The sequence below is a fragment of the Orcinus orca genome, chromosome 15, assembly GCF_937001465.1.
Source record: "Orcinus orca chromosome 15, mOrcOrc1.1, whole genome shotgun sequence".
Classification (NCBI taxonomy): domain Eukaryota; kingdom Metazoa; phylum Chordata; class Mammalia; order Artiodactyla; family Delphinidae; genus Orcinus; species Orcinus orca.
In genome coordinates this window covers 18,122,267-18,194,355 of record NC_064573.1, presented here as the reverse complement: position 1 = coordinate 18,194,355, position 72,089 = coordinate 18,122,267, and the positions used below count along the sequence as shown (strand labels likewise).

At 41.3% G+C, this 72,089-nt stretch overlaps 1 long non-coding RNA gene across 1 annotated transcript; it reads left to right on the top strand.

Moving 5' to 3' along the window:
- Nucleotides 1-16,872: 16,872 nt before the first annotated feature.
- On the top strand, nt 16,873-48,635 carry LOC125961328 (uncharacterized). Its single transcript, XR_007471933.1, has 4 exons — nt 16,873-17,192; nt 18,648-18,745; nt 18,948-19,001; nt 48,601-48,635. It is a non-coding gene; the product is annotated as an uncharacterized LOC125961328 (long non-coding RNA).
- Nucleotides 48,636-72,089: the final 23,454 nt, after the last annotated feature.

Here is a 72,089-nt window from a genome sequence, read left to right as displayed (position 1 = left end):
GTACCTGTGGTCGAAGTAGTAAATAGAGAATATTTCTGAAACTTTGATGGTTGATCTAATTTTCTGAGATTCCAATTTGCTTTCATGATTTACCTTTTGGAGTCTCAAATTTTATTAGTAAAGTATAGTAAAGAAAAGTATACTTAACTAAATATTAAATAGTATCTAGTCTCATGATTGAACCCGGTAATGGTGTTAGGTACTAAAAAGGCAGCATGATCCTTCCAATAGCTTCGTGGCAGGGCCCCTTTGAATGCAGAATCTTCTAATGTAATTCATAATACATCATAGTACTATGTGTACCTCCTTCATAATTTTCTTCTCATCATAGAACATTGGATTTGAACACCTTTTTGCAGGCATTCCCAATTTTGGTATGGGTCCATAATACTTGAACAACAGACTAACTCTAAATCTTTATGATCACACATGACCAATAACCCAGTAGAAAGAGTATAGGTTTTGGGGTCCAAAAATTTGAGCTCATTTCTAAATTATTCAACCTCTTTGAACTGTGGTATCCCCAACACTAAGTGGTGATAATGATAGTTTCTTTAGATTATATCTGGAATGAGTACATGTAAAGTGTCTGAGACATATAGCCTCCCATTGAATGTCAGCTAATTTTAAAGCTACTAAAGGAACACTTTCTGTGGACCAAAAGTTCTGATGTATTATTTCACTTAATCCTCATAGTTCCACTGCAAGGAAACTCAGACTGAGAGAATTTGGGTCATTTGCCCAGCACCTCCCATGGGGTAAGGTCATAACAGAAGTAGAACTGAAATACGTTGGCCTGACTCTCAAATCTCGGGTAAATGTACTACTTTTTGAAACACCATAATGGCTAAGGGGATGGATGGGGTGGGAAGGAAGAGAGTGAAAGCCTGTGGACCTTCAACTTTGCAAAGAGTCAAAACCCTTTCTCTCCTGTTCCTTTGTAATTTTAAGACAGAACGCTTTGGAAATCTTTGTGTTCATCCAACGTGTGTTGGCTTTTCCATATGACTCCGTATTTCTGAGCAGACTGTAAACGATTCATTCCAAGCTCAAACCACGCACTCTGAGAGGAATTCAATTGATTAGCAGGAGACAAGAGTCGTACTCCTGCTAACACCCCCTGTCCTCCATTTCCCTGCTTACTTTCTGGCTGTCAGTATGTTCATCTTTTTGCGTAAAGCATCTAAGAGCTGACAGGTTGGCAAGATAATCAATAGAAAGGAGAGCAGATGATTATCAAGGGCACGAAGGCAAAGGTTATCACTATGTGTTTTAACTTCTGTTTAACTTTCATGGGACCTGCACGAGGAATGGTGAGTATGAAATAACTTGCTAGAAAATTCAGAACTAATTAATCTATTACCATATTCCATCAAAATACATTTAAACAAGGCACCTACTCCCTTTTGTAAAAGTCATGCATCCAATTCTAAAAAACTGTCTTCCCCCTTTTGCAATGTGAAAAAAAAAAAAAAACTATTTTCTACTGTGCTGAAAATTAAACTGGCTATGTGTACAAAAAAAAAAGACAAGGCCCATGGCACTAAAAACTCATTAAGATTTTTTTTTTTGGTGGCAGTGCACAAAATGCTATAAAATAATGTGAAATCCAAATATTCTTAAAATATCAAAAACTAAATGAGATGGGATAAACTCTTTCAGTACCAGGATGATGTTTCTTTCAGAAATCATCTGTAAATGTCATATTTAGAAACAGGTTTGCTAGCATATATTGATCTAGGATATATAAGATACTCTGTGGAGTGTTTCGTCATAAGAAATAAAAAGCTATGTTAGTTCTCATGTAAGACTTACAACGTTCAGAGTATTGTCTAGACAGTTAAGTATCACTAGAGAGTTTTCAAAATGATGTTTTTTTTTCCTTCGGTGTCTCCGACTCTAATGGTGGGAGCCCTAATGACCTCAGCCACAATTATTTGGCTAGTTAAAACGTTCAGCTTGGTGAATGATTTGGGAGAGGTCATGTGATTAGGAGGCAAAATTTTGGTTCCTATTACCATTCAAAGGTTTGCACTAAGGTCCCTGATCTGATTTATTAAATTCCCTCATGGAACCCCAGGCAGTTCCGTCTTCTCCTTAGGCAGTGTTAATTTTTACTACTATGAAATGATTTTTAAGTTGCTATTCTTGCTGAAATAGTTAACTGCCCCTCAGGCCATTGGTTTTTAGAGTGTTTTTGTTTCTAGACAACATACCATCTTGCTAAGGATCAGTTTGCTTTGGGGGGCCGTTGGAGGTCTAAGTCTGGAATGCAGAGCAGAAAGTCCTCTTTGGAGACTAAAGCATCCATTGTTCTGCCCATGCAGAATCCATCCTTTGCCTTCTGGTCACAGCCCCTCAGCCTCCTTTTTGGGGACTTCCCCTCTCTCGTTGCCTACAGTCCTGATAAAACCGTCCATTAGGCTGTCCTGCCCTCCTTAGGACAAGGATGGGTGCATGACACTAGCCAGGATATTAGGAATTTAAATATGGAGAGCATGACAAGAATTTAAAAAAAAAAATGATTGGAGTTGATTCATCCCAGTGCTGGCATGCTGAAAAGACTGTCACTTACTTCCCACGACTTAGGTCCTTAGAACAACTCTTATCTTTCAAGGTCTATTTTCTCTAGATAGCTTTTGATTTTTAGGAACTATGCTAATGGTAGTTATTGGCAGGATACCTTATCCTTTCAATAAATTCCTTTCATTGAAGGTAGTCACAGTTGTTTTTTTGCTGCTAGTGAAGGACAACACCCCAAAATATGCCGCTTTGGTATATTGATTATTTTGAGCTGTGGGCACTTGAAAAACAGTAAATGCAGGGAGGCTTTCTGTGAATCCCCTTTATCTTCCTGAAGACAGATCCTTCAGAAGGAACTCTATTGTCATAATCCCCTCCCTGGGAGTATATTCAACTAAGGAAGAAGGACTCTTATCCTGGAAAGGAGATAAGAAGTAGGTACCACACCCAGACAGACTTTGTCACAAATCATCACATCTCCCATCTGTTCTTCTGAGGGCCCTTTCATCCTTTCTAAAAATCATTTACTCTCCCTTAAGAGGCCTACATCCTCCCTCCCTTCTCCTGGTTCAGATGGTATTTAAGTCTGAATTCTAAGCCACCTGTGAAAGTTACTCCTTTTTCCCTGGGTTTCTCCCACATGGTATACATGTTAATAAAATTTTGTTTATTATTTTCTCTTGTTGATCTGTCTTTGGTCACAGGGGTCTCAGCTAAAAATTCAGAAGGGTAGAGGGAAAATTATTTTTCCTCTTCCACACCAGCGACAAAGAATCCTAACCAGCACAGATATTCTTTTTTTTTTTTTTTTTTTCCAGCACAGATATTCTTAAGGAGATGTAGACAATGTGAGTCATTGGGAACCTAGGAATAAGCTCTACCCAGAAAGGGGTGTCAAGTTAAAGAAAAACACACATCATAAGAGTTGTGGGTTTGAGTATTGTTTAGGGTCTTACTGAGGACTATGGCACAGGAGACAGTTCTGAGGAACTGCTCCAAAGAGGTAGGGGAAGAGCCAGTATATATATGAATTTTTGGCTAAGAAATGCATGCAGTCGAGCATACATTTTGAGAAAAGATTACTACTAATCACAAGAAACAGATATCTCAAGTTGATTATAGTGCTGTTCTATGTATAGGAAAACGCAAGAATCTGGGATCATTGAAATTCTTCCTGAGACATGCATCTAATTTTCTAGGGACCCATTTATCCAAAACACAGAGTGCCTCATCCTGGTTTTCATCCTGAATTCTGCTCAGGTGCGCTGCTGGTCGATGACTGCAGTGGGTTTCGACCTAACCCTTGTATAGCTGGATGATGAGTGATGCTCTTTGTTTTTTTGCTGTTGTTGTTCACAAGGGCATGGGCTGCACAGTGAGGAGCCTGAAGACAGCCAAATACAACCTTCAACCTTGCACAGACTGGTCTACTTTTGATAAAAGTAAAGCGACCCTGAAAACCTAGACTTCTACTTTCTACAGAATTCAGTACCCTCTATAAATCTGTCTTCTCACAAGAAAAGCTATGAGACCATTTGCAGAGTCTCCAGGGGAAAATATATGCGTATATGCTCTCTCAGAGTCCTCGAAAGCCCCAGATAAAATGAGGTTCTGTCCTTGTTCAGAATCTTCCCAACTGTGGGTGTCTAGAGGCAGGAGAGAACAGACTTAATCTTCCCCATGTCCCAGGTCCTCCCAGTGTCATCAGATTTGTGTCTGCAGTAAATCTCAGAAGTTCTCTTAGGTCTCCTGTGACCAGGGGAATGATCCAGCTAAAACCTTGCGACGGTGTGGATCAATGGTTCCCAGACTTTTGATTTCACTCACCAGTAAAGTTTAAAAAAAATTCAGACTGACTTGGCTTGCTACTTTTTTGTTTGACCAAGTAAAGATATTAAAGTAGAAAAATGACCAAGTATTATCATCCATGTTACATAAAAGAAAGGTAAATTTAAAGACCAAAGCCATCAGTGCATAAATTCATACACACACACACACAATCAGTGATGTGAGTTTTAGGAAAAACCTAGTTTAATTGTCTTCATTTTCCTCAGGTTGTTGTGCGAAAGTCAGGCCCTGGTCCAAGGAATGGTGAAGAGTTCCAGGCTTCTGAGGAGCACCCTGATGGCAGAGGTCAGACACCTCATGGAGAGTAAAGGATAAACATAGGTCTGGTTTACTGCTTTCCAGGCTCACCTTTCTGGAGGCTGACCACAGCCATACTCCATGGTGCAAGGGCTGAGAACAGTTTTGTTCATGTCAACATGTAAACACAGTGGGCTGATTAGGGGCATAGCAGGTTTGGGTTCTTAACAGAAACCTCCATCCCCAAGAGCAACCAAGAGCACGTTACACGATGCCTGGGGCCCAGCTAGAGAGCCCCTGGGAACCTCACATGGCGTTCCCTCCCTTTCCCAGCCTCCTCTGAGCTCTGGTCTCCAGTTTCTCCTTTATGCCTGAACTCCACCTCTCTGCTCAGTGTGTTCACTTAGGTGCCAGTTCCTTGGCTGCATCCCCAGAGACCATGGCCCCACCCACTGTAGACCTCTAGCCAAGTCTGCTCCACCCTTGACCTCAAGCGAAGTTCCAGGGGCCTCTTTCCAAGTACAGTATCCCCAGGCGTGCATTTTCCAGGAGGGATTTGGGACAACTAAATCAATCCCTTTGGGGCATGACAGGTTGCAAGCTCAATGTGACTACATTACCGCCACGCACCAGGCACTGATATACTCTAGTCTAGATCAGCAAACCTTGAAATACTCCATAAGGCCTCTGAATTCTTTCCTTAAGGGGGCCAGGAGGGAGAGAGAGACTGCTAACCAAGTACTAGAGACACAAATAGGAGATCACACAGGGAGGAGAAAAGGACACACCAGCAGCCATACATGCAAGAGTAATGGTAGACACATGCTGGTTGCAAACTGCTGTAGGTCAGTCCAAAGAATCATGTGCAAATAAAAGAGAAGGGTCAATGGTAGTGGGGACTAGTGTGTATGTGTGTGTGTATGCATATATATATATGTGTATGTATATATCTATATATATCTCTCTCTATATATATATCACAGAAAACCAATCCTCTTAGCATCGTTTGTTCGGGTTCATGGGTTTCCAATGTGAAATATGCATGTTAAAGTAATTAGAATGAAATAGTCCGTATTATCTTAAACTTGTGCAGGGATCTATATCAGCCATCTTAAGGTAAATTATTCTGCAGTCATAAATTATCCTCAGATCTTTGTGTCTGGCAACAGCAACAGTTTAGTTCTGCTCACATTACATGCTCATCACAGGTTGACCGGGGCGCTGCCTCACGTGCCTTCACTCCAAGACCCAGGCTGATGGAGCAGCCCCTCTCTGGGATATTATTGGCCTCATGGCAGAATCACATGATGGCTCTTAAAGGTCATGCTGAGAATGGACATGTGACACATTCAGTCGCATTTCACTGGTCAGATCATGTGGCCAAGCTTAATGTCAATGGAGTAGAATCCTCCCACAGGGAGGGTCAATGAATGTTTTAGGTAATAATACAATATACCATACGAATACTCTATTTTCTCTTCCTCACTGAATATCTCCTAGAAGTACAAGTACCAACAGTCTTTAAGAATCTTGTTACTCTGGAATTACAAATAGCACATTTTCTAGAGATTAGTCCTCGCAATTCCTTAAGCTTTCGGATCTTTCCCAAGTACGATGCCAATCCTTCAGTGCCCCTGCGTTCTGCAGGGGAGCCTGCTTACAAAATGGCAGACGTGCTACCATGTCTGTCAGTGTTTACAGTGGATAATGCAAGCACAGCATTTCACCACACCCCTGGTGGCTGAGTTGCAAAGTTATTTATGGCTTTCCCGTTTATGGCATGCTGCTCAGTTTCCCATGAGTTGCTAGGAAAGATTCCTGAGAGCTACTATGAGCCATTGAAACCTATGAGACTTCATTTATTATGGCATTATATCCACATTACCTCACTTGTGTTAGACCATATGGAGGGCTCGCTGTTGAATTTGGCATAGGTACTGGGGTGAAACAGGAGTGGATTCTGTTCCTCGTTCTCTTCAACTATGCTGTATGTTGGATCAGGCAGCCAACTTCAACAGATCATCTGGGCATAGCAATCAGTCCTCAGGACAGCGTCGCCGCCGTCACCTATGCCAGCGAAGAATAATAAACGTGATATTGAAGAGTGTCTGAGTGGCAGGGAAGAGCAAAATCTCAAGAGTGGATCCATAGGGCTCCCTGCTGACAAGAAGCTCGTGCTTGGAAGTTGAGGGAGAAGCAGGGCCCCCATTTGTCACTCATTGTGGGGTGGCGTTTGGAAGGAGAGGCAAGAAGCTCAAGAGAATCTGAAAAGCACAGCCAATTTTCAATCCCAATGAGCAACCAGCAACAACTCCTTCAATAGAGAAAGGTCCACCAGGGGAAACGCCAGAGCCCATGGTCTGCCATGCCATACCAGTTTTCCCTTTGCTTAAAAAAGGGAATGATGAACACTTGGACTCTGTAGGCATTGCAAGAGGAATGTTAATCCCCGTGATGTAGCTATAAGGGGGAGGGGGCGGGGGGGAAGTGGCCAGTATACAGATATTTCCATGTATCTTTTGTCCTTCTGGGGCTGGTTTATATGAGACAGTAGGGACTTGGTGTGTTCTCTTATATACATGATTGGAAACCCTTTGGGGGAGAGGTTTTTCCTACTTGGATGGTAGTGGAAAGCACTAACCCTTTTAGGAACTCTCGGGCATTTTACTAACAATTACAATGAATTCACCTAAAAGAAAAGCAAGCACATTAAAATTAGTCTGAAAATTCACATGATAACCTGAAAAAATAATCCTAATAATTTTCTCTGTTTACAATTGCAAGAATTGTTCTATAATTTCCCTCTTATATCGCCATTCCATGTAAGATGTTTGGGAATCTCTGTCTCTCTCTCACACGCGCACACACACACACAACACAAACACAAACGCAGACCTAAGAATCGAAGTAAAACTCAGCGAAGAGTAAGAAGAGTTAGCAAGTGCTTTAAGACACTTGATGCACAAGCTCAGTCCATCCTCCTATTTCTTTTTCCACTTGGCTTCTTCTATGTTTCTCATCTTTATCAAATTGGAACACTAATAATTGAAGAGTTCCCGTTACAATAGATTATCACTCATAATGAGCTGCGGGTGAAACAGACCCTTCCTTTCCAAAGGACAAGCTCGAAGTTTGCTTATCGTTAAGTATTTAAAATAAAATCAAAAGATTGGCTCCTGCCCCCCCAACCCCCCCCCCCCAAAAAAAAAAGTCTAATTAGTGTTCGTCTATTGGAGAGGAAGCGGAGCACGCTGCTCCACCACTGCCAAATGAAATTAAGGCCCAATTATTGATAAATGAAGAGTGGTTTGAGCTGGAGCCTGGCCTGGAGTCGCGGAAATACATCTGTCATTTGGCCTGTACAGGAGTCATTCATGTGTGACACAGCATCCTGTGCATTTATCATGCATCTGTAGATTTTTGTTTTAATTCAGTTAGCTGTCTAACTAGATTCAGTGCTAGATGCCCCGAATGGAGTCAGGATTTGGACTGACAGATGCAATTCTAGTCTGAAATGGTGTGTGACGGGACTAGCTATCCTGCATATTAATTATTATCGAAACCATTATAGGCAGCGCTTTCACACTAATGGTCGATTCCCTTATCTGTTTTGTAGCTTCTATGGTTAACAATTTCCCAGTTGCTCCAGGGCAGGTAGGAGACACGCTGGATCAATGGACCATTGTTGTTAAGTGCACTTACTATTACCATGAAAATTGGAATGGAAGTGCTTGAAAGGCAAGAATGAAAATGCCCCTGTCTTACCATTGTGCAAATTATATATTCTCTAAATGAGATAAGTGGGGGGAGAAACACTTTTCATAAATCTTAACTAGGTAAAAGAGTTTATTAAATTCCATTGTCAAAAACAAATTGAAAGCAAACATTTGTTAAGTTGAGAAAAAAGGGTGGGGGGCAAGGAAAGAAATGTCTGCAGGGCTATTCCCAGACTAGCTCTGCACAAAAAGCTTTAGTTTGGTAGCATGCTAAGGTTTAATTTAAAGTTTCTGTCATTTTATCCTTTGGTTGTATAAAATATTGAAAACAACTGTCACCTTCAAAAAGAAGCCACTATTGCAAGTTTTTGTCCAAATTTCTGAGAAAATATTGTTTTAGGAAGACTTTAATGGGACCAAGTCCAAGGGCAGTCATCTTGCCTCAACTGCTACGGTTTTCCTTCATTATTTACGTGTTTTACGTGTATCCTGGTCACTTGCCCACCCCTCCTACCCTTCTGATTTAAATTATCTAATGAACATTGTGAAGCCCTGCAGAACACATTCCGGTCACAGAGGACTGATCAAAATAAATGTTGCTGAAATGTACAGTTTTCTTGTCATTTGCTTATCAACCTCATGTGACAGGAATTGTGTGGTTACAGACTTGGGTGAGTTCTGTTTTAGGCACAGCTCAAATTACACATTTCCATTCCTTAAAGAATTTGTTAAGTTGCTGAGGACTTCGATAAAGCAAGATGTGAGATGGTAACATAATGAAATGTAATATTTTGTATTAAATAGAAAATTAATGGTAGAGTTAAAGCCATAATGATGAATTTGCATCTTTTCAAAAGATTCGTATTTGTTGAAGGACATTTCATATTGGTATTTCAGGTCCAAAGAAGCTTCGACTTTCCTAAACAATTAAAAATTTGCATCTTAGAATAAGTGCTTTTTCATCTCCTGATGTTTGAAAATGAGGTGCTTAAAAAGAACCTGGCTTCAGTTTAAAAGTTCAGTAGCTTGATTATGATATTGGGTTACAAGATTTTCCTTGTTAAAGAACATTTTGAATGAAAGAGCAAATTAGAAAGCAAAGATATATCTTAGTATAAATAGATCTTAAAAATTAATAGTCATAATATTCAGGAAATATAAGTAAACTTTGACTTTACAGTTTGGAAGCTATTATCAGTTTTGTGTGATTAGCTACTCCAATTTACAGTGTTTGCCTCACTGCTTTCTTTCTTTCAATAGGGTTTTTTTTTTTCAATAAGACTCCAAAAACTTAATTATGGCTTATGCAAATATCATTTGAGGGAAAGGAGGTAATATTAAATCTTTAAAAGCATTGTTGGGTTAAATGCTGGGAAAGTCGTCGTAGGTATTAACTGGCATTCAGAGAAAAAAATGGAATGGAGGTGGGGAGACCTCTTGGAGATGGCCTCATTCCTTTCTTGAAGCCACGTACGATGCTTGGGTCAATTTTCCCCAACTTTTTATCAAAGGTGAATGTTTTAGAAAGCTAAAGGAAAAAAAAAAAGAGTTTTTGCTTCTGAATTATGTACAGATTGAAAGCCAAACTAAGCCATATGATGCCCAAACTGCTGAAGATGAATACGTGAAGCACGACAGCTACTTTCTTTATAGGCATGATGCAAAGCCTCTTTTCATTTCTGTATTGAATCACCTAAATTTTTCCTATATTGATTGGGATATCCATTAACGTCCAAAACCTACAGAAAAACACACAGGTGAATTGGAGTAACAACCATGTGTAAGTAAGCTGGTAAAATAAAAAGTTTTACCTAAGAAGACATGAAGTTGGAAATCAGCCACATTTTTTTTTTTCCGCAGTACGCGGGCCTCTCACTGCTGTGGCCTCTCCCGTTGCGGAGCACAGGCTCCGGACGCGCAGGCTCAGCGGCCATGGCTCACGGGCCCAGCCGCTCCGCGGCACGAGGGATCTTCCCGGACCGGGGCACGAACCCGCGTCCCCTGCATCGGCAGGCGGACTCTCAACCACTGCGCCACCAGGGAAGCCCCAGCCGCATATTTTTAATGCCCCCATAGCCTGCTGAGCACTGGGCTGAGAGAGTGAAGAATGCTTAATATCATGAAGCTGCCGAATGTTGGAAATAACGTTTGGGAAGCATGGGAGTGAGATGACACTGGATGGTCAGGACGCAGAACAGGACAGATTGCCCGGCTTTACCTGTTTCCCCAGCTTTCTGACTTTGGACCATTATGAGTCTTTGAGCATTCACAGGGCTGCTGCCTACAGAGATAAGGAAGTGTCAGGAGGAAAAACTTCTCCTCTACCCTCTTAGATTGAGTAAGTGGGGACCTGTGAATTAAACTACAAAAGACAGTTTCACAGGAGAACAGGCACATAATTTATATTAATATTTATGTGCATGAGAGTTCACAGAAAAGAAGTGAAACTAAAGAAGCAATTGGACCCAAGGGCTTATATACCTTCTTAACAAAAATAAAGAAAGTTTGGGCTTCTAGGGACAATAAGCTGTGGGGAAGTGGCTAGGAAATATCTGGGGGAACCGTAATGGAAGTTAAAGTCTGTTTGACTTTAAAGTAAGGTCTGTTGATGCAAACTTGTCTTGCTGTTGACTCCCCGTCTTCAATGATGAACCAACCTTTCTTCTCTCCTTGGTTGGGGTGGGGGGGATCTTCCTCACAAGAAAATGTATGCCTTCTTTTTAGGCAGAGAAGGTAAAGGCAGAGAATTTTTCCTGGATCTGTTGATTCTCAATTGCCTTCAGCTCAAAATAATCCTATGCCAAAGTAGCATATTTTGGACCAACGTATTCTCATCCCCTTCAAAAGATATTGTGTTTTTAAAAATAATCATAAGTACCTTAAGTTAAATGGACTGTCTTTTATTCTAAGATTTTCTTTCCTCCATTTTCAGCTTTTAAAATAACCTGTCTTTCATGAAAAGATGTGTGTAATTGGTGACATATAGTTTCCTCTTAAGTCTTACTTGGCAAAATAAAACCTTGATGACTCAATGTCATTCCCTCAATTTTTTTTTGTTACTTTTACTTTTTTACCTTTTTTTTTTTTAACTTTCCTACAGCACTTTCTCCAGAGGAAATAGTAACTATAGCCACCCTTTACTGAGTCCCTGCTATGCCTTGACAATGATCAGGGATATACACATATATTCTCGCTAACACTAACACTAATCCTCAGAGGTAGACGGTATTGTTTTAATTTAATAAATGAGGAAAACAAGGCTGACTGAAGTTAAGTTGCTTGCCTAAAGTGACATAACCAGAGGGTGACCTTAGCATCTACCAGTTAAACAGGACACACTTTCGAGTGAAAGAAGGTAATAGTCACAGTTATACCAGGACATCAAGTATAAATGAGGTCTTTCCAGGACAACCCAGCACAGTCACCCTTCGAAGATACTCCATAGGCCAGGATTTCAATCAGTTGGCATCTGAAGGCCAGGCATGCTTTTGTCACTGTATTAGGCTGCTTCTGAAAGTTTTATAAAAATAGGGATATCAATTTTGGGGCAACTGAATTCACCAAACTGTATGACACCAGGGTAGAAAAAAATAATCATTTATTCAGCACTCTATTAAGGATTATTTGTATCACAGGATATCTATTTGCAGTGGTGATTTGACAGATAGTTTGAGGATGAGAAGGCGATTCTCAGAGAAGACACCAGCCTGTAGAGAACTATGCTAGTGCCTGATCTTAAGACAGGAATCCATTTTCCACGGGTAGAAGTTAAATTAATGTAGTGGTTTGTGGGACCCTGATTTCATCTAACGGTGCTCACGGGACAGAGATAGGAATAGACCCCTTGGTTGTCATTACTGCAGCCCAGCAAGGCAACCCCAGAAGTGGTTCTGGGACCCACTGAGCTTCTAACCCTGGAAGGAAACTAGAAGCCTGGCAACTATTTACCTTGAAATGAGAGCCTGATCGTATACAGTAGTTAATGCCCTGTGCTTAGCTTTCCCTCTGTCATCGAGGAACATGCAGGCAAAACCTGCCCGTCCTGAATAGATCAAGATGATTGTGGGAAAGCAGCTCAACTACGCTAAGTCCAAATGAGGCCCCATCCCTCTCCCTCCCGCTCACGTTGGAATGAATGAACGCAGTTCAGCTTCGAGGTCGATTCCTGGTGCTCTCACCTGCACTGTGACCTGTAACTTAATTTTTTAGAGAAAGCCGCTCCCCTTGCCAGAAAGGGCTTTCTGTCTGTGAAAGAAAATGTAAAAGAGCACCAGGTGAAGAATGACTTTTTCACCCGGCCTTGAAACCATCACAAAGAGACAAATTTTGCTGCTTTTTGCTTCGTGTGTGAATTTTTTTTTCCCACACAGCTCTATTCATTGCCTGAAACAATGGGGCCAGTGTTGGCCGGCAAAGAATGGTGCTATTCATGCACCCCCGTACCCTGCACAGTGCCTACACTTGTTAGTCTTGGCCGCCCTGCGCTGCTGGCGGCCTCAAGAAAGTCGGGTCTATGTTGTTGCACGGAGCGGGGCAGATCAGAGCACAAATGCTGGCAGCCAGATTCCCAGATAACCTCAGCTCCTCTAGAACACTCTTGTTGACATAGGCCTGTGCTTTAAGGGGTGTCTGGAATTCCAAGAACTTGCGCCAGGTGTGTGGGCAGGTGCGCGTGCTCTCAGTGTAACCATCGCCGTTGTCCTGGGGCAATCAAATGTGGCTTCATTTGGGGTTAAATAACTAGAGTAGGAATCAGACACCTGATTTGAATTCTGGCTCCAGAGCTGACCGGTGGTAGGAACTTGGACGAGCCTCAAACTCGGTGAATCTCCACGCCTTCATCTGTAGAAAGGGGATATCAGTGCCACCTACCTCATGGGGTACCGTGAAATTCAGTGATGTAATATCATGCTCTGATTAGCATGGAATGAAGGTTAGCTACTAGGATCATTAACCAAAGGCTGACACAGTGATTATTGTTACGAATGACAGCCTGGTTTAGGGCAAGCTTTCTCTGGATGGAAAGTTAACTGCTGTGAAGTGGTAAGCGGCAACACAGTAATGCAGGGTGGATAGAAGGAGGGAGAGAGAAAACAAGCTTCAGAACTCTGTTCAGGGTACCGGAGTGGTAGAATGTTTTGCACAGGGAAGAAAATGGGCTGTGGCCGAGGCCACTCCATTTCTCTCAAGGACAGAGCAGAAGACTCATTGGCTTTCACGGGGCGTGATCCTGGAAGAAGGGGTCTGTTAATGTATGCTAGAGATGGTCTCGCCATCCTTGCCCTACCTCTCCAACCTAGACTGAGTGCAGCACAAAACCTGCACCCTATCCTTAATGTTCTTCTGAAGTGAGATGAAGTCTTAGAGGTCTTGTTTGGCTTTGTTGGGGGAGCCAAGGGCCAAATGCAGGCAACCTGTGGAAAACTTAGAGATGGGTAGATTCTGCTTAACTGTCTCCAGATGCACCCCAATGCAGAGTCCAGCAGACCAGAATCAAAACGTGTTATTAAGATTGGTGTAGCAAAAGGACTTGCCGTTACAAATCAAGTAAAGTCTAAGGTGGATGGAGGGTTGGCAACAGACAGTCTTTCAAGTTCCTTCCAACCCAAGATGTTGTGAGTTTTGAAGTTTTCCTCTGAATAGCATCCTTTAACTAACTTGTGTCTTCTCTGAAGTTGCCACCATGAAAGCCAGGCACGTTTGGCACTGATTTGCTTGGCACGGCTTATAGAGCCGTACACTTATTATAGCGTCAGCACTTGAGATTCTGCTAATGTACTATATGAAGCATAAAGAGCACTAATCACAAGGGCACTTTTCTATGTGATGTACATCATAGAGAAAAGATAATGTATCCTTGGTGATTTGGGGCATCTTAACCAGTAGTTGTGTGAACAGCAGACTTCGCTTGGTATAATCCCATAATTAGAGGACATTATTGTGGTTCATAAATGGCATTAATTAAAATTTTAATTAAAGTTTCAAAAGATAATTTAATAAAAGTAGGATTGATTAGAAAATTATCAATGAATTTACAGATTCATTTAAGACATTTATCTCTGTCACTGTTAAATGTCATTGAAATCTGTTAAAAGCTATAGCAGGTATGTCCGCGGTAACATTTAAATAGTCACCGTATTGTTTTGAAAGGCCAGTCGTTTGGAAGATGTGTCTTGATGTCTTTTATTGAGCAGTGAACTTTACCAGTCAACCCTGTTGAACATCGTCCTGAAACAAATTGACAATAAAATGAGAACTGTGCAGTGTTCATTATGAAACCAAAATGTTTGTTTGGCCAAATACATTTTTCTTGAAAACATAAATAAGGATTTCAGAACAAATGTATGACTGAGGCAAATTTACCAATGGCCTACTTGAGCGTCAGTCGGAGAGCTGACATAGAGCAATTCCAAATTCTAGCAGAGGATGGTCAACAGATCTAAACTCTGTAAAAATAATAAACAAACAAACAAGTAAATAAAAGTGCTGGGCCAGAAAGCAGGAGATCTAGTACTTAGAAAGCATGTGTAACAATATTTAACTTAGGCCCATTTTAACCGCACCAGCAAAACATACAATTTCCATTTCAACAATGTAAATGGTTTCAAAGAGGACCTGGACGTAATGCATTCATTCACTTATTCACAACTTCATTCAGTCAATCTACAAATACAAAGCTAGAGTGATGCAGTCAGCAAATCCACTGGACTCTGCGCTTAAAGTTAATCCAGAATCCAATCACTTCTCACCACTCCTGCAGTTGTTGTTCTACTCAAGCCACCATCCTTTATTTGCCTAAACAATTGCATCAGTTTCCTAATTGGGTCTCCCTGTTTCCACTCCTGTTACTCATGATTCATCAGCGGTAGTCTTCTGAAATGTAAGCCAGATCACGCAAAACCTGCCGGGGCATCAAACCTCACTCATAAGAGAACTCCAAGTCCTTCCTGTGCTGTCGTTCCTGGCTTCTCCTCGTCCCTGTTGCCCACCCCTCCCCCTCACTGACTTCTCCCCAAACACAGTGCCTGCATCACTGAAGGGGGCTTTGCTCCCCTAACCCCTGCCCAGATACCCCCCTGCTTTGCTCCCTCATCTCGCTTAGGTCTCTGGTCAAGTTGCCAGAGCTCATCTCATTCCATCACTCTCCATCTCCTCACCAGGCTTTATTTTTCCCCATAGTGTTTATCATCACTTGTGTGTGTTATTCACAAAAACATTTTTTTTTTTTGCTGTACGCGGGCCTCTCACTGCTGTGGCCTCTCCCGTTGCGGAGCACAGGCTCTGGACACGCAGGCTCAGCGGCCATGGCTCACGGGCCCAGCCGCTCCGCGGCATGTGGGATCTTCCCGGACCGGGGCACGAACCCGTGTCCCCTGCATTGGCAGGCGGACTCTCAACCACTGCGCCACCAGGGAAGCCCCCACAAAAACATTTTTATGTTTGTTCCTTTTCGGTCTCCCTTCCTCCTTGGAAAGACAGGAGACAAATGATTCCGGTAAAGCATGGTGAGAGTTATGACAGGAGAAGTAGACGGAGTAGTGGGAATAGAAACAAGAACTGACCGGTTTTCTTACTGTCTAGGTGGAGGCTTGAAGAATGAATACAAGTAAGCCAGACAAAGTGTTCTGGGAAGGGCCAACGATGTGTGTATTCTAGTTAGTTCCTTAGTTAATTTCATTCTAGATCATGTCTTCCTGTCCTTGTCATTTTAATTCTTGGGAATGTGACATCTGCTTCTGGCAACAGTTGGATTAGATAACGTGAAGAAATTCTTGCTAAAAAAAGACCCCATCCACCCCACTACGAAGAGATGCAAGAGGGAGGAGATATGGGGATATATGCATACATGTAGCTGATTCACTTTGTTATACAGCAGAAACCAACACAACATTGTAAAGCAACTACCCCAATAAAGATGTTAAAGAAAAAGTAAAATAAAATACAAAAAGAAATGGGAAAAAAAATACCCCAGAAAGGTGGACAAAAAATTGATAAACATGTTTCTAAATACACAGCTGAGGTTTTAGAGAAGTAAGGAGAGTGAGAGAAACTTCAGCCCAAACAAGAAGTACTAAAGACCTGAGCATGACATCACTGTTATCCTGGGGTGGGATGGGTTGCAGGGGAGCCGAAGATGCATGCCCAACCCACAGTTATGAAACACGGGAGGAAATAATCCACAATGGGTGATAGCACACACGCCAAATAAAAGGATTAGAACCCAAAGAACTTCAAGTAATAGACTGTTAGAGGGAGATTCTAAAATATGTTTAAAGTGATTAAGGAAAGAAATAAATCAGAATAGCATAAAACAGTATGAATAAAGAATGGGAAGCTTTGAAAAGAAATTGAATTTCTAAAATGGAAACATATACATATTGATGTGAAAAGCACAGCAGATAGTTTAACCAAGGGATCTTAACAGTTCAGTAAAGATGTTCCCAAACTGTAGCTTGGAGAGATTAGGACAAGAAAAATATTTTTAAAAGGAGAGAAAGAGTGCTCTAAGGAGAGTGCCAGAAAGAGAGGCTAAAATGGGGCAGAGGAAGCATGTGAAGAGATGAGGCTTAGAATCTTGCAGATTTGATGAAAGATATGAAACCTCAGGTTTAGGAGGCCCAAGTGGGATTAGGCAATAGCTGGACACAGCTTATAAAAATGCCAAAGACCAGCGGAAAATCTTAAGAGTAACAAGAGAAAAAAGACAAATCACCTCTAACGGAACAATCACACTGACTGTAACCTTCTCATTAACAGGAGAATGAGGAAGACAGTGGCTTCAAAGCACCGAGGGGAGTCACTGCAAACCTGTCGATTTTGTACCCAGCTACACTATCACTCGTGAATAAGAGTGAAACAGATTATCAGGTAAAAACTGAGTGCTTGACACTATCAGACCCATGCTGGATGCACAGAATAAAGATGTGACTCAGGAAATAGGGATCTAAACTCCAAAGGAAGGAGATGCAAGATGGTGAGCAAAGAAACTGGTAAATAAGTGAGTTTATATAAGCAAGAAATGATTATGTAAAACAGCAATGGTAATAAAGATGAATAATTTGGTAGGATCTGAAAATAAGGTAGAACTGAATATCAGACAAAGTAGCATGTACAGCGGGAAGGGGAAGGGGATGATCAGAGCTAAAGTACAATATTCTAAGGCTCATGCCATAGGAGAGCAGAATAGAAACATCGATTAACCTTAGACCCTATTAGGTCAGGACTCATGTTAAAAATTTAAGAATAATAACTAAAATAATAGAAACATCTATCTTCCAAACCAGTAGAGGAAAATATGAGAATAAAGGAAACTCCATCACTCCAAAAGAAGTTAGAAAAGGAGTAAAAAAGGATCCTAGAAAAAGTATGGTAAGAAAGCAGAAAATGAAATGGAAAAAGTTGAAATGCATGTGCAATTACAGGAAATCTAAAGTCATGAAAATAATCCCAGCAGTGACAGCAAAAATATACTTCATCTGGGGCTTCCCTGGTGGCGCAGTGGTTGAGAGTCCACCTGCCGATGCAGGGGACACAGGTTCGTGCCCCGGTCCGGGAAGATCCCACATGCCGCGGAGCGGCTAGGCCATGAGCCATGGCTGCTGAGCCTGTGCGTCCGGAGCCTGTGCTCCGCAACGGGAGAGGCCACAACAGTGAGAGGCCCGCGTACCGCAAAAAAAAAAAAAAAAAAAAAAAAAAAAAATATATATATATATATATACTTCATCTGGAAATTAGGTGGATGGCTAGATTTGACAGTCATCTAATGTGTAGATTAGAAGGTCCCTGATAGCTGTAACATCTCTCTCTATATATAATATACATAGAGATATTATATAGATATAACATATACATATATAGGTATAGCTAGTGTATTTCATGACTATATATTATATATTCATATCTATACCTGTATCTATCTAATCTATTTCAATTAAGCAGTCACTAGATTCCACCATTTTCCAATGTGGAAAATCAGTGTGGCCTAAGGATCTGGGTCTCCAGAAAGGCATGTTAGCCCAGTATTAATCTGATTCAGCAATGGGAAGAGTGTGCTCAGTGCAGAAATCCAGGGTTCGAGACAATGACCAGGAGCACAGCATTTTAGGGCTGCACGTTTCAGGAACCCTAAGGGTAGAGAGATGAGGCAGGATCAAAGCGGTAAAGTTAATAAATAAACCATCAGGCAAATAAATAAATAAGTGCCTATAGAAGAGGCAGGAGTTTCAACTTCAGAAGAGCCCTGGGTAAGAAAAACCCTAAATAGTGCCCTGTATCTCTCCAATCTGAAGATGTCTTGGAAACACTTTGACATCTGTTCCCCAGGTTTGTTTTTCTTCTCCATCACACCTCACACGGAACACAGAGAGTGATGTCCTGTCACTTTGATGCCTCTCTCTACTCAAATGGCAGAAACGAACCAGGTGAGTTGTCATAACTTAGATGAGGCTGGGATAAAAATACACCTTGGAGAGCTTGCTTCCTGATGACAGACTGAGAATAGCTCTTTTTGATTTGAGTGATTTGGAGCTTAAATTCAGTGCCAACCCGTATGAGTGTCTTAGGATACTGGGTTAGAAAAGGGATTATACCGGAGTAGGAGGTCTTTTGTCTGCCTTCTCTTAGGATTACCTTTGACTCATGGATGGAAGATCCTATCCAGTATCTTAATTTGAAATTGTAAGTGAAAGCAAACAGTTGGATTTTTAAATTCAGTATTCACTTCTGGGTTTACCTTTAAAAGCAGCTCGACTGTTGCAGAGTTATGCATCTTAACTAATGACACCGTCTGAGAATGCAGCTATTGCATGCATTCAATTTAAATCATTTAGTTTTAAGGGAAGAAAAAACCCTTCCTTGCAATTTAACAATTTAAAAATCCTTCATCCTAAACCCCAAATCTTGGTCTTCATTTGGAGCAAATGGTATGAATTAGTTTGTAAGGCGTGTCTCCCAAGTTGCTCAAAGAGGAGTGGCAGCCAGCGATGGAGGCACGCCATGGCGTCAACCAACACAACCTCGACGCTGCCTCTCACCGGGGCTGCAGAGGGAACCACACGGAAGTGAGCATCTGCTGTGCTCTGGGTCCCTGTGATTGTCAGCAAATGGAGGCGATGCCTTTTCTTCACCTTTTACGGTATCTTTTGGTGGTAATGACCTTGAGCTCCTCACAATTCATGGCTGTTCATGGCTGGCATCTGTTCTGACTGGGTGATACCCTTGCTTGATATTATAAATGCTTTGAAAGTCATCCCCTGGTTTTCAGGGTATCAACACAGTACTATCGTTTGCTTGTTTTTGATTTTTAGCAAAGCAGCTATTTCAGTTTTATTTATGGCCTCCCCTCACCCATGACCAAGGAGTGAGTTCATGAGATTGATTTTAAAATAGATTTGAGTGACTTAAAATCATTTCTTCCTGCAATATGAAACTCTTTACTTTATTATTATTATTTTTTTTTTACTGGAATCTAATGCATTGTTCTGACCTCATTCTTACCTTAGAATACATGATTTTCCTAGAGACCTTCAGTCTCCCCTGAGGATAATCTTACTCAACATTTCACTCTATATGTACAATCATGTCTGAATCCCAGTTTAGCTTCAAGTGAATACTTCAATACACTAATGAAAAATATTTATGTGTGCCCACTGTATTCCGGGCACTTGTCCTTTCATGTAATCCTCACACAACCTGTTTTATAGGAGAACATCACACAATGCTCAGATTCAAATTCAGGTCCAAGGGACCCAGAAGCCCAAACGCTGTCTACTTTGTAGACACTCTCTCCTTCTTCCTGGATAAGGCTCTCAAAGGATCGGGAAACAGGAGGATATTAAGATCATATCTTTCATGCTTGCTGAAAATATGCTGTATGTTGGATATTAACACTTCAACTCCTGGAACTCTTCTAGAAGCTTGGGAGCCTATGTGATGCTCGGAAGCATTGGAATACCAAAAAGGGACGAGATGGGTTTCAGAGTTGAGACACTAAGGGTGGCTTCTTTGGGCTTGCTTCAGGATGTCAGTTTTAAGGGAGAGAAGCAGTTGAATCCATCTTGCCCAACACTCATGTTTTTCTGTATTCCTTCTGCTTTAATCTTGTCCATCTTTAATCTGTTCTTACATAGCGCCTAGGGTTACTCTTTTTAAGAACAAACCTAATTGCGTTATTTTTCTGCTTAATTTTTTTTTAAATAAAACAAACCATTTCAAAGTGAACAGTTCAGTGACATTCAGCACACTCCCATTGTTGTGTGACCATCACCTCCTTCCAGCTGCAAAGCATTTTCATTATCCTGAAAGGAAACCCCTCACACATTAAACAGCCACTCCGCTAAAGATCACTAATCTGCTCTCTCTCACTGTAGATTTGCCTATTCTGGATATTTTATACACGTGGAGTCATGCGATGTGGGACTCTTTGTGTCTGGCTTCTCTCACTTAGCGTCATGTTTCCACGGTTTGTCCATATCATAGTATATATCAGCACTCCATTCCTTATATGACTGAATACTACTCCATTGTGTGAATATATCACAATTTGTTTAGCCATTCATCTCTTTTCTATAACTAAACCTCTTTATATTTTCTAAATATTTGGCCTTAACTTTTATTGTTGTGATGCTGGTGGTGATAGTTCCTGGTTGTTTGGTCTTAGCCATTCATTTCTTGATGGACATCTGGGTTGCTTCTTCCTTTCGGCTGTTTTGTGCCTTCTGTGTTTACACACTCTACTCTTTCCCATTCTAATTTGGAGTTACCTCAATGACACAAATCCTGGAGGATTCGGGGAGGTGATGAACGCTATCTGTGAACAGACCGCAAGCTCTTACAGAAATTTTAGTGCTTATCAATGAGCTCCCAGGCGGATATCTTTCTATAAAAGCCAAGCTACAGACTGAAGGTTCGGGAATAGCTTCTGTGTGCCCTTTGTTCTTATCTAGTTCTCTGCTACCTCACAACAGCCCTAAGAGGTGAAGTGGATGTTACCACTCCATAGAACTTTCCTCCAGGCAGTGAGGCCAGACATGAGGATGGTCAGTTAAACCCGGTCTTACTGGGGACGTGCTGCACTCTCATATGTATGACACACACACACACACACACACACACACACACATATATATAATGTAAACTTATTATTCTGGAAATTTTCAAATATGCATAAAAATAGAAAGGCTGCTTTAATCGTTCAACAATTAACATCTGCTGTTCTTATTTTATCTTTTCCCTTCCCATTCCTTTTTTTTTTAAACATTTTTATTGGAGTATAATTGCTTTACAATGGTGTGTTAGTTTCTGCTTTATAACAAAGTGAATCAGCTATACATATACATATATCCCCATAGCTCTTCCCTCTTGCGTCTCCCTCCCAGCCTCCCTATCCCACCCCTCTAGGTGGTCACAAAGCACCGAGCTGATCTCCCCGTGCTATGTGGCTGCTTCCCACTAGCTATCTGTTTTACATTTGGTAGTGTATATATGTCCATGCCACTCTCTCTCTTCGTTCCAGCTTACACTTCCCCTCCTGTATCCTCAAATCCATTCTCTAGTAGGTCTGCGTCTTTATTCCCGTCTTGCCCCTAGGTTCTTCATGACCATTTTTTTTTTTTAGATTCCATATATATGTACTAGCATATGGTATTTGTTTTTCTCTTTCTGACTTACTTCACTCTGTATCCCATTCCTTTTTTAAATTGTTTATTTGTTTTTAATTTGTTGTTTATTTATTTGTTGCTGCAGTATTTTAAAGCTAATTCTAGACATATCACTTCACTTATTTCAGTAGGCGTATCTAACTTTTCTCTTTTAACACAACCACAATATTATCAGATTCCCCCAAAAAAAACCCCACAATTCCTCCATATCATCAATTTGTGTTCAGTTTTTCCTGATTGTCTCAAATATGCCTTTTTTTTATAGTTGTTTTGCTCAATTCAGAATTCAAACAAGATTCGGTGGAGATTACATATGGTTAATATGCTCTTACATCTCTTTTGATGTGTAATTATTTCCCTCCTTTGTTTGGCGTGCTTATTATAGAAATTGAGAATTGAGTCTTTTGTCTTGAAGAATTGCTGGATTTGACTGATTATATCCTTTTGGTGTCATATAATATGTTCCCCCATCCCCTATAAATCAATAGTTAGAGATAGATTCTTGATTAAATTGAGTCATTTGGAGGTGGGGGAGGAGTAGGGTAAGAATAATGTATTTATCCCATTTTGCTTAATATTAAGATTGATTGATGGTTCAGTTTTGTGATAGGCTGAAAAAGAGTCCCCTAAAAGATATCTCTGTCTCAATCCCTGGAACCTATGAATGTTATCGTATGTGGCACCAAAAAGAGGGGGGGCAGTTCTCTGTAGATGTGACTCAGTTAAGGAACTTTAGATAAGGATCCTGGATTTTCTTGCTGAGATACAAATGCAGTCACATGTGCCTTTGTAAGAGGGAAGCAGAGATGAGCTTTCATACACAGAAGAGGAGGAAGCAGTGTGACTAAGGAGGCAGAGGTTAGAGTGATGCGGCCACAAACCAAGGGATACTGGGAACCACCAGAAAACAGAAAAGGCAAGGAACAGATTCTCCCTCTAAAGCCTCCAGAGGGAGTGCAGCCCTTTCACACCTTGTTTCCAGCCAACGAAACTGACTTTGGTCTTCTGGCCTCCATAACGATGAGGCCCTGAGTCTGTGATAATTTATCACAGCAGCCACAGGAAAGTAATACACATGTCATTTGCCTAATCCATCCATTGTAAAGCTCCCCCTCAACTTTCCAATAATAATTTTAGCGGCCATTGATTACTGTTGCTAGATCCCTATTTCATTATGGAGTGGAAAATGGTGATTTTCTAATTCTGTCATTGTTTTCTCCATTTAGTCCACATGATTTTTTTATACAGAGAAGAACTGTTTTCCTCATCTATTTGTCTAGCCCAAGTTCTCTTTCAAGTAGGGAAAGACAGAAGAGATGCTCGAGATTTTTGCTTAATTTATACATTTTCAGAAAAATGAGTTGGTACCCTAGCAACCTCCATGGTCATCAACGATTTTTTTGTTGTTCATTTATTTATTTTTGCGGTATGTGGGCCTCTCACTGTTGTGGCCTCTCCCGTTGCGGAGCACAGGCTCCAGACATGCAGGCTCAGCAGCCATGGCTCACGGGCCCAGCCGCTCTGCGGCATGTGGGATCTTCCCGGACCAGGGCACGAACCCGTGTCCCCTGCATCGGCAGGCGGACTCTCAACCACTGCGCCACCAGGGAAGCCCTGTTGTTTATTTTTGAAGTATCATTATGAACTCATAAGTTTTCATATATCTGATAAGTTTCAACTCATTGTAGTCATTATGATTTATGATCCTCAAATTGTCCCATCTTTAAATCCTTGGAGCTCCTGCAAGCTTGATCTGCTTTTTAAAAGCCAAATAACCAGAAACTGAGTAAAGATAGGGTACTCCGGTAGTGAAACACTGACTTCCATCCTGGTCTCCTTTGTATGAGTCACACAGACACTCAAAAAAATTGTTGTCAAAGCACTGGCAAAAATAAAGAACTATGAAGATGCTGACTAAATCTAATAACATCTTCCCATTCCTTGACACAGTAACTCTCAACATTTACTCACAGCAGAATCACCTGGGCAGCTTTTAAAAAACACTCCGCCTGGTCTTCACACACACCCCCCCACGCCCCCGCCGTGAGGATTCCCTTCCCTGGGGTGGGGCATTGGTATGCCTTAAAAACTCCCCAGGTGATTCTAATGTATAATCAGGAATTAGAACCACTGTCTAATGGATCCCCCATACTTCTGAGATGGGGTTTTTAAAAAACAAGCCCTGGTCTTCTGCCTTCTGCAAGCATCTCTGGCATTGACTACATGTGGAGCTAGGTTGAAAGGCTGCCCATCAACAATATGTTTTCATGCCTCCTAATCCAAGGAAGATTCTGTCACCACATTACTAGACCTGAATTAAGAAGCAAAATCCCATCCTATCCTAGCCCTAAGGCCTCTGTTTGGTATTTTCAAGTCCACACTCAGTCTTTCCTTCTTGGTTTCACCTTCCTTCTCCAAGGACTTTACCACCTTATGATATTTGTGTCCAGTGAAATCTCCTTCAGTACATTGTATGCAGGGGTTGTGTCTTATTCACCTTTGTAGTCTTACTTTCCCACCCACGGAGCAGAGATTTACGTTTAGTAAAGTTTGATTTGATGCAAGACAATTACCAGGATAATTCTATTTTTTCTTCTGCACATCCCCCCACCTCCTGAAAAAGAAAACTCTTGTTGGATTCTATTGGATAAACAAAGGATTCTTGAAATTTCTGTGCTCTTTGTCTACATAAGGTATAGATAATTACTCATTGTGCTTCCATTTGTGCAGTAAAGGACTCTGGGTAAAAGATTCCAAATTTTACAAAGACACATGAAACTTAATATGCATCTCAACTTTGAAAAGTTTCTCTTTTTGAATATATCTAGTGATAGTAAAGGTAAACAGGTGTTTGAAAACATACTGTCATGAAGTACCAACCTGGCAGAAAACCTGTAGCGTTTATAATGAGAACACAATTCAGTTGCATTTGTAATTAGCACTTTTGAAATGTGCTCATTATTATTGTTATTATTAGCCACAGAACTCTGCAACTTTGGCTCACACCCATTGGAATTTTAGGGTGTGGACCTAGCCCAAAGCAGTCAGTATAGACAGAACCCAATAAAAGAAATATGTTGCAGATTTTATGGAAGTAATTTTAAGTTAAATATCCAACCAGGAATATCAATTACGTAGAAATTATTCACTGTCTGTGTCAAAGACAATGTTCACTTTTGAAGATGTAGATCGTTATGAAAAATATCCTAAGGATGTGAGAAAAATGAATGCACTTATTAAAAGTGAATAAATAAATAAACAGAAAAATGAACACATTCATAAATGGAATGCATTTGGGAAGTAATCCCGAAAAAAGGAATAGTCATGGTTGAAGAGACCATTTCCCAATGGAGCAGAAAGATTTCCAGAATTCAAAGACCTGTCTTCCTTGAGCTTCCAGAGAAAGCTACTCCAAACACTTTCTAGAGCAAAAAAGTATTCTCTGACTGACTCATTCCTGATGATTCAAGTAAGAAAAGTGACTGGACACCTAACAAGCTTGCAGTTCACTCCATTAACAAACATTTATTGAGCAACAATAATGTACTGTACCAGGTACTATTGGAGAGATGTGGAAGGTCTGGTAAATTGGATACATATAAATAGGAGGGGATCTTGGGGCCAATCATCAATAAGTCAAAGCAGTAATCATGGGCCCAGTACTAATCACTGAGGGAGATGCTGAAAAAACGCAATCAGATAAGGACCAGGCTAAGAGATTCATTTTGGTTCAGATTCTAAATGATGCCTCGGCCTGATTGGTGGGAAGGTTAGGAGATGCCCTTTCAATAAGAGAACTGACATGCGTTAAGGTGTGGACTTAGTGTCATGTGAGCACTGTGGAGGGATGGCCACCATATTGATTTGCAAAGAATGATAGAACTTAGCCTGGTACATAGCCTGGTGCTATGCTTGGTGCATGTGTTTATAGGTGCTCAATAAGAATAAATACTCAAAAAAGCATTTAAAGGTGCTCAATAAATATTTGAGAAATCAATGACTTTGACTTTCTTGTTTTCCCTGGAAGGTATATAAATAACACACTAGGGGACTCTGACTCAACACTTAACAATGATTTAGTCCAACTCTAGACAGGACATGACCGTTTGGTTGCAGTCTTCCATGAATCTTGTGTCAGTCCAACTCTGCTCATTTGTATTACCTGCACACCTCTGTATACATTTGATTTGATTGTATGATCCTTGGTTTGGGAAGCATGGACAGAATGTGTATTAGGTTTACCTGTATGATCACAGTCCTAGATGTTGAGACCACAATGATATTTTCAAAGAAAACAAAATAAACACCTATGAAGTCTGCCTTGCCTTTCAGGTAATCTCTTGCCTCAATCTCAGGCAGGGATGGGCCCCTGGTTGCCATATTTCTGCAGAGTTTTCCTGCCCCTCACCCCAACCCACAATATTTTTTTTTCAGTAAAGAGTTATTGAACTCCTTCTATTTGCCAAATGCATTCCTAGAAAAAGAACAAGACCATGGACATCTCAAGGATCTCAGTTGTAAGAGATGAGGCAGTGAAGCAAAGAGATAGTTCCAGAACAGTGGGATTTTTTTCTGTGAAAGGCTGGCTAGAGCAGCCCGCTCCCCAGAGGTTCTGATTTCACAGGTCTGGTGAGGGGAAGGCCACTGATATGGAAGCCCCGCCCCAGGCGTTGCTAATGTGCAGTCCGGGCGGAGAATCACTGCGGTTCTCAAATAGTGGTCTTTGGGTCAGCGGCATCAGTGTATCCTGGTAACTCAGAAATGCACTTTCTCAGACCTCCTGAATCAGAATCGCTGGTGGAGTGGGGGAAAGGGCAGCGGTATGTTTCAAGAAGCCTTACAGGTGACTCTGATGTACACTCAGATTGAGAACTAGTGAGCTAGGGAAATACAGATTGGTTCTGTGTCCAGATGTTGAGGAGGTCTCCCAGGCCCCCTCTCTGACTTACTTTCCTCCACCAAACCTCTATCTTATTCTTTGCAACTCCATTAGTCTCTTCTCAACTTACTCTATTTCATGTTTTTCTTCTTCTTATTTTTTTCCATACCCTCTATGTTCAGGGCACTGACGAGGCCAACTTAATTCAATTCCAGTTCAACAAGTATTCATGTGTGAACTCAATTTCATCATAGGAATTATACAGGATATTTTTTTAAAGTATATGGAATAGTTCCTGGAGCCTTTGAGGAGTCAGGAGTCATTATAACAGACAAGATGCTGCTCGTATAGGTACTGGGTGCCTCAGGAGATCAAGGGAGTATTGGGATTTATATGGGAAGAGCAATCTTGGAAGGCTTCATGGAACAAGGCAAACTTGATCTGAGCCTTGACATATGAATAGAGTTTGGACCATTGGGAAGACAGAATGGATATTACGAGCAAAGAAGCTCTTTATGAGTACCAATGAGGACATGATCCTAACCAGAGAGGCAGACGCAGAGCTGAGGGGCACATCAACCTTCTCCATTAAGCATTCCGCAATGTCTGGTATCTCACTGACATCCCAAAATACAAGTCAAAAAGGCAGGTTTTCATTTTCCTTATTGCAAATCTAAACTCAGGCAAATTGGTCCTGGATGGTTAGCTGAGCTGGCTTCTTTAGCTTGTAAGAGGAAGCCTGTTACAGCAGAAATAGGAGAGGTTGGAAATCAAGCTGAGCTGGCTTAGAACCATCTCCTAGATGTGAGACTTAACCTCTCTGAGCTTTAGTTTCCTTTTCTACACAGTAGAGAAAATGCATTTTACCTAGGCTGTTTCAAACGATTAAATAATCTCACAAATGTAAGATAGCAAACACTGCACTAGGATAGTCCCAGGTGGATGCGTGTATGTTATGTCCCTCTTGCCCTCCTGTGACCTAAATGGAATCGATCATTGGATTGGATAGGAAGGGAAGCAGTAGTGGTTAAGAGTGAAAGCTGTGAATTGACAGGGTGGATCCCAGCCCTACCACTAAAACATTGTGTCACCTTGACCACGTAACGGAACTTCACAAAACATCAAATCCCTCTGTGTCATAACCTGGAATAATGATATTACATACTTCATGGGACGATTGGGAAGATTTGACAAATACAATGGCTAGCACCGTGCCTGGAACATAGGAAGCCCTCAATGACGGTTAGCAATTATTGAGGAGGGAAAAGCTATCTGCTCATGAAATAGGGCACCAGTGCAGTCTGATGGTCCCCAAGGGGTTGCGTGCCTCTCTAGGAAGAAATGATGCACATCAGAGAGCAGGTCACCTTTCTCCCCTCTGCTTTCTTAGCCAGTTCCAAAGCCCCCCACCTTCATACCACCTATTAGTAGCTTTGTAGTCTTTTTTTTTTCAGAAGAGCAATCAATGATTGAATCAATTTGAGATACGTTGCTCAAGGTACACAGTGGCTGCCCTGGGAATATCTTTTTCAGTAAAATTAGTATTTGCAAAGGGTCCAGACCTGCCTGCAATAATATTCAGATACATGAAAAATGAGAAGTCAAATGTTCTCACCTGCAGCGTGCTCGCTCTCTCCATCCGCACCCAAACCCCTCCTACAGCTCCAATCCCCGTTACCAACAGATCCGAATGGAAAAATCCAATCCAGGATAACATTTTACAGCTGGTTTACAAATCCCTTAAAAGTGCCAGATTTAGCTCTGCCATTGTTCCTTGTACACCATAAAAATAAATGCACTGAGAAGCCTTTGAGGTCTTCGCTCTGTTGAAGAACTTCGTTTCCGTATTATTTTTTTTTTTTTTGATTCTCATTTTACCTCTTATTACTTCTCATGAAGCTGCTGTTCTGGGGACAACTGCACGCCTGCCCACTGGAAACCCCTGCTATTGATCACGTACTTACGTGGTTGGGAGCATTTTATGTAAGAGGAACAAATGATATAGTTGTTTCTATCCATTAAACTATACTGTTATCAAGGGATTGAACAACTGCCCTGAACACGGCCATTCTTTTCGGAGACTCTGTAATGTTTAAATATAATTGCCTAGTAATCCTGTATTTACTATGAGGTGGCAAGGTATAGCTAGCGTCATGTTTGCACCTTATAAAACGTAAGGCTATGGAGCAAGTTTAATTCTCTGTTGTCTTCCTCCTCCTCCTGGCCTTTCCCTTTTCCTGATGATGCTGCACCCCCTGGTATTTGGATATGTGGCTTCTAGAGACTTCCCAAGTGCTGTCATTTTTTTTTTTCCATGTGAACGCATCCTTGGAGATCAGTCACTTAGTATGACGTGGGGCTTCCCAGGCTTCGGCCATGTGCGAAGGAGAGCTGGGGGTCTCTGAGGCACACAGGACTTTGCATGATTACTAGAGCTCCGAGAGCCCGGGAGACGTGCCTTGTGAGCAAACACCCCAGCCTGGAGGATGCTTAATTATAGTCAAGGGAGGCTATTCCTTCCTCGGTAGCAGCTGCCACTGCCCACGTGCGTACACACGCTTGTACACCCACGTGCACACACGCAAGCACACACACACACCGCCTTTACTTGAATTCTTTCTGGAAGTTCCTCCCACCCCTGCCGCCTAGAGGACCCCTAACCATGGTAACTGTGAAGCCTAGCCTTTCCATCTCCAGCTCCCAAACAAGCCTATTTCGGCCTCGCTTCCACTTTTTAAGTCATTGGTGGAGAAAGCCCTGAAACTTTTAAAGACCAAATACAACCAAATGATCCTAATAAAATAACGGGGAGCTTGCTAAACATGAGGCCAGGAACTGTTTCAGTCTTCTACTGAAGTATAAGAGAGGCTGAGAGTCTTAAATGTTTTTCTGTTTCTCTTTGAAGGTGCCAGGAATTTGCACACGAGATTTTAAATGTGCTTCTATTACTGACTCGCAGGAGGAGATTTCTAGACTGCTCCTGCTCGTTCCGATGGTGGCAACTTAAAATCCAAATGCTTGATTCTTTCCTTCTATAGAACTTGACTTTTCCAGTCTGTGAAGGAGGAAAGAAAGAGAATAATTTCTTGTTCTGTTCCTATAGACAAGGTTTACAAGAGGACCCCAGAGGATTTAGTTTGGTGACAGGAGAAGGGCTTGGACCCCATCGCCTTTTAGAGCTTCCTAAGGGTGCTGTCTTGTGCCTGCTTTTCCTTATCCGAGGTGCAGTGTGTTCTCGCTTTCCATCCCCTCGGAGACTGTCTGCTTCTGCCCGTCCACACAGTCACTATCCAAGTCTCTGTTCTCTTTCTTGCTGCTCTCCCTCCAAGTTATTAGAAAGCAGCCTTGGGATTTGTCTCCTCTGTTTTTCACGAGCTGGCTTGGAGGAAGAATACAGGGTCATGGATCAGAACACAGACCCTGGAATCAGCTGCTTAGGTTTGAAACCGGGTTCTTCTCTTTACAGTGTTTTACTGCCGGCAAATCACTTATCTTCTCTTAGTTTTCCCACGTGAAAATTGAGCATGCTGATAGGAGCTACCTCTGAGGGCTGGTGTGTGAATTCGCTGAATTAACACGGGTGAAAGACTCAGGGCAGCACTTGCTCCTACTGTTTCCTGAAATCCTTTTTTAGACCAACTTGGGCTCCATTGTTATTGTATTTTGGTGACTCTGCCTCTATTCCCAAGCCTTGACTTCATTACACCAGAACAGTCAACTGGTTGATTGAATCATAGTGATGACAAGCATAAACGCAGTGGAACCTTCCCCTTAGGATGAGGGGAAGTGGAGTCAAGCTAAGCAGTTACTTGCTCGAATTTTTTCTCATGATTCATTCTCTCATATGAATGCGGGTTGGTTTTTCTAAGTTGCCTTTCCTCACTCCTCTGTTTTCATTTTCTCTCTTTCATACAGTCTCACCCCATGAGGAGTTTTACTACAATCTCCCATTAGAGTAGGACAGACCCCAGAACACAGGCTTTCTCTCACCCCCCATTTTGGCTTTCAAGAGGGTCTCTGCACATTTTCCAGGATCATTCTCCCACCCCGGCAGAGACCCCTATGGGACCAAGAAGAAAGGATCCGAGGAGAGGAGAGAGGACAGAAAATTCTGCTTCCAGATCCCTCCCCAGCGTTCCTCCTCCCCCTCCCCCACCCCCAGTTCTGTTTTATTGTTTCCAGTGAGGACTGTGGACCTGCTAAGACCCCCGCGGGTGGGATGCTGCGTTTAAAACCTTTAAGCCCTTCAAGATGAAGGCTCTTTTTCTGGTCAGCTTCATTTTCCCCATTCTCTTTATGGAAAAAAAAAAAAAAAAAGGCAAGCCATATTCTGGTGGAGTGAAAGCAAAAGAGAGAGAGGCTAGGTGTGGGGTTGTGAGGGGCAACGCCATTGTTTCCTCAGAGGGTTTCGTATCAGGACCGGTAAATTCACAAATTCAACTCTGCGTTATGACACAGATCAGCTGTTATTTTTCCAGTCTCAGAGGAAACCTGGAGGAATCTCATTCCTTCAATTGTATTAAATTATCTGCCAGTGTTGTCCTTTCCTTTCATTGAAGCATTTGGCCTGGGCTGCAGGAACAGCAAAAATCTCTTTAAAAGCGTTGTTTCTTTGAATGTTTGGTTTACCTTTTGGTTCCACAACAAAATAACTTAATAAATGAAGGGCGAGCAGAATTGTTACTATAGCAATCCCCATAGTAACGTCAAGATGCCAGGCACACTCATCCTTCCAGCCCTCTGGAGGCATTCTCCTAGCTCGACCCACGTTTCAGGTATAGCTTCCCAGGCTTCAGCTCTGACGGCTTGAGATTTTAGGATATTCAATTAAGTGCATTTTATTTCCATCCTAAAGAGTGAATAGACTCACAAAATGCCAAGAATTCTTATCCACTTATAGCCCCTGCAGAAAAGTCAGAAGTGAATTTTCTCTGAGCTTGACAGTATGTAGGGACTGCTTGCATTTCAGTTGCTTTTCCAATTTTAGGTCTGTCCTTAAAAACAACAACAATAATCCCAGTCAAGGCATGAATTGTTCTTTGTTGATTTCAATAGTCTTACATAACTTACACGGGGGGCAGGACTAGGAGATGAAACATCTTCAGAATGCAGCATTGTGGGAACACACATGTTTTTAATCTCCTATTTTCCAGAAGATAGCCAGAAGTGATCCCCAAGAGGTCACTTGGAGAAGCCTTTTGCCACCTGGTAGGGTTATAAATTGATTCTCTGGTTAAGGTTGCTGTTATTAGGTTGAATGAATGACTGAGAGGTTATAGGAAAATTAAATGGGAGACAGAAATGGATTTTGAACATCATGTCATAACTTTATATAATAGGTATTCATGCATATATGTAAATATGTATGTCGCAGTTTGTTCATATTTAGCATACATTTATAAACCAGTTGATGAATATCAAATAGTGGATCTGTGTATCCTGTTTCTTAGCTCGTTGTATCTTGAATATTAATAGTGACACCCTAAAGGCAGAAACTACAACTGGAAAGCAGTTGTGTTAAATTCAGAACCAGTGGGGCTGTAATGTGATGCAGCTTAGAGAAGTCAGGTCAAACTACTTTGACAGATAAACACAAGAAGCAGGAGAATAAAAAGCAAGCCACAAACAGTCAATTCATAAAAAGAGAAATAAGATTATTAAGAAACACATGAACAATGTCCAATCTCCCTGCTAAGCAAAGAAGTACAAATAAAAATTAGCATACCAGGATGTGGAGCTGGGCTTCGACTTTTGCCCTGGAATCAGCCAGCACCAGGCCCCCAGCAAAAAACCACAGGTGTTAACAAGTGAAAGAGCAATCAGACCCCAGCCTCACGTCACACTTATATAAGCAGAGGACAGGAAGGGGGCAGGAGGGAACAGGAAGCAAAGTTGGAAGTGGTCAGGGGCAGTGTTACTCATCAGAGGTTACTTCTTCTCTCCCATGGGCAAGGGAGGGGGTTGGCCTGCCTCCCATGATTCTACTCAACCTGGATAGAGACTCACCCGTTGAGACTGTAGGTGCTAACAGATAGGCAGACTTGGATTTACTTCCCTGCCTGGAACTCTGCTTGGGGAGCAGACAGGCTTTCTGATCTGCTCCCGTGCCTACCAGACAGTCACAATGAGGTGAGAGAAGCAGCCTGTACCCGCCCCCCCGCCAGCTGGTATCCCCAAGGATGCACAAGTTTCTAGTGGGTGACATGGGCACCAGAGACTCTAGCTAGTATTGATTTGCTCAAGAAGCTTGCCTAATGCGTGAGGCCATCCAGTGGTGGGAACTGAGAAGAGACAGAGAGAGATACAGCCGGATCTCCCATGGAAAGAAGTGTGCAGAGGGGATCCTACAAGGTCTTCCAGAGAATCTAACAAATTCAGAGAGACTTTGCATCCACTTCTTGGAAGAGCCAGCCACCCCTGGATGTCTACCACATAGAGATATCGATGTGTAGTTAGTCTAAGTCAGAAAAATAGTCATGTGCCCAAGAAAGAATATTGCCATTGCATCCCTATGAATAAGAAGATGCCGGTCCTTTTTCCTCACACGCCTCTCCTCTAAAAAAATGGCTTCAGAGATGAACCTATGCTGAATTGAGATTGCCCAACAAACCAGTCACATAACGATGTGATATTGTTTGTCTGGTGAGCTACCATAACTTTAAAATACCTAGGTTGCTGAGGGCACAGTGAAGGAAGACAAATTTGCTGATGTGAGTGTACATTGGTTTATCTTTTCTGAAGGGCATTTTGTCAATTATGCATTTAAAAAGCCTTAAAACCAGGCAGGCTATTTGACCTACTGATGCTACTCCTAGGAGTTTACACTAAAGACATAATCAGAAATGTGCACAAATAAATACAAACAAAAAAATGTTTATTGTGACATTATTTACAAAAATAAAAAGGAGAAAACTTGAATTTCAAGTTGAAAATGGCTAACTAAATGTTGGCATATCCATAAAATAAAATACCTGCAACCATTAAAATTGTGCCTTTAGGACCATTTAGTGATACTGCACAGACCTCATAATATAAAGTTTAGTAGAAAACAAATAGCACAACATCTGCCATTACATAAGACATAGGAGGGAAGAGCAAAAATATCTCTACTGGCAGAAGACATGAGTATATAACTGAAAAGTCCAAGACACTCAATGGAAAAGCACCACAAGTAATAAGAGAATTCAGTAAAGTAGCCGATAGGGAAGAAATCAGTGTAAACAGCCTTCATACATACAAACTAAAAGTAGTTAGAAGATATGTGATAGATATGTTTAAGATAGTAATAATGATAAACTTAGGTACATTAAAAAACCAAAAGTTGTGCAAAAACTGTACAAAGAAAACTAAAAACACCCCTCAAGGATGCAAAAGGAGATTTGAAGAAGTGGAAAGACATATCAGTTTCTTGGATAGACAGAAGTCAGTTCTCTCTTAGTTAATTTATAAATTTTATTGAAAATTAATTTAACTTAAACAATTAATATAATTTTTAAAATACCATTTGGGAGGAAAGATAAGCTGGAGTAGTCAGGAAATCCTTGTAAAAGAAGAGCAATGAAAATAAGGACTGGCGTGACCATATACTAAAATACATTCTAACGCCTCTATAATTAAAGAACTCTATAGGCACATGAGTAGATAGATCAATGACTAGAAAAATCCAGAAATAGACCTAATTGCATATGGAAATTTAATATACAATAAAGATGGCATTTCAAATTGGTGGCAAAAGATGGACTTATAAATAAGTGGTGTTGGGATAAGTGGATAGCCATATGGAAAAAGATAAAATTGGATCCATTTCTCACATTGTACACCAGGATAAATTCCAAAGGCTCAGAGATCTAAATGTGAAATGAATGAAGCTATACATATTCGAAGAGAAGGGTATTTTCCTCCAATAACTAGGATGAAGAAAAGTGTCTCAACTATTTAACCAAGTCCAGAAACATCAAGTAAAAATCTAGCTAAATTTTATGGTATTAAGAAAAAACTTTTTCAAGTTAAAAACATCCTCTAAGCAATGTAAAAATAATGACAAATGGGAAAAAATTTGTACCTTTTATCACAAAGGGTTAACATGTCAAATATATAAAGAGCGTCTAAAAATAGAGAAGAAAAAGCCTGTAACTTGGTAGGTAAATGGACTAGGGAAATGAACAGACTGTTCCCTATAAAAAGAAAGGCAAATGACTCTTAACCATATGAAAATAGAGTGCGGCCTTGCTCCTAATAAGAGAAATTCAAGTTATAATATCCTGAGATACCGTTTCTCACATATCAGGTGGGCAGCAATCCAAACGTTGCACACACTCCTCCAGAAGTGGTTAGGACCAAGACCACTGGGAATAGAGGCCCAGAGGATGGGTCTGGCTGGGGCACTTGGGGTCCTTCTGGACAGTAATGGGGCTCCTGCTGCTGAGGCTGCTTCTTCCTCTGGTTTCTTCTGGGGTGAAGTCACCGGCTGTTCAGGGTGAAGACTGGGGGCAGACTGGGCTGGGGAGTGAAAGCACAGGTATAGGAAACAGGGCACAGATACACGATGCCCTGTAGTTAGAAATATAAACACTGGCTGTGCTTATATTAAAATAACATATGAAAATAGACCTAATTCAACAAGTACTGATGGAGTGCCTTTTCTGGGCCAAGCACTGTTCTAGACACCAGGGATTCATCAGTGAACAAAACAGTCAAAACTCCTCATCCTTCAGATGCTTACCTTCTAGTCTTCTCTACCACTTTTTAGTCATCATTTTGCAACCGAGGCTTGGATACATGCTAGAACTCAACCCTAATCACCCACAATGCTTACTGGAGAATTGCAGTCACCTCTCTGACAACATGATTTCGTAACTGTGACAAAATACCATATTTGAGTTAAAATGCTCCAGGACTTAAAGATGGCCCAGTAGCAAATGGCTGACTGTTTGATTCCTCCCTTGTAAGTCAATCATCACTAATCGTTTGCCACATTCATTTTGTAAACTTGTCTGTTTTCATTTATACAGGTGCAAAAAATAACATTCTCATAGGCATGAGGTTGTGTGCATTTTTTTTTTGTTTGCTTGTTTTTTGTGGGTTTTTTTTAAACATTGCCTGCGTTTGAAAAGGGTCAAGCTGATTATTTTACAGCCTGTTTACATGAACTCCCATACTGGGATGTAGCACGCCAAGTCTCACTCAAGTTCAGATGCCCACAAAGCCTCCTGGAAACTCAGAGTGGTGTTTATAACAGGAAACGGTGACCCCAAGTCTACAGAGCCGCACTATAAACGTCCTCAGAGCTGCCCTCTGGGTCCTTGTTAGGGGCCTTTTTGTAAATGAGGTTGCCTTATAACTGTCTTCTTTACTTCCAGAAATAACCCCTTTCTGGATGAGGCTCAAGACATGTCCTGAGTAAGAACCTGTGTTGGAGTCTGTGCTGTAGCACATGGTGTGGTTGCAGTGTACGCAGATCTGGTAGAAATTGCAGGCCGTGTTGCCTGTTCTTATTTTGATGCTTAGTACAATGCTTTGCACATAACAAGTTGAGTCAAAGGACATATAAATACAGTCAATTCTTATTGTTCAGGCAGTTATCTTCTATAAAGTCACAACAAACACCAAATTCATGAATCCCGAACCATTGCTCCTAGAGGAGGTAGAGGGTTAGGTTCCTGTGAGTCTCTGCTCACAACATTTTGGTCAGCTGATCAATATGTAACGATGTTTTCTGTGTGTTTCTGCTTAAAAACACCTTATTTAATATGTATTGTTGATTCATGACATTGAACTTGTGGCCAATAGCATCATAACTCATGCCTGAACAAAGCTTTTCTAACATGTATACTTTCTACATAAGGCACATCACAGCCTTCTTGCTCTTAGGAACACTAGACAGCACTTCAGCTCTATACTTGGGGACCATTTTAAACACCAAAATCATCAACAAAAAGCACAAAAATGAAAAACGTGGCACTAAACAGGCTGTGAGAAGGTCACTCGTTTTATAGTACGAGAACTAAAACAAGAAGGCCGAGGGTCACCTTGTTCTATCTCAGCTGCAAACGTACATCTCAGAAGACTCAAATTTTTCACCGCTCTGTGTTTGTCCATGAGTGACTATGCAAGCACCGTGACTATTGATTTTGAGGTTAAAAATAAATATTAGCAAGTAGGCGAATTTGCAAATTTGGAATCCATGAATAATGAGGATAGGTTGTATGTAAATGTATGTGACTTTTACCTTACAGCACTTAAGGGCAAGCAAAGAAGAGCAAGTATAAAGTTTCCAGCCATTATAAAATTAAATGTGCTCTGAGCACCCACATATCTGACTAGTGGGAAATTCCATTTGCTTAGTAAAAAAACCATGTTGATCTGTGCGTGTGCGGTGAGAAAAATCAAGGGAAGTCCCTTTCTTAGCATCTGGTAGTCCCCTTATTGCTTTTGTCCTTTAGTCACTTGTTACTGGTGCCAAGTGCTGGTATTCTAGCAGCACTCAAGCCTCTACTCCAGGAGGGTGCAGAGGGCACCTTCTCAGCAGTCAACAAAATTGACCATGGTTATATAAACCCACCGGGAGGGTCACTGATGCCTTCCAGGCCAGCCTGGTACCAGATGTGCAGTCTCTCTCAGCATCCCACAGTAATTCCTCGCTGGAGCATATCCTCCAGGGGACCCAATGCTGGAAAATCCAGTGGTCCTTGGTCCCTCCATCTCAGGCATCCCCTGCATTTCCTATGGACCCAGTTGTTCCTACCTCTTATCTCAAAATTCTATCTTCCTTTAACCAACTTTATGCTACTCAGAGGCCTAAAGAGGGTGGAATGAGGGGGATGAAGTAGTGAGAAGGAAGTTTTCACTTCCCCTACAGGAATGGGAGTAAGAACAACTCAGATATTTGGAGCTATTGAAACAACACTGGCTTCTTTTTTCTTTTTTTAATACATTTATTTATTTTTGGCTGCGTTGGGTCTTCATTGCAGTGTGCAGGCTTCTCATTGCGGTGGCTTCTCTTGTTATCGAGCACAGGCTCTACGCACGTGGGCTTCAGTAGTTGTGGCACGCGGGCTCAGTAGTTGTGGTGCACGGGCTTAGTTACTCTGTGGCATGTGGGATCTTCCTGGACCAGGGCTTGAACCCGTGTCCCTTGCATTGGCAGGCGGATTCTTAACCACTGTGCCACCAACACTGGCTTCTTATACTCAAAATGAGAGTAGGGAAAGGAAATGCTTATACTAATTACTTTTTGTTCTTCATAAATCATTGTATTACAAGTAATGTAATGTTAGGAATGGCTTATTTTAACTTAGTATAGTATTTCTATATTTGAACTTTTAGATGGGAGCCCAAATTATCATAGTTCTTTTGTGAAAGGGGAAAAGGTCTACAGAACAGATTAGAAGCAGATTAGGGGCAGAGACTATAGTTTGTATTTCTTTGGTGTTATTTATAACATTAGGATAGTAATAAGCAGAGCTAATATGTGATAGATGCATTTAGCAAGGCCCAAATCCTCTATATTGTAGATATGAGCCGTCGGACAGGGCGGTCTTCAAAGCACCTTCCCAGTGTAAATTTCTATGGTGCATTCCAGAAAAGTGACACATTCATGGCATTTTGAAAATCACTTCACATAAAATAGAGAACTGGATATTTAGACGAGTCATGAATAATTTCATAAGCCATCTTTCCTCATTTATATCTTCTGTGAGTTTAAATTTCATTATGTATCTGTTCTTTTAATATGGGACTCATCACAAACTGTTAAAATGTTAGGCTATTCAAAGAATGTTTCTAAATCTTAGAGGAACTTGATAATAACAATTACTCTGATTATTGAATCACCCATATGGTCTAATTTTATGGCTCTAAATATTTCTAAACTATGAGACCCAGCATCTTCATCTGAGAGATGGGATTAATATCTACTTCAGAGAGTAGTTGTGATGAGAATTTGGATATTATACGTGAAATTGCATGATGACTTATAAAGTGAGATGTAACTATGAAGAATGACTATGAATTCTCCCTCCTTTAATTCTTATCCTAATTCAAGTCACTGACCAAGGCCCATATAAAGTTCAACCTTCTCTCTGAAGCTTTTTACAACCACTCCAGCCAACAGCTGTCTCTTTGTCCTCTGCATTCTAACCACGTGTGCTGCGTACTACCCATCCTGGTTCTCAAATATTTGGTTGCTATTTCTTTAATGTGCTTTGTGCATACGTTCATTCTTAAAATTAAAATCTGGAAGAAGGAAACTCTGGCTTGGTGCTTATTGAATGGATGGATGATGAGAGCGATGGATAAATGCGTCACCTTTGCTCTTTTCAGCCAGGTGATTTAGGATGACTAGAAGAAACCCAGATGTCAGTGCCTGAGAGCTCCCTTTTCTTTACTATCCAAGTCAAATGGCTCAAGCCTCCATCCAGTGTCAGTGGAAGGCCTCCACACTCTCCCTGATAACCTCTGAGGATTCCCAGGGAGAGACTTATGTTCTCCTGGGTCCGTCTCTGTGTAGCCTGCCTCCAAACTAACTCTCTCAGCTCCAGTGGCCAACATCCTCCTTCTTCACTGCTTTGGTCCAGGCTGAGCCCTGCACCACTTCTTCCATTCTGTCCCAATACCTCTAACACACCTCTAGGCAGATCTTTACAGTGACAGAGCTTTACCGAAGCTTTCAAGGTAGGAAAGGGTGGTGTCAGCACAGAATAGGAAACAATTGACAATTGAATGTTAATCACCGCTATTCTTGAAAGTCCATCAGCCGTCATTTCACCTTGACTTTCACACTGGCTGTCTTTTCTTCTCAGGCTCCTTGCCAACTTCTTGCCAAGTTGCTCAGCCCTCTCTAACCAACAATGAAGCATCAGTGACCATTTCCCAAATGCCAGTTAATTTTTAATGTAGTGCAGTTTAACTCCCTTTTTTTCATCCTATCTTTTAAGACAGTGGGAGCATCGTTTATATAAAAAGGGGCCCATCAGGCTATCTTCCCCCAAAAAGGGCTGTCTCCTCGGAGATGAATAATTCCACTTCTCTGCCAGGCAAAAATAATGGAAAGTCGGTGTTATATTTTAAATAGTAAATATTCCCTGAATTTGTCATTTTAAAAGATCTTTCACTTGAGATTTCCAGAATGGTGCGAGATACACTCATTCCCTCAGTAGCCTTCTGTCTGGTAGTCAAATATCCCGAGGACCATTTCTTCCATCCATCTCCAGAAGCCATCAATTAACTTCTCGTCTTCTCAGCATGCTGAGTCTTCATGGACAGTAGTGATGTCATGAGGTTTGGTCTGTCTTAAACATATTCAGTAAGTTATTAAATGCGTGCCAGACACTGGAGTGCAGATTATTTTTTCTGCACTCTAAAACATTGATTATAAGAAAATCAATTTCACATCCTAAACATTGATTATAAGAAAAGCTTGTCTTATCACCACCCTTTGAGCTCACCAGCCAGCCTCCATCTGGTTAAAAAAATATATTATTTAGCTGGAAGGCTTTAGGGCAAGAAACTCAATAATGTATATGCTGAGCCTACCAAGTTTTCAATCTTAAACTACACATTTCTTTCCATTTTCTGCTTCCTTCATGGCCCAGTTCCTGCTTTGTCTTTCAAGTAAGGTTTCGTCTTGTAACTAATCCCATGACACTCTTCCCTAATACTGAATATCCTATCTGCCTATGTCGAGTTACGCCATCCTACACCAGCTTATACAATGCCTCCCACGTGGGCTGTTCTGGCTCCACAAAAAAACTGTATGATTATTTATTGGCAGAAGCGTGTCTTAGGCTTATTACAAATTCATCTTGGTGCGTAGCTTAGTGCTAGGCACATAGAAGGTACCCAATAAATTCTGTTTAACATCTAAGCAAAATAATTGCCGAAAGAAGTTTTATCACTTGAGAATGAAATGTAGAAACGTGAAAGAAGAATGAAATGTAGTCCTCTCTACTATGCCAAGCAGAGAACTTGTGAACTTAGTCATTAGTGAATGAATATTGAGCCCCATTGGTATACAGTTGTCTGTTAAGAGTTGGGGAAGATACAGATGTAAGAGAAAGTATGGTGTTGTTCTCATGAAGGCTGACATGGCTATTTTCCTCTTGCTCCATTGGAAAGACATCCAGTTTGTTTTATAAGATATTTATAAGATATGAGCCATGAAACACCCATACATTTAAACTCAGGTAACATTACGATAAACAATGGAGAAAAAAAGGAAGTAGCATCCGTTAAAACATTTAGCAATTACTAATCCTTTCAAGGCTAAAAACAGCTTGTCTTCACAAAGTCATTTGAATCGAGTCCAATTGTTAGACAAAAACATTTTAGAGTGCAGACATTTTGGGGAGACAATTGACCATGCCTTTTAGAAATGCGTACTTTTAAAGCAAAGACAGTCGTGTGTTGAACTTTCTGTGGAGGTTGGCTCTCCAGTAGTGTATGTGATGATTTCATTACTATCCCGCCACAAATTCTTTTAAGAGATGGAAATGAGAAGTTTTGTGTTTCTTTTCTGAAATTTTCATCACCTCTGTTAGAGACAAAAATATAGTTTCCCCTTACAAATGATTCTTTTTAAATGTACAATTCAAGCAAGCCATGAGCATTCTACCAGATTGTCAATACTAATGGTCATGAGAATTGCAGGCAAGATGGGGACACAGCACATGCTGTCTTTTTGGAAACATTTGCAAGGGTGGTCTGGAACCCGCGAGGTGAGAGAGAATTTAAGAAGTAATCTTATATGGCAAGAAAGCCAGCTTGGAAACTTCCTGGAAACATAAGCAAAATCAAAGGCCATTGCTGTAAAATTTCCAAAGCACTCCACTCAAGTAGAAATATTGCAGTCCGAAAGAAAATCCCTGATAGAAGGATAACATGAAATATCAAGTCTTATCCAAGTTTTTGACAATAAGTCATAGCTATGTTAGGTGTTACTGGGGCTATACACTTTAACTGTGTCATTAATCCTTCGCTCTATGAAACATTGGCAGATAATTTATATATTTCATATGTAGGTGCAAACCATCATATCAGCTTATCTAAGTGTCTTCTATTGTTTTCCCATCAACTGAGGTCTAGATGACACAGACGTTGCCAAGGCTTTCTGGGCACCGGCAGAAAAACATTTTTTTCTATGTAGCTGTTTTCTCCCAGGAAACACCTTGACCTCACTTAGGTATTAGGCAGTCAGAGCTAATCCGACTGCACTAAGAAGGGAACAGTAACAAAAGTGTCTTATTTGATAGCTTCTGCCCTCATCTGATTTCTTTTGAACACTTTATTAAAAATAAAATGCATTATCACCTTTTCATGTATCTTCCATGTCCAGAAGGTTCGTCTGAAAGATTGACTTAGTTGTAGATACTGAGGGAGTGTCACTCTGTAGCTGACCCTTAGGGGTCTTCTGGTGTCCTAACCCAGGGGTTTTAAATAGAGATGTGTTTTCCAACGCAGACTTTCCAAATGCGATTTCCTATCAGTGTGCGTGGAGAAACAATGCTGACAATATTTCTACTCATCTTTTAAATCCCCGAAAGGTGATTATATAGCATATGGCTGTTAAGTTTAACTAAAGTGGGGTGGGGGGGGGTGGGGAGGGCGAGTGGGGTAGGAGCCCTGGCCATGAACATTCCAGAAACTGGAGCAGCGCCAGCTGAAGGAGTCAGGAGGCCAGTGGCCGGATGTGCACAGATCCCTGGAGGGGAAAAAAGAAGCCAGAGCGGCTTAAATGGTCAAAGAATCCAATGTAAAGTGAGCTGCAAGGGTCAGATCTGGATTGAAGCCCAAATTCTGAGTCTCCGCATCCGTCCGGGGATAAACTTGGCTCCTAATCAGGGCTGACAATTAGGCCGTACAGTTAATATTTTTACAGCTGTTTTATTAATAACACATACAGTGCATCCAGCCAGAATTTGTTGGAGACACCTCAGGAAAACGAATGATGTAAATAACAGATGGATGTAGAATATTCCTACAAACAGGCATAAAGATATTCCCTTCTTGTTTAAAAAGAATTTAAATAGACAGATTGTAGATAAACAGGCAGACAGAAAGGGGGAGAGAGAGAGGATTTATGATATTTGAGGTAGTGGCTACATGCATTCACATGGTAGATGGACACAGACACAGAAGCTTTCTAAAGGGGAGGAGAGACTCAAAGCCTTGGCTTCCAGAAAAAATAAATTCCATGGTGCAAAGGGTTGAGCATAGCAGCGTGGGGGCCATTAGAAGCAGGTGTGCTATGTGGTTCCTCTAACACCTCCTCTGATACATGTCGCAGGTTTAGAGACGACTCATGTCACTCGCCCAGCCGTGCCAGAGCCCAGCCTTGACGCACAGGGTGGCCTGGGGCGGTCCTTTCCTCTTTCTACATATGTCAATCTCCTATCCAAAGACCCCATGTGCACTTGCCCATTTTGCATCCGAACCAGGAGCCGTGATATTTCACTCTGAAAAGAGAAATAAAAAATTCAGGATCTTTGTGTCTTTTGTTTTCACTCCTATTTTTTTTTTTTTTTTTTTGGTACTGCTTTTTCATGTGTCTGCTGCACTGTGCTCCTTCCATACTTTGCAACCAGATGGCTCAGGAGCGAAGAACAAAGGCCACTAAAAAGTGGGCGGGGAGAAAACGAGAAAGAAGCCGAGAACTGAAAGTCAAGGCGAAACCAGAGATCGAAGCAAAACCCAGAATCTTTAATCACTGATGACTTTTGGTTGAATTGTGAACCTAGAACAGTTATTCTTCTTGGTGATACTTTATGTGTGGTGTGTGTGTGTGTGTCTGTGTGTGTGTGTCTGTGCCATACACAGAAACATCCCCAGTCATTTATTTCACTGATAGGGATCAAAGTCAGAATCCTGTTTCCTTCCATCCATCTCTATGTTTCCTGACACATATCAAAAGGGGTGTGAGGCACCTTTACCCAGAGGGCGTAAAGCACAGATGTGGGCATGGAAGATGCATCCCAGCACCTAGGGAGAGTTGTGGTGAGTTTGAAGGACTCAGGAGTTGTAAGACCTGCCATTTCACAGCTGGCCGACCTTGGGCAAGTCACCTCCCTTCTCTCACTCTTTGTTTCTTCCTCTGGAAATACCTACCTCAAAGGGACGTTGTGAGTGTTAAATGGCTAACATGGGTGAAACTAGAAAGCACCAGATGAAAAGACTGTGTTTCTCCTGGAGTACTGCAACTTCTCCCAAAATGAAAGGTGGCCTAGAGTTGTCTTCAGTGCTTTTCTATGACCCTCTATGCTCTTGAGTTTTATACTGCACTTAGATCCCTACCTAAGCCTGCCCCTCCAGATTGTGCCCTGTACTGTCAAGCTTTTCCTTGACCCCCAGTTGAACTTACTGTTTGTGTATCATTGGAATTTTGTTAGGTTTTAGGATGACCTAGTTGTGACTTGGGCTCTTAATTACTTTGTGTGTGAGCCATAGAAAGGTTTCATTTTTAATCAGAAACTTCTGTAGATATAATGCCTTAAAGCAAAAGGAATGACTATCTAATGCTAAAATTTCATGCAGGTTGAGGGGGCTCAATGACTTTAGAAGGGAAACAGTTGTTATTCTTCTGGTCAGGGATACACACAAAGGCCTCTTCTGTATCCTGGTAAGGCCAGGCCAGCATCCATGCATTTGTGGGAGTATCGACTAGGAGGAAAGGAAGACTTCTTGTGTGATTTATAAGTACTTCTGCTAAAAGTCCCTTTACACCCTTTACATATCCCTTTACACACTCCAGGTGGGCTAAGCTTTCCTTCTCTCTGCAATATGTAGAGTCACACTCCTCTTTCTAGATGTAGACAGGGTGAGGACACTTGTGAAAAGGCAAGACTTGATATTTTCATTTCATACGAAATCACATCCATGGCTTTTGCCTTCTCTGATATCATGGGGACTCTGCAAGACAGTGAGGGGAATTGGGGTTCCAGATGAGTAAAATGAAATGCAAAGAAAGTGACTGACTCCCTTGTCTTCCAAGGCCAAGCAGGCATTGGGGTGTGCATCGCACCTTCCCTAGTCAAGAAGAAGGGGCGTGGTCGGTTTCATAATCTAGACAGAGACCTGCGTCTATCTGTATCATGGGCTGAGCTGCTAACTGATGCTCAGAATCTCACACATTTGGCAGCAAATTGTAGAAAAATTAAGAAGGACTTGCAAGTCAGCCTACGAATTTCAAATCTTGACTTTCCTGCCAACTATATGTTCTGAACCTCTCCAACATTGCTTAATTTCCTAAGTCCTTATAAAATGGCATCATGATTACCTAACACATAGGGTTGTTGGGAGTGTTCAAGGAAATGATGCATGGAAAGCAATTAACATGGTGTCTGGAAGCCTAGAGAGTGTTAAAGGATGCTGCATTTCATATTCTCATTATGGGCTTAATGAGCACGCCCCTTTCCATATTCTAGAATCATAGAACACTAGAGTGGATGGAAACTTAAAGGAGTGGTTTTCAAACATTTTGACCAAAATCTCTAAGAAGAAATGCATTTTATTGTATCACTCAGGACAAAAAAATGAATATTACTTGCCATGGAATTATTTGAACATTTTTCAAAAATTGCTAAAAACTGGGGTTTGTTTGTGATAGCTTCTGATGTTTGTCTCTTTATATTGTTTCATTTTTAAAATTTAATAAGCCTATTGTAGAGGAGCAAAGCAATTTCAATATGCATACATACTGAAACAGAAATTGCATGAAATAAGACATACTGTTACTGCCTTGCCATGCACTCTGATATTTTCTTCTCGGTTTTTTTTAAAATTTATCTATTTTATTTACTTATTTTTGGCTGTGTTGGGTCTTCATTGCTGCACATTGGCTTTCTCTAGTTGCGGCGAGCGGGGGCTACTCTTTGTTACGGTGTGTGGGCTTCTCATTGCGGTGGCTTCTCTTGTTGTGGAGCACGGGTTCTAGGCGCGCAGGCTTCAGTAGTTGTGGCGTGTGGGTTCAGTAGTTGTGACTCATGGGCTCTAGAGCGCAGGCTCAGTAGTTGTGGTGCACGGGCTTAGTTGCTCTGCAGCATGTGGGATCTTCCTGGACCAGGGTTCAAACCCGTGTCCCCTGCATTGGCAGGCAGATTCTTAACCACTGTGCCACCAGGGAAGTCACTTTCTTTTTGGTTTGATTCTGTTTTTTTCTTTTTTAAACGTCAGTCGTGATCCAAAAAATTGTTTTCAAAACCCACTAATGAGTCATTACTAATGGTTCGAAAACACCGATATAGAGAAAGCACTTCTTTTTGCAGACAATGAAATAAGGCTTAATATGACTTGTTCAATATCACTCATATGACAAGGGCAGAACTGAGCCCTCAGTCCAGGGCTCTGAGCTCCCAATCCCAAGAGGCTTACAATCACTGAAAGGTACTAAGCTGCAGAGCCTCGCCCTTTGCTGTTTAATGTCTTGAATATCTAGAGCAAGGGTTCTCCGTGATCCGTTACCACTCAGAACAGCCAAACAGACATATGTGGGTCATTCCGAACATTCTTGAAAATTTCCTGAATCTTAAGAAAGATCTGTTTTCTGCACTGCACTGGCAACACAGTTGGAAAGTTACTTGAATGTTTTTCAAAAGTTGTTTATAGATTTGAAAACTGTTTGGGGTTTGTGATTGCTTCTGTTGTTTGCCTCTTTGTATCATCTCGTTTTTCAAAATTTAATAAACACTTTGCAGAGGAGCAAGATAATTGGTCACACACTTGTGGGTTCCCAGATTTGTTTTACATGTGTATGCAATACAGTGTAACTCAAAACATGTTCAAGCCCAGTGCATCAAATCATCTCTGATGCTGTGGTCGAGACCAAAGCGGAACTCAAGCGAGCACCCACGGCCCCAGACCACATCACTCACCGGGCCTTTTGACCACAGCACTTGGGAGCCAGACTCTGGCCCCGGTGACGTATGTGGTGTCGTCGCGGCCACGGCCACGGCCGGCAGGGGCTGTGACAGGCTCACACAGAGGGCCGAAGCCTCAGCCTGGGCCCGTTAGTGTTGAAGGCTTTGCCCAGCTCTGCCACAGAAGGAGGCAGCAGCCCCTGCAGGATGCCAGCGGTGCCAGCGGCATGTCTGCCCAGTTCCTTTCACCTGGACAAGCTCCTGCCCCACAGTGGGCTGCTACGCAAGGTTTGTCTTGGGCCCACTTGTATAACAGGTAAAGGCTATATTATCTCTTTTCTTTCTTTATCCGGCACCTCCAGGACCTTCCTTTTTTCCCCCTACGAACCATACAAGCCCATTTTTCACTGGAAGGGTGCTAAAGGCCTTGTGGGTTTTCTTTTTGTACCAGATCCTTGGGTGGTCTTTCTCTATAGAGATCATTGAGCTCTTTTTATCTGGGATCATTCTGTTCCTCATTGTTGAAATTCATAAGACAGTTCAAAATCACCTTCCACTCCCATTCCATCCCACTTCATCACAACAGTTTGCACCTAATAAGGCCTGGTTAACTTGCAGGTGTTTGCTTTGCTTTAACTTCCCCATGAAGAAGGAATAGGTTGAGAAGATTTGGTGAAAATGCCAACAGACCTTTAAATTGCAACAACCTGGCTCTTCGAGAAAAAAAATAAGTAGCCAAACTATACAATCAATGTCAGCAACCCATCCGGGTCGTTCAAGCCCCAGTTTGGATGCCTCTGAAATCTGCACCAATCACATATTTACTTATTAAATCATTCATCTATCTATACATTTATTTATCCAACATTTCATTTAATGATGACGTTTAGGTCTTCACTACAGTGAAGTACACTTCACAGTAGATTAAGATCCAGGATTATACTGATGAAGTGGATTGGAACATGGAAGCTCCAGTCCACGTGGGGACATGTATGTGCCTTTGCCACAGAGTGAAGGTCCAGAACTCCTAGGCTCACAGTGTCCTATTAGTTATTCATAGTGTATCACAGCAGCAGATATTTTCTCCATTTCATTTTATAACGGAAGGTCTGGTACCAGTGGCTGTAAGCCCAATGTTGCTGTTCCCCTACAACGTCTCCAAAACAGTTTTAAAATGAAGAAAGCAGTATTTTTTTTTATTTTTTGTTTTTTTTTTTGCTGTACGCGGGCCGCTCACTGTTGTGGCCTGTCCCGTTGCGGAGCACAGGCTCCGGACGCACAGGCTCAGCGGCCATGGCTCACGGGCCCAGCCGCTCCGCGGCACGTGGCATCTTCCCGGACCGGAGTACAAACACGCGTCCCCTGCATCGGCAGGCGGACTCTCAACCACTGCGCCACCAGGGAAGCCCGAAAGCAGTAATTTTTATAACACAATACCTAGAATGTTCCATTTCAGCCCCGATTACACATTCAGACCTGAGACTTTTAGCCATGGAAGTACAGCCATATCGGTTTGTTTATTTGCTCAAATTTGCTACCTATTGATTATCTTAACTCATAGCCATAGCTGTGTAAATACAGACACCGTGTGAATGGCCTGGCCAACACATGTCCCTTACATATGACTGTAAACTCCCTTCTCACTCCTTACCCACTGTGCGGTGATTAAGTTATAGTCTCTTGCTCCAGACCTAAGCTTCTGTAATCTGCTCTGTGATACTGGGATAACACTCTGCAAAGTAAGTTTTCCCTTTGTTTCCAGTTAGGTTCAGCCAATAGGAGATAGTAGAGGAAGGAATCCAGGAGTAGAGGAGAAGGGACTTCTTCTTTGGAATAGATATTGTCTGAACTGAATTGTCCCAGTAATGGCACCTGACGCCACCTCCTTTCAGCTTTCTCAGGACCAGCCCCATCACCACGTTCCCAGGGAACTTCCGCGTCTAGGCACAGAAGCCACCCTACCTAAAGGTCTGTGCCCTTCCTCCTCGTAGCCCTTCCTCTGAACTGCCGGCTTTCTGGCAGTGTTGCCTTTTTGTTCTTTAACCCTCTAAATTCCCTTATTAGATTTTCCAGTTGAAATACTTAATGTGATTTCTGTTTTCCTCATGGACGCCGACTGTACAGTATTTGTACCAGGAGGCCTTCCAGGATGGGGTTATGGGATTGGTCTGGTTCTACGCCTGGGCTTGAATGCAGTGCTGGCACCTGCTAATGGGAATGAAATGTTAGTATTTCCTGCCAAGCAGCAGCCTCTCAATTTATTGTGGCTCATTGTGATAAAGTTCCTATTAAGTCAGTGTCTTCGGGGACCAAATGCCTGCTGAACTTGGCCTTCATGGGAGCAAAGTGAGGGATAGTGATGACAGTTGATGACAATTTCAAGGACAGCGGGGTGAATGAACTGAGTGAATTGAGGGGCTTATAAGAGGGCAATGACAAGTTCAGGGCTTTAAGCTCTCAGCTCAAATTACAGTGAGAAAACTCAAGAACTTTTTCTATGGTAGCCCCCAAAGATTCTCTTCTTATAGCCACAGGGCTGAACTCATTGAAGACCAGACTCAGAATTTAGTTGTGTCGATTACAAAATGACACAGACTCACCAAACATCTTATGTGAAAGTCAGGGCATTGGGGAAAAAGGGGACACTTGGGAGATGACCTCTGGGTCAATTGAGCCAAAGCTGAGAATCTTGAACCCCCAAAATCTTAAATCTTGAATCCTCTGAGCCTCCCTTCCTAGTGGAAGCAGCTCATCCTCCTGGGTTTGAGAAAATCAGCTTCCCTTTGCTCAAAGGCTCTAGAATAACCTTGCTTGGGGCAGCTGCCTAGCAACAGATTGTCTATTCTTCTGAAGACTTGCCCCAATTACTGCTTACTGTCTTCAGACCTATAACTAGATTCATATCTCAGCAAGTTCCAGAGGGACAAATGCAAAGTCTGATCTGGGAGGAGATAGCTTATACTAAAAAAAAAAAAAAAGAAAGTAAGATGTTATTCGCTTATAATGACAGAAAGCTAGCATATGTGTGAGAATGATTTCCAAGGGTGTTAGACCAAAGATGACGAATATAACGTTGGATTGAGCTGAATTTGTTGATATGAATACACTTAACAGAGACTTTAGATTTGTCATAATTGCCCACTTTCTTCTTACTTCTCGCCCACCCTCAAGCCTCTTCAACTACCACCTCCATCTCGTCCTGTTCCTCGACTCGCTGGAGAAAATTCATTTCTCTTGGTCCACCTCGTCCATTTTACCATTTCTTTTTTATCCGTTTCTCTTTCTCCTCCTTCCATTGCCTCTCCTTCTTTTCTCAAGACAAAAAGATTGTAAGAATAGTGCTAGTGATAGGCATATATCAAGGGAAAGGAAATTCATAAATTTTGAAGGGAAATTAGACAAAAATAAGAGTCCAGCTGATCAAGTGCCGGTATTCGTGTACCTGAAACACCCCCTTCAGATTCTGCATTCTAGTTAGGATCTCAGGGATAAGGTCTTTCACAAACAGGGCAACTGAGGCCTAGAAACGTTAAATCATCTTCCTGGTGCTATTTCTATTGCCCTCTGTGGTATTCCTCTTCTATTATTTATCATTAAAAATGATAATATTTTATTTCCATTAAAGATTTTCTTTTTATTTATGTATTTATTTGCTTATCTTTAATGACCTAGAACAGATGCACAGTTTTATAGCAGAGTTTTAGGGGGAAATGTATTCAAAGTGGCAAATAACCAACTTCAAAGAGAATTTGAGATAGAATCCATTTTTAAGTTGAGCATCGCTTGGGTAATCCTTCAAATAACAATTGAGGAAGGGAATCGGTAATTAGATTAAATGGTTAAGATCACAGATTTGGGAGCCAGAATGCCTGCGTTCAGATCTAGTTCTGCCATTTCCCAGCTGTGAAACTTTGGGCAAAATATCATCTCTCTGAACCTTGGTTTCTTCATTTGTAAAATAATACCTATTACATGCTGGTGTTATAAGAATGAAGTAAACTAATAGATGTTAAAGGGTAGGACGGGACTTGGCACATAGTAAGCTGTATATCTGTAAGTTTTATTATTAACATCATTTGAGGGCATTATTTTTATCCTGACTTTATAAATAGGGAGCTTAAACTTAGTATCAACTGACATGCTCCAGCAGCATGGCTGGTAAATGAAAAAACTGAGATTTGAAACGACAGCCATTCGATTCCGAACTCCATGTCCTGTCTGTGAGGCCTTGTGGCTTTCCTTTTAATAATCAAACATACAGAAGTAGATGTACCACCTAAGAGGACCCACAGATTAAATAACTTCCAGTGTATAAGAGTTTCATTCACATAAGTGGCGTTTTTTTAAACTTGGAAGGTATGTTTAAATTGCTAAATAGTATAAATGAGATTAATCAGTTTTGGACAAAAAATAATTGTTTTATTAACGATATGGAGGAGAAAGAAGAGAAAGCGGGAAAGATTGCCCTTTATCTTATGATAATCCTCAAAAATGGGTCACAAGACGTCCTCAAGGAATCACATGATTTCTAACTTCTAGACTCAGAAATAGTCCCTTGTTGATGCTCTAGTCACTACCGCATCTCATGTTTTGGGGAAAGAGAAAAAAACCCCATCCTTCCTCCCAATTTATGACTTATTATACAAAAAAGAAGCCCTTAAATGTTATGAATTTTTAATTTTTTTTCATTTAGTTGATTCTCTTGCTGAGAAAAGTGACTGCCAAAGAACTGTGCCTAGTATGAGCAATAAACATCAACCGTATCTGCTGCATTAATAATTTAAACATAAATAGTCAAACAAAATGATCTGGCAGGTCCCACAGGTGAATCACGCAGCGTTTTAAAGATGCTGGTATGTTTAAACCAGGCAGCTTTTAAATGAAAATTTTACCCCAAGTGTGGTCAGAAATGTGTTAGAGAGCCCATGGATTCAACATCCATTCCGCTACCACACTGATCTTACTGTTTTCACCAGGATACATCCCTACCCAAGATCTCACTAGGTTAGGACTTCCCTGGGGGTGCAGTGGTTAAGAATCCGCCTGCCAATGCTGGGGACAGGGGCTTGATCCCTGGTCTGGGAAGATCCCACATGCCACGGAGCAACTAAGCCCGTGAGCCACAACTACTGAAACCCTTGCTCTGCAACAAGAGAAGCCACCCCAAGGAGAAGCCTGTGCACCTCAAGGAAGAGTTGCCCCTGCTAGCTGCAACTAGAGAAAGCCTGTGTGCAGCAATGAAGATCCAACACAGCCAAAAATAATAAACTTTTTCTAAAAATTAAAAAAAAAAGAGACCTCACTAGACTATGTTTTATCCATGGGATTAAGGTCAAGGCCATCTCTAAAGTGGTTGTATCCCATTTACCCTGAACTGGTGTCCAGCATGGACTTCTGATTGACTGGGCATCCATTCTGACTGGTTAGTCTCTGTACCTTTTTTTTAAAGCTATTTAAAATACCATTGTATTTGTAGTTTTCTATCTCTGCAGTAAAAAGTTATCATAAGTTTAGTGGCTTGAAACAACACAGTTCATGATCTTACAGTTCTGTAGGTTAGAAATCCAACACATGTCTCCCTGGACTAAAATCAAGGTCTTGACAGAGCTATACCACGTTTCAGAGGCTGCAGGGAATAATCCACTTCCTTGCCTATCTCATTTTCTAGAAGTTGCCAACTTTCCTTGGCTTGTGACCCCATTCCTTCATCTTCAAAGCCAGCAACCATGGATTGAGTCCTTCTCACATCGTATCACTCCTAACTTCCTCTTCTGCCTCCCTCTTCTCCTTACAAGTACCATTGTGAATATAATGGGTCCACCCAGATAATACAGAAATACCCGCCTATTTTAAGGTCAGCTGGAATTCCATCCACAGCCTTCATTGATTCTGGAGATTGGGACATGGACATCATTGGGGACCATTTATCTGCCTGCCACAACTATTCATGCAGTTATCCCTGCATACTCTTTACTGTTCACCCAGATGTGCCCTTTGCTGCAATCAGGCTAAGCTCCCCATTGACTCTCAAGGTCAGTGCATTTTCCCATCTCTGTGCCCTTCCCTACTTGCTTCTTCCTCTCAGCTAAGCCCTTTCCCTTTCTCTCAGAGTCTGCCTATCCTTCCAGGACCAGCTTAAGTTTCGCCTCCCACACGGAGCTTTTCCCATTTCGGAGTGCTCACCTTATATTTGTCCCCCCTTCCACCCCTTTCCTGAACTTCCATTAGAATTGTGTTACGTGGACATATACAAAATTGCCAATAGTTTTCTTACTTACAAAAAGAGAAATTGTTTACAATTTATCCTAATACTCACTTACCCACAATTTGTCATTTAGTTGTTCCTGAATTATTTTATTTGTATTTGTTTTCTCTTCCCATTTGGATTGTAATCTCTTTGAAACCAGAACTATGTCTCATACTTCTTTGGAATCATTCCCTTACAACTCTCACTTGCTCAAAAGATAATGGTTCATTTGGTGTTGATGTAACTGGACAGTGCTGTACCTGTTATGGTTGTTTCTTTGAAAGCAACAGAATTACAATCTGGCCAATTTAAGGAAAGAAATTAATTTATTAGAAGGATAGTGAATTCAAAAAGCACACAATGTAAAGAGCAGTCAAGCATCAGGAAGTAGAGGGTGAAAATAACTTTTAAAATGCATGTAGTATTGACTGTGAGTCAGCCCCCAGAAGTTTGGTTCTGTGGCAAAATCCCAGAAGAAAGATTATCCTGGCTTAGGCCATGTCCTTACTTTATGAATGGGGAATGGAGCTAACAAAGACACTTGGATTGACAACTCCTAGGACAACATAAAATGTGGGGAGAGCAGTTTCTCAAAAGAAAGGATGCTCATACCAAAGAAAGGATGTAGAGATACTGGGTAGACAAAATGACCAATGCACATGAAACTTCTATGTTAATTGGCAATGTCAATAAAAAAAGTAGAGACAGAAAAAAGTATAAAACAAAACACGGGCAAAAAAAAAAAAACAAAAACCACGGGCAAGGATGACTGTTAATAACTTATTAAAACCTTTACCTCTCTTGGGCTTCCCTGGTGGCACAGTGGTTGGGAGTCCGCCTGCCAATGCAGGGGACATGGGTTCGTGCCCCGGTCCGGGAAGATCCCATGTGCCACAGAGCAGCTGGGCCCGTGAGCCATGGCCAAAACCTTTACCTCTCCTCTCTAAGTAAGCAACTACTTACCCTGAATTGTAAATAAGAAAAAAAAAAAGAATCTTATTTTTATAGAAGCAACATCAACAGCTAATATTTACTGAGCATATATTATAAGCCAGACGTTGTACTAAAATAGTACATGCATTTTCTCATTGAATCCTTATGACAACCTCCTGAGTTGAGTACAGTTGTTGTTCTCATTTGATGACGAAGGAAGTGATGCACAGAGAAGTATGCAAGCTGCCCATGCCTTGTATCTGCGAACTGTAAAGGAGAAGTAGTGATGAGGCGAGGCAAAAGAGATGGAAGGGGAGAGGTACACCGATGTCATTTGGACATCAGTGACATTTGAGAAAACCAGGGTTAAGGAAGACAGCTTTAATTCGGTCATTCATTTAACTAGGCGCTGTGCTGGAGGCCAGTTAGTGACAGAGGGAAGGGCATCTATTGTGTAGTAGATCTAGACTGACACTTGGGCAACTGATTCCAGTGCAGTGTGAGAAGCCCTACACTAGGGCTCCCTCTACTGAGCAGAAAGAACTCAAAGAGTCCCGTGACCCAGGGCATAAGAGGAAAGGGGAGGTTGAGCGAGTTTCTCCAAGAGGAGGTAGGTCTTGAAGACATAGAAAATAGTCATGGTCAAGAACGCAATCCTAAGAAAAGACATCAAGATGAGAAGGAACCCAGTGTATCTAGAGAGCTGCAAGCAATGAGGTATGATCGAAGCATATGAGTCATGATGGGAATTTGGGGATGAGAATAACATAAGATTAGACAGAAAACATAGGTCAAAGCCACTTTTTAAAGGATTTTGAATGCCATACTAAGTCATCTGCTTCTTAAACTACAAGCCGTGGAGAGATTCTGAATATGTTTAAAGCCTGTATATTAATGACAAGATCAGGGAGCACTATGAATGTTAGACTGGAGTTGGGGATGACCTCCAGCTTTGTGATTCAGGTCACTGGGAAACTCTGGTACCATTTATCCCAGGACTGGATTCTACGAGGAAGGATGGGTTTGAAAAGAAATAAAATGAGTTTGGTTTGGGGAGCTCCTCATGTCAATATCCGACAAAAAGTAGAAAAGGTAGGGTAGAGCCCAGGATGCATCAATACATGGGGAATAAGAACTTACAATGATTGAGAAGGTTAGAGATGGAATAGTGGATGAGATTACCCAAAGAGAACATGCAAAATGAGAAGCGAGGTAAGAACATAAACTCTGGAGGCACTAACACTGAAAGATAGGAAGAGGACAATAAGCCAGACAAGGAGGATCAGAAGGAATTAAAGGGTTAAGAGAAATGTTAAAAAAAAAAAAGTAATAAATCAAGAGACAAGGAAGTGTCAAGAACGCAAGTTACTGCATACCCTTCAACTAAAGAGGAGAACTCAATCTTTTCCACAGGATTTGGCTACTAGGAAATTACTGGTGATCCTATTGGTTAGTTGGTGTTGCACGGTAGGGCCAAAGTCAGGGAGTTGAGTGTAAAGGGCAGTTGAAGAATTAGGGGCCATGAGAGTATTTTATGAAAATGAAGGAGAGAGATAGGTGGTGGTGGATTCATGGTAGGAAGAGTGCTTTTAGAGACAAAGAAAGAAATGCAGATGAAGAGTTGGAATGAAGATGAAGTGGGGGAATTGGCATCCCAGTTGGAAGGGACAGATGGAGACCCTGGTGAATTTTTGGTCCAGAAGAGGTGGTATGCTCTTTCCCTGAGACAGAGATACTCTAGTTCCCCCAAGATTCTTTTCCTCCTTTCTTTGCCTTAACTTCTCTGACCTTTTAAAAGTCAGTCCTAGTATGGCGATCATAACTGAGATCATGTATGCAAAGCACCTGGCCCTGTGCTGGTTACATAACACAAGGTCAAATAATGTTCTTTCCCTCTCCACTCCTCCTCTTTGGGCTGGACCACTCCCTTCCCATTTTCCCTTTGCTTATGAAGGAGATGAAATGCCCCAGGGCCAAACTGCCAAGACTGACAGATCAAGTAGCCGTGACACATTAATTGTGAGAAGGGCTGTAAGAAACAGTTGGCTATAGCTCCTAGATTCCATCTTATGACAATGGACTTCCTATTGGAAGCATCCTCCCTGTGGGCTTCACAGAGTTGGCCTGTGAAGATATTCCCATCCTTTCTTCCACCCTCCTACTGTTTCAGGTCAGAAGTGTACAGAGCATGGGTGGGTCACGTAGCCCAGCCAGAAAGAGCTAATGTGAGTAGCAGGCCATCCTCTGATGAAATAAACAAGGAACATAATTCTGATTGTGTCTGTTCTATTTGCCTTGGATTCCTTGGTCCAATTAAATTTAGGAAACACTATGTGTAACACAGTACTTACAATACATATTGGCAATAAAGAAAATAATTGTTAAAAAACACACATTTTTACAATTTGAACATGGATTCTGTTTTTAAAGCCACATTTTTTTTTAGCCAGATGTTTAGAGCCACATTGGATAGAACAGGTATAGAGCAAGATTTGATCATGTGAATGGTCATCAGTCAAAAAATTCCTTAAAATTAATTTGGGGATTCATTTCCCATCATAGTTCAAGTACGTACTATCTCAAGCAATCCAAAATCGAGAAAATTTGTAAAGGGGCTTGTGTTTGGTGGATTTGAATGAATAAGATTTCTATAGCTTTGCAAAGATATATTTTTAAGCCTATTTTTGGGAGAGAGTCTTAGTTGGGTGTTCCATTTGGTTTGCTCTCCAATATTCATAATTGCCATCTTTTTCTGTTGTGCTTTACCCTAAGTATATTCCATAGTATGTTTTCATAATTAACATGCAAATAGATGTATAGTTTGTAATTAATTTCAACCGGGCACAGTGAAAAACTTGAAAACCTCAGCGTGGAGGCATCTTTCTTGGTAGAAGTTCAATGGAATCCCCAAATGGCTTTGTTTTTGCAATCCATAATTTGCAGATTATTAATACAATAAATCCTTGTTGTCTGCGAGAGTTGGCATCATACCCACAAACTCCTGTGCAGAAAGCCCACAAAGTAAAAATCCAAATGGAAAGAAAGAAAACCATGTGGTTTCTGTGTATGCTCATTACCTGCTTCTGAAGCCCTAATATCTTGGCCTTTTATGGATCTTATAACAGGCTCTGCAGGAAACAGCTGCAGTCATTAGCCATAGGACAGACTAAACACACAATCTGCGTGGAAGGAGGCCTGGATGCTTTTGGACCCCCGATTTTAGGCACAGGAAAGAGCACCACCAATAGCACATTTTGTACGTGTATTTAAAATCAAACAGAGTGTAGTGTGTTTTATAACTTAAGGGATTTGAGAAAACAAAGAGTCCGCCCCCCAGTGCTGCCATCTTTGGTACAAGGTTTGGATTGGTTAACGGGCTTGCACAAGATCCCATGTTTAGTAGCAGACACAGCTAAGATTCAAAACCAGTTCTGGCTTCTGTGTCTATGTTCTTTCGATTCCCCTACAGTGGCTCTTTCAAGGACCCTGGGAGAGGGACGCAGCACAACTAGGTAGCATCTACCCAACACACTTGGTGCCACTGAGCTTCTTCAGATCTAAACATAGAGCTGTAACCCCTGTGACTCCCAGTCCAGAATTCCTCTCATCACACCCTTCTAAGGAAAACACGAAAATGAAGACACCCCTTCCCCAATCCCAAATTCAAATTCCACACAGCCATGTCCTCATTGTGAAATCACCCAACTCGTCATAAATTCAGCTGGACTCGTTAGAGTTAAAGCACTGGCAAAACTGAGCACTTGGTGACAGAAGTCAGAGTTGTTTCGGGAGCTAAGGGTTCACCTTTCTGAGACCTCTTTGGTGCCAACCCAGAACCAATATCCCAGTGTCGCTGGAGGGAAGGATGGTGCCCTGCATTTCAGAGAAGATTTTAAACCGCGATCCTAACTGCTCATCATTGTTAAAAATCTCCAGGCAGTTTTCATAAGAGCAGGGGGGTGGTTGCCTGAGGTTTTGGCTGACAGTCAACCGAACTAATTACATTCTGTCTACTGTGTCCTCCTGCAGTTTCAATTGGATGTGCTATTTTTTTTTAACTTCCTGTCCTAATCTGAATGTAGGGTTGCTCTGTGTTCTTAGGCAGATTCTGCTGTTCTTCCTGGTAAGAGAGGCTTTTCAGATTTGTTTTTTTCTTACAGAAACTTTTTGAGACTTTAAATAAAAGACGTCTTCTAAATGATCCTAAGATCCCGGTACCAAATAAATTTTCAGTGTAATGTCTGCTGGTAATGGGCTATTTATATTGTTATTTTCTCTCACCAAGTATTGACATGAGCAGACATGCTTAACCCCAAGGTGATAATGTCCTCCTTAGAGACAGTCAGCGTCATGGCAATGCCCTTAGCTTTCCCTGTCTCCTCTTCTTCCCAATTACAATCTCTCCTGTGGCTCTTCCTACCGGTGAATTTCAGGGACAACTCACACATTTTGTGGCACAGTTGTAATGAGAAAACCTTAAGCTAGTTTTATCTATCTGTCTATCTCTCTGCCCATTTATGTCTCTGTGTATCCATATTGCAGTAAGTCAAATAAAGAAGAAAGGGAAGAAATTGTTAAAATCCTGAGCTTTTCTGGCAGAGCTCCTCTGTGAACTCCAGCATATAGCCATCAGTGGAATAAGAAAGCATTGTTTGGTGGGAGTTCAAAAACCCGGGAGACGTGACTTTTATTCCTTCTCTCCCACCCACACTGGCTTCCAGCTCCATGACCTTCCATAAGGGCTCTCGCCTCTCTGAAGCACACACCCTCCAGCACTAACGAGCTGAAGAGGCGCCAGTGGTGGGTCTTCAAGGACTCCTAGGACATGTAAGTTTATATACTTTCCTCCATGGATAGAAAATATGAGTTTGCATGTAAAGCACTGATAACAAACTTTAATGATGGGCGTTTCTGTATCGATAAAAACAATTGCCAAAAATTCTCAGATATTTCAGCCAGGCAGATGAAAAAACACTGGCTAACATTTTGAGAGGCTTACTCTATGCCAGGCACAGACCTAGGCCCTTTATCTGTATCAGCTCCTTTGACCCTAACTCGTTAGTCCCACTTTTGAGATGAAGAAACAGAGACACAAAAGGATAATTTTCCCAAGCTAGGATGAGGGAGAGCCAGGCTTCACAACCAGGCAGTCTGATCTGGAGTCCACACTCTGCCCAGCTCTGTACTGCCGCCTCCTCGGGGACAGGCACTGGAGCAACTTCAGTTCACCTCAAACATTGATTAATGTCCATAGGAGTAAAAAATGCGGTCCCTTCCCCCCCTCATCCTCAAATAAGGACTTAGAAGAGAGACAAGTAAGATTGGCTTCTGTGATTAAACTGTAATCTACACATGACGAATCAAAGCAAAGATATTCAAAGTCATTTAAAAAGATAGACGACGTCCTAACCTGCTCTTTTTGGTTCTGCGTGGCTGTGATTTTTAAAAATCGTTTTCTTTCTCCTCGGCATAGGCTTGGTCAAGACTTGGGTCTACCCTTGTTTCACGGCTCACTCTCGTGGTCTCTGTTTCCCGGAAGGGATGCCAGAAGAGAATAAACTATACAAAGGATAACTTATCTTTAAAAAATGGGTCATTCAAAAGGAGTTTGGCTGGCCATGAGATACTGAGTGTGTGTCCTTGAGTCAGATGTCACCAGTGCCTATGGGAGCCCAAGCCAGAAAGGAGGGGCCTCTGGGCAAAACTCTACTTGATTGCTGTGGTGGTATGTGTGTCCCTGTGAGGAGAATGGATGTCTTAGGTATCTTGACTTGAGTAGACTGTCTTCAGACCATAGAGCCACATCCCTCTGTGCTTACTCCAAGCCCATTAAACTTCCTCCTGTTGACTACCTGGCCTGTCACGGCAGTGCCTACAGGAGGAGAAGATGCAGCCCCACCAGCGTGAGTACAACTTACACCTACATTTCCCATTGCCAGCCAGCTATTGGCATTCCGATTAGACACAGTCTCAGGAACTGTGCTCATGTGAGTCTGTCTTTGGAACCATCCCTCATCCCTGGGATCGCAAAGCTCGGTTCCTGAGCCTGAAAGCGAAGGATCACCCCCGATGCCATGGCAAATGCATGAAGTAATTGCTCCCTCTTGGGGCCTCTGAAAAGCGCCTCTGTTCTCTCCTTATGATGTGCCTCTGTATCTGGGACCCTGCACATGTCTTCCTTTCAACTTCCCCATCTGTGGTATGAGGTTTTCTATGATCCCAGTAGAAAGTCTCAACAGATTTGTCTCTCAACCTCAGTTTGAAGCCTTCAATACAGTAAGCTGCAGTTTTCAGTTAGGGATGGACATGGCAATACATATGTATTCTCACGGGTACATATTGGTGTTTATACTCACATGTGTGCCTCCATTTGAAAGACAAAAAGAAGCATAAAATATGAAATAGCAAAACGGGAAGTGTGAAATTTGTCTTTATCAGAATATGTTAAATGTCAGGATAAAAATCCTCTCAAGGGAACAGTCTCCTAGAGCATTCCTGGCTGACAGGCCGTGTGTGAGAGGCGCACAGCAAAATCCCTCGTGCCTCTTCTCCGGCTGAACATCGCTAGTGTTTTAAAATTCAGACATCGTGACACCAGTGACAAAGAGATCTTGAGAAAGGCATCCTCAGTGCATCTGAGATATTTCCAGTTCATTGTAAAGAAGGAAATGAATAGACGGCAATTAAAACCAAACTTTATATAACTCAGCTACTGTGTGAAGTATGTACGGAATTGCGATCCGAGAAAAGACAAAAACCCCAGCTTGAGTCGCGTTACATATTGTATGAGAAGGATGTGTTTTGAAGTAATTGACATTTCAAGAGTTAGCAGAAATAATTAGTCTTGATGTCACCTCTATTTAAGTCAATGTGAGTGCAAATCAGAAATTAAAATGTTAACCAACTATCTTGATTGCCTGTTTTGAGTTAGGCAGTAAGTATTTAAGTGACGTCTTCATATCCAGCACTGTGCTCGTCAGGGGGTGGGATACAAAGATGGTCCCTGCCTGCAGATTCTTACAGTCTAGTAAAATAGACCTATATCCAAGAAACAGCTAGGAAATGCAACCTTCACATCCAGTCTGAGGTTACATCAGTGATTCTCAATCAGGGGCAATTTTGCCCCCCCAAGGGACATTTGGCAATGTCTGGAGACATTTTGTGGTTGTTTCAGCTGAGGGAGATGCTACTGGCATCTAGGGCGTAGAGGCCAGGCATGCTGCTAAACATCCTCCAGGTCGTGGAACAGCTGCCCACAACAAAGAATTATCCTGCCCCAAAGGACAGTAGGGTAGAGGCCACATATGCACGCCACGCTATCGTGGCATTGTTTTAGACTAGAGAAATTCAGTAAAGTTCCCAGAAAGGGAGACCTGAGATGGTGCTTCAAACCTGGGAGGACTGAAGCTGTCAGAGTACTTGTCGTATGTGCCAGGAAACCCTCTCATTTCAGCACTGGGATTCTCAGCTGCTACCTGAGCTCATTGCACTCAAGCTCCTTTTTGCACTGTGTGGTATCAGCACATGTCAAGGGTTAACTAATATTTAACTAAGCATGTATTATGTACCAGGACCTTACAAATACTTTACAGGTTTTAAAGCATTCAGTCCTTGTAACCATCTTGTAAAATAGGTCCTATTGTCATCCCCATTTTAAAGATGAGAAAACTGAGGCACAGGAGGCTGAGGAATTTTTTCCTTGTTACATAACTGGTAGATGGCAGAGCTGGATTTAAACCTAGGTGGTTTCACTTCAATCACTAGGCAGTACTGCCTCGCTGTCGGATGCCTTCTACACGGCAGGAGTGATCAGGTTTTTGGCAGGTTTCTTTCACAGTAAAGTGTGTGCTCACAGAAACCATCCATAGAGGTACCCCCGTAGGCTGCAAATGCACCTGGAAAATCCCGAGAGTAGACTTAATCTCCCCCAGGGTATCTCCCCTGTAATTCCAAGGGAAACTGGTGTGCGTGTGTGTGTTTGTGGCGGGGGTGGGGTGGGTGGGGCGTTCTTTCCCCTTTATTCTTGAGTAAAATCCTTGATAGGAAGAAATGGACTATTAAGTTTAGAATCATAGAGCTTGAAGTACAATTGACAGAATGAGTTTCAGATTATTAAAATAAGTTATGTGCCACCTTACAATGGAATTGTATTTAAATAGTTACATTCAGGTGTACTGATAGGGAAGGATTTCCATGTTATCTTGTTCATTAAAAGCAACAAACATTATATGCCAGTGCATATAACATAATCCTGTTTTTTTTAGAGTAAAATGATGCTATCATATGTAGAAATAAGTCCAAAGAATCCATACCAGTGTGTTACCCATGATGGTAGAATTTTAAACTTAGGATGTGGAATTAAAAGAAGTTAAAAAAATAAAAAACTTCTCTCCCAGACTCCCATCATCCAGGGGCAGAGGTCCTGTCCTTGGAGATCCCACTCAAGCCCAGTCCATGGCAGAACGGGGGATGCAGAAAAGTGTGTCTCCAGGGAGCTCAGCTTTCTTTTTTATACCTGCTTTTACTACTGAAGATGCTTTCTCTACTCAACGTCAACTCCTTCACATCAAATTGCATCAAAAAGGAAGAGAGAGTACATCAACTCCATCCCGCTTCCACCTTCTCAAAGAAAAATCACCTTTTTTTACCTTTTGGTGTATTTAAATTAATGACTACCCACCTTCCAGGAATATTTTCAGGTTTAAACTTTCTCTCTCATTGTAGCATGGGGGAATTTCAAACACTGCTAGTAGATAAAAGAGATACTTCAAAAGAACATCCAGCCTCCTATAAGTAAAATCTTTGCTATATTATCCCTTATACTCAGATAGATTCAATAAAAAAGAAACAACATTTATTTTCTTTGAACACCTAACATCAAACAGTACTCATGGTACTATAGGGAATATAGAGGTATAATACTCTAGTTTCTGCTGTCAAGCAATTTTAAAAATTAGTTGGAGCACAAAGCAAATACATAAATAAGGTACTTTAAGTGCTACAATGAAGGTGAGGCATACTAGGGGAGGTCAGAGGAAGGAGAATTTACACCTGCTTCACAGAGTTCGTGTTGGCTTCATGAAGAAGGAGACATTTGAAATGGACTTTGAGGGAGGGTATAACTGTAACAGGTGAGGATGAGCAGATGAGACCAAATGAACAGGGGGAGCAGCATGAATAAAGCCCCTGAATCAGGATAGCACGGGGCATATTCAGGGAACAATCCAGAGAGCAGGATGGCTGGGGCACAGGAGATTGTATGCGAGAAGTAGGAGATGACTTGGAGAAGGGCCAGAAGTATGTCTCTTTTTAACCAGGGACACTAAGAAATACCTCCCTAAAATGTTACTGGGCACACATACAGTACATTTGCTTCAAACAACAGAGAAGAGTATATTACCTGAAAAACCTCCCTCTATAAAGGAAGGAAGGGAGAGAAGGAGGGAGGGAGGGAGGAAAGAAGGAAGGAAGGAAGAAAGAAAGAAGGGAGAGAGGGAGGAAAGAAGAGAGACAAGGGGAAGAGTGGGGTAGGGGTGTGGAAATCCCTAGCTGCTGAAATACAGATGGAATTGAAAACTTGAGCGTTTGAGGAGAGTGACTGGTAGAGGTGTTGAACTTAGTAACCTTGAAGTTTTACACAAGCTAAGGAATTAACATAAAATGAAGACACAGACTGTTACTTCTGGGGTGCCAAATGGAAGTAAATTCAAAACCTCTCCAGAAAGACACACAATCTAACCGGGCCACGGATAAACCCCTGCTAAAGAAAAGCTCACTATCCAAAATTATAAAAATAAACAATTCTATATGAGGGTGAGTCAAAAGGCTTAAGAAACAGTGGGACTAGACCCCTAAGAACATCAGGTAACAAAAATTTTATGGAGGGTATAAAATAAATATGTTTAAATGATTGAAGATAAAAAAAAAAGAGAAAAAACCCATAGCTTCCCCCTCCCCCCTCCAAAAAAAAAAGATATGGGGGGAAAAAAAGGAAATGTTGCTAGAGAACCAAGTGGAAGTTCTGGAAATGAAAGTTTTAATCATTGAAATTAAAAACCAAATGAATCAAACAGCAAATTAGATACTGCTAAAGAGAGAATTAATGAGCTGAAGATAGAGGAGAGACAGTTTTCTGGAATATAATAACAGAGATAAAAAAATATGCTAGAGAAATTATAAGACTTGGAGGAAGCATACATCTATGATGAGTTCTGGGAAAAGAGACTAGAGTAATTGGCAGAATAGCAATATTTTAAGAGAAAATGGCTGAGAATTCTCTTGTGTAAGTGGTAGATACAAATCGTAAGATTCAAGATGCACAAGGATGTCATGTCTTAGCTGCCTCTCTCCTGACTCTGGTACGGACCAGAATGAAGCATGAGGGTGTATTCTGCAAATCTGACCACAGTGTAAGGAAAAGACCCATATAGGAAAGGATGCCTTCTGCAGCTGAACTGGCTTCAGCCCTACAGGATCCCCACTTTGTAAGCCAGATCCAGCCCCTTCTCTCCTCCACCCTCCTGCATGTGGGCTGTTGTCTGTGTTCTTTGCCACCAGACCTGGCCTTTAGAGGTGTGTTGCATTCTGACCAAAGTACCAAACAAGCCCAATCTTTAATATCAACTGTGACCACATGAGAGTTTCACAAATGGAAAGAAAATTAACACACTTATGTTTCTCCCATTTTGCCAAATCACACAATGGAAGAAACGTTTTTTAGTTCAAATCAAGTCAAGGACACCTTCAAATTGACTTGTCAGGGACAGTTCCTGGGTACCCCATCTTAAATTCTCTTACACTCTTTGCCACTTCTAACATAGATTCTAAATATCCTTTTATGACAAATTATGGAAAGAACCCTGTTTTGAAGGTGAGGAGGCCTGAGTTCAGACTTTAGCTCTGTTGGTGTCTAGCTGCCTGAGCCTAGGAAATCTCCTGACCTAATAATAACCGTGACCCGTGTTGAATGCTGGCTGTGAACTAGACCCCATGCTAGGTGTCTTGTGCACACACTCTCACTTAATCCTTACAGCATCACTTTTATGTCCTTTATGGTTGTTATTGCCATTTATGGTTGAGGCCATTGAGGTCACCTGCCCACAGTCACATGATTAGAAGGAGGAAGAGGTCCTTGTGACTGCAAAACCCAGAATCTTAACAGCCACAGCCTCCAGCTTCGCTGGTCTTTTGTATTCTCCTATCTCAAATGAGGCCTCTTCACTGCTCTAAAATTCTATGATGTGGTTGTGTGCCCATGTCTGAGATTGTGTGCGAATTTGAAGTTCCACTGAAGACAATAAGAAATTTGCATCTATCTCCAGGAAAAAGAAACCAAAGGTATGCCCTATTTTCCTTGGAGATAATGTCTGATCACTTATAACCAAACATGGCTTTCAAAATTTAAAAATAACTATTGTAATTTGTAGATGTTCTGATCTTATTTTGACAAATGATCAAAATATTGGTATCTGTAAGGAAAAGTCAATCAGCTTGGGTAATAACACACATCAATTCAATCACTTTGAAATCCTGCATTAGGAAATTAAAATTTTAGCCCATAAAGAGCTTTCAACTCAGAGATTTTGGGCCTTCCTGGAAGGAAAGGACTTTGAAAACATGTACACAGCAATTTGCAATCTGAATCCTCTATAAAGCAAGGTTGTTTAATCAGCTGCCTGTTCCCAAAAAGCACCCTCACTGCCTTCTTCCTGTCTTGTATTTTCTTACTTCTTTCTCTCTCTTGTCCTTGATACCTGTGTAAATCCTACCTATTCGACGGTTGTGATGTGAGGCCCAATTTTTATCCTCTTTCTCATGAGTCCTTCCCTCAATCGACCAACCCAGTCTATAGGTAAGTGAACTCCTTCTTCCAAAGTCTTTGGAGCCTTTGCAGTGGTTTCCTCTCACCGAGCACTTATCTTTCTTTCACTGCCTGTTTTGTTAATTAAGAGTCATATAAAGGCAGGGGCCAAGTCTTAGTTTCTGTCACTGTTTTAAACCTACTCTCTCTGCATGTATCAGATACAAATAGCATGTATACATGATACATAGCATGTATCAGATATAAATCTAAATGATATCTACATGTATATGTATGTGATCATATAGATGTATGATCCACATGGGTACCTATGCGTTATCTTAGTATCCATTTGGGTGCAAGAAACAGAAATCCACTGAACCTAATTTAAGACCAGAGGGATTTGTTCTACCAATGCAAGGATATCACATGGAACCTCAGTGCAGGAAGTACAGCCAGTCTTCAGAAGACTGAACTGGGACCTGGAAAACATCAGGAGCGAAAGCAACTACTTTCTCATTCTCTTTTTTTTCTCTCTGGGGCCACATGATCTACCATCTGCTCTCTTCTCTTGCTTTTCTCAGCAGACGGCCTCTCTCTGCACCAAGTTTTCATGGGCCAGGGAGCACCATGACCTCTAATCTCTTGTCTCTTAGTTTAAATTCTTAAGAGACAGAATGTGAATGGCCTAGGTCACGGGTCAGGTGTCCAGCTCTGGTCCCATCAACTGTGGCCAAAGAGGAGTAAAATCCCATGACAGAACGAGGAGGGGCCCAGCCCTTCAGCTGGGACAGGCAGTTGTCATAGGAGCGCTCTAATAAAAGGAATTTATATACACATGTTGTTTTCTTTGATTATATACCGTGTGTGTGTGTGTGTGTGTGTGTGTGTGTAATGAGCAAGTGAGTAATTTGAAGGGTTGCTTATTGCTTTTATGAGAAAGAAAAACGAGAAATGAGTGTTTTTCTAATCGAAAAAAATAAAAGCAAGGAAAAGTTGCCGGAGGCTTGTAAGGACAGAGAGATGAAAATAGATAGGATATAAAATTCAATAGAAAAGCACTCCTTTTTGAAGATGTTATTTAAGAAAGAATATTCTGACATCTATCTGCAAGGTGGGTAGAATCTGGAAACAACAGTGGGCAGGAAGCCCATTTGGAGTTTGGATTTTATACTATTCTGTTCATAATATAGAACCAGACCCTAAAGGTTTAAAGAGTGTGGGCTAAGTGTCCCTCGCCCAGCTGACAGCATTCTGTTGAAGAAATTTAAAGATTAAAAGCAGAAGCCGTTAGTCTACTGTGTAATATTTACTGATTTGAGCGGCTCTACTATACAGACATCTTACACATAAATTTAACTATTATTATTGTGTTGCCCTTTTCTAAGAAAGGGTAAAGTAGATTTGTAGGAGCACTTAACACATGTAAATCCTCCACCTCTTTAAACCAAAGCTTGTTGTATTAAAGAGCGACATAAATTTTACAAGGATTCTGTCCTTTGGAGATCATAGCCCTATTTTTTTCTCGCAACACAATTGAAGTGATGCCTCTTTGTAAGCCGGTTCCGTGAACTCTGATGCAAGATATCTTGTAAAAGCCACTGCTTTCGCCAAGTGCTTACTTGTACTGAGGATAGGGCTATGTGCAGTGGTTCCAGACTCGGGTACTGTAAGAGCTCTAGCAGCAAATAGCTATTTCATTGTCTACCGCAACCTTCTTTGGACTTTATTTACTCTTTTACTGTGCTTTACCCATGTTTGTTAAGACTGGCTTTAAAAAAATGACTGAAAGCATGACTTCCTTCAAATAGCTAATAGTCCATAAGACAGCTTAGTGCTTGCAAGAGAATGTTCAAATTGATAGTGGTGGAATCTCAAATGCTATATTTTTCCACTGATAAGGGGCAACCCAGGCAGAGATAGCCTGATTTTTATCTGTCTTCTGACCATATGTTTCCTCCAACTCAGTTCCAGAAGAGGCAAAGGTTCTATTTCATTTTGAAGGTGGTCCATGCCAAATGAATGTTAAATTTTTGATCAGCTTGAATTATTAAAGATGTAATTCATCCAAGATGTTAATGGACTATTATTTTGATTATATATATATATATTTATTTATATACATATACACACACACACACACATACATACATGACCAAATCATATAAGGTCCCCATAAATTCTACTGGAAAAGGAACAAGTAAGATTTAATAGTCTTATCTAATCAAGCTTTATGAGAAAAGTTGGTTTTGGTTTGGCAAAGTCAGGTTTGGAATTCAGCTATTTCTAGACTCAGTGATTTAACATGTGCTATGTGATATCTGTATGTCTCCTAGGAGACTACATAATATGAGATCAGGAGCTTTGAAATATGCTCCCTAAATATTTCATAACAGAATTTTTGTTGAGTGCACAGTATTCCATCATACAGCTCTGCTGTAATTTGTCATTATGATTTATTTAGCTAATCCCTGCTTGTTAGAAAATTTATATTTCTAATCTTTCACCATTATAAATATTTCTGTAGTGAACATCCTTGTAGATAAATAATACCCTTTAAATGTGTCTCCCTGGCTCAGGTCTCGCTCTGCTTGAATCAATCTGATCTCCCCCTGACTTAGGCAGTTTATTCATCTGGAAACAACACTTTGTTAAAAACAGGATAGTCAAGTATTCTGGCTGTACTCAGAGCCTCCACAATCTAGTTTTTATCTTCTTTTTCTTTGTGATCCCCCAGTGATCTCCCATGGCTCTGCTACTTGAAGTTTGGCTACAACTACCGGGGGATCTCCACACTAGCATCTCTTAGTGAGAGCAAACTCAGGGAAGAGAGTCCACCAGAGTCCTTCCTGGTGAATTTTGGAACTAGAACCAAGGAATTGTTGTTTCTCCAGACGACTGAGGTAGTAATATGTAAACCTGGGAAGCTTACGCTGCCATGTGAACCCTGGAATAGGAGAAGGTTTGCAGAGGGACAAGAGTAAGCAGAGGTAGAGACAGACGGACAGACAGATAGACTGACAGGCATTCTGAGATGAGAAGAAAGGGAAAGAGAAATCAAAGCATCCTTTCCTTGGAGGATCATTAGCACAGAACAACGGAGGGGAGGTGGGAAAGGGAGATGTAAGCCTTGCAGAGTGATTGAACTAGTTAATTAGTTCTGCTCATCTCATTGCTGCCCAGACATGTCAAGCTCACAGAGTTGGATTGAGGACTGGACCACACAAGTAACTATATGGTACACCACTGTATAAATGTATTAAGATATTCTTAGGGATATTTTACCAACACTAGAATATCCCCAGCAGTATTCCAACAACACTCTAAATGTAGTGCGATGGAACCAATTTTATTTCTAAAAGTCTTCTCAGGGAGCCTCCTACATGTGGAGGGAAGGCATTCTTTGACAAGCTGCTTGGAGTAGCAGAAGACACACCCTTCCCCCATGAGACATGCTTGAGGCTCAACAGATGGTCCTAAAATAACCTTGAAACAAGATCAGATCATCTTAAAATCAGGGTTCTCACTGTGTTGAGTGAGGTATATGTGTTTGGAGCCAAAGCTGAATTAATTTGAGAACGAAGATCTTTGATGCTACCACGCACCTCCTTATTCTCTGCCCTTCCCTTCATGTAACTTCTGACGTTTTTTCTTTTCTGAATAAATTTAGAGAACAGCAGTTTGAAGGAGTGCCAAATTAAAAGCCTGCCCAGAGCACCCCTATGCTAGCCTAAAGAAGGCATCCACGCGTCTGGTCCTACATGGCCATGACCGTCTCCTACCTTTTCTTAGGCTATTCCCCTCCTTCTCTACGTGATGCTTTCTTCTTCAAGAACTAGCTAAAATTCTATCTAGTTTAGCCAACAGTGGTTTCATCTAAGCCACCATTTGCACTGACCTTGAATCCACTGCAGAAGGGTTAGTGAGAGTTAGAAACTCAACAGATCTGTACACTAGATGTGTCCCCTGCAAATGCTAGTTGACACAAGGGCATGCATGCTAGTAGCTGTCAGCAGAAAGCAGGTCTGTCTCCTATGTAGGGACACGCAAGAAGCTCCATGCCCATAGGACACCTTACTTTTTTCTGGAAGACTCTGACCAGAAAGTTTAAACATCGTCATAATTAGGTGCTACTCTTCTTATTTCAGTCGACTTCTGACTGCCCCTTGAGTTTTGAGAAAAATCTGTTCTACATTTTAGCAAATGCGGACAAGGAAAAAAGAAATATAATCACAAAACTCGGACTCTAACAGGCAGCAGGTGGAGGCCAGTTGAATAGCAGGCATCCCTCCTAACTCGAGGCAGTGACAGCCCTGCCAATTCCTCCACATTTTCATGAAGGAATTGAAAAGAAGAAAATGTATTTGGCAGTTTTAATCAGATAATTACTTTTAAAAAAAAGGTACGTTGAATATAATTTCCAGGTTCTTTCCATCTGTTTAAACTTAAGTAGAAGCGCGTCAGTCCTGAACTGACCATGCTACATGATGAATACGCTCTTGAAATGAATGCTTTCAGATGGTTTCTTTTTATGAAACTTGCACAAAGATGTGTCCTGTGGTGGTGGAGTCAGCCTTGGAAGACATCTGGCCACAACATGTGCCTCATTAAGTTACACCTGTAAGTGTGGGGTCATTTTTTATACCAGTAATATTAATAATAAAGGGTTCATTGAATAGGATTATTAATGGTGCCAGGTGGAGGATGTGGTATTCCTTACAGCCTGGTAGGGGATTGGTTAATGTCTTCTCCCGCCAGCGTTTCTGGTTTCATGTTTATAGACAGAACGCTCCAGATGATGGCTGGCAACGTAGCCATTGAGAAAATGAATTCCCCCTCTTTCCCATCAGCAAGAAAATTTACAACAGTTGGTGGAGAATTTGAATGAATCCATTTTCTAATTCTGAACTCATAATCTCGCTGAAGAGCAAGTAAGGTATTTACCAATTAATTCAAGAAATTAAAAAGTCAGTCTCAAAGCTTTACTTTCTCTCACTTGACTCAGATTGAAACTTTTCAGTTCTAGCCATCTCCTATCACTTCTTATTTCAACAGACGTTCATCTCTGCAGTTTCCCTTTGTGGTCACAAACTGGAAATTGGGGGAAAAGGAAAAAAAAAAAACTAAGAAGACATCTAAAACCTTTCCTTCCTTCTGTGGAATGTTTGCTTTTGCTGTTTTACAATGCAAGGCTTGTAACAGAAGGAAATAGATGCTTGAGGTAGTGTCCTTTTTAATGTGCATTATTACAGGTGTTAGCAAGTCTGGTAAATTCAGAGTATTGTTTGATTTGGCAACCAGATCTCAAGACTTAGAACACCAACCCATGTTTTAGCTTCATATTACATGCAACTAGAATAAGATTTTAAATTTAACAAGGCAATTGTTGAATGTTAATTGAATTGCATTTGAGTAATAAAACTCAACTGATTACTAAGAGCCTACTTATAAAAGGCATAATAGAAAATTATTTTGCATATCTTTAGACATTCATAAACATGCATATACATCAATTTGTCCACAAACAATAAACAAATAAAAATAGTTTAAAAAGTCTATTTGTGTCACACTTTCGAATTTAAAAGTGATTTTTCACATACATTATATTAACAGCTCCATGAAGTAAGTGGTGGTGTTATCATCATTTTGCAGAGAAGAAAACTGAAGTTCGGAGACTGATATTCTCAAGATACACAGCTAGCCTCTTCAAAACCGAAACCCACCCCCACTGAATCTAAACTTTTATGTTTTTTTCCACGCCACCATCTGTTTCCCTTTTCTCAGCCAAATAACTCCCCTTAAGAAAATCCTAAAATCCAGGAACAACTTCCACTGCTACCTCGTTTTAGTAGAAAGATATTTGCATAATCTGGAGGAATCTCATTGAGTTGATGAGTGGAGAAAGACAGACAGAAAGAATATATACTGTATGATTCCATTTCTGTGAAGTTCAAGTCCATCAAAAGCAACCTAAGGTGATGGAGGTCAGAGCAGTGGTTACCTCTTGGGGGAGGGTATTGACTGAGAGCATGAGGAAGTGCTCTGGGGTGTGGAAATATTCCATATCTTGATCTGAGTGGTGATGACACAGGTATATGCACATAAAAGTTTAGCTGAACACGATTTGTGAAATTTACTGTAACTACCTCACACCTCAATTAAAAATTAATTTAAAAAAAAAGGTTATTGCATTGCCCAGCAAATATTTACTAAATGTCCCTGAAATGTCTTCTTATTTTCCCTTTTGGGTAAAAAAATCATATCCCTTTCCAGATCCTCCAGGCTTTTTCACGCCCCTACTATCTATTTAGTGCTCAGCTATTTCTTCTATCATTTATCACAATATTTTATAATTGTCTGAATCCATGGCTTTCTCTCTCTCAAAGGGCAGATACCATTTG